This window comes from Spea bombifrons, chromosome 2, assembly GCF_027358695.1.
Source record: "Spea bombifrons isolate aSpeBom1 chromosome 2, aSpeBom1.2.pri, whole genome shotgun sequence".
NCBI classification, from domain to species: Eukaryota; Metazoa; Chordata; class Amphibia; order Anura; family Pelobatidae; genus Spea; species Spea bombifrons.
This window is the reverse complement of record NC_071088.1, coordinates 18,559,773-18,631,861: the sequence shown is the minus strand read 5'-3', so window position 1 is coordinate 18,631,861 and position 72,089 is coordinate 18,559,773. Positions and strand designations below refer to the sequence as shown.

The window sequence follows — 72,089 nt, the reverse complement described above, 5'->3', positions numbered from 1 at the left end:
TGAGTTAACAAAAATAAAGCCAAAATGGAAAACCTGTGTGTGTGTGAGATAAACTAAGTACACCCTTACTGCTTCCATAGGAATTAAGATGCTAAGTAGCAGACAGGTACTGTTAATCAAATGCCCTTGATGAATTCATCATCAGCAAGTGTGACCACCTCTGCAAAAGCTGAAGTTTTAGCAGTTTGCTGGTTTGGAGGGAAGACATCAGCAATGATCTCAGAGAATCAATTGTTGCTGTCCATCAATCTGCAAAGGGTTATAAGGCAATTTCCAAACAATTTAAAAGTCCATCATTCTACAGTGAAAAAAAATATTCAAAACTAGAAAACATTCCGACAGTTGCCGATATTTCCAGGAATGGACATCCCAGCAAAGGTCAGACCGTGCTTAGAGAAACTGCAAAAAAACCAAGAGTTACAGCTCAGACTCTACAAGCCTCAGTTAGCATGTTAAATGTTAAAGTTCTACAATTAGAAAGACTGAACAAGTATAGTTTGTTTGGAAGGGTTGCCAGGAGAAAGCCTCTTCTCTCTAAAAGAAAGAACATAGCAGCAAGGCTTAGGTTTGCAAAGTTCAATCTGAACAAAGCACAAGACTTCTGAAACAATGTCCGTTGGACAGACAAGACCAAAGCGGAGATATTTGGCCATAAGGCACAGTGTCCAGTTTGGCAAAAATCAAAACACAGCATATCCGGACAAACACTTCATACCAAATGTCAAGCATGGTGGCGCAAGGTTGATGAGTTTGGCTTGTTTTGTAGCCACTGGACCTGGAAACCTTGCAGTCATTGAATCGACCATGAACTACTCTGTATACCAAAGTATTCTAGCGTCAAATGTGAGGCCATCTGTCCAACAGTTAAAGCTTGGCCGAAATTGGGCCATGCAACAGGACAATGATACCAAGCACACCAGAATGGCGGAAAAAGAAAATAATCAAGGTGTTGCAATGGCCCCGTCAACATCCAGACCTTAACCAGATAGAAATGTTGTGGTGAAACATTAAAAGAGCTGTGTATAAACAAATGCCCCCAAACCACAACAGTGTGAGACACTGATCAAGTTATACAGAAAACGATTACGTCAGGTTACTGCTGGTAAAGGTGGTTCTACAAGCTATTGAATTATAAGGCTTGCTATGACACAATGTAACACGTCATGCCTTGTTCATCTGAGGTTGCATTTATCTAACTTTTAGACCTGCCAAGGAACAGATGATTGTTATGTCCTAATATTTAAAACCATTCAATTCAAAGATAACCAGTCGATTACCAGATTTTCCCTTTAACATAACTGATCCCAACATTTACATTAGGTGAGCGTTTCACTATTTCGCCCTAGAACCAAGCACTTTCTGAGCTGTGTTTCTAGCGTGTCCACCTCATCAAAAACACTCTAACACTTCATTACTGGTATCTAGGAAGGACTATTAGTTGTGTTGTTGTGTGCTGCTGTGTGTAAGTGGTTTTCACCGGTATATTTCTTCAATAGGGCTTCTGAAAGTATAACTTTCCTTCTTGAGAACTATTCTCTAAGCAGCTGTTTTGAGCAATCCTACTAACAAATGGAGAAGTGAAACGCATGAAATGCATGTGATAAGAATATTTCATTACACCGTGCTGATGAACAAAGCATCTATATAACCGTTCTTTTTCTGGGGGATACTCGCCAAGTTTTATGTGAATTATTGCTGAGTAAGTAAGAAGTAACTTGTCCCACTTCAACAGCATCCACTGTAAAGAAGGAATGGTCTGATTTTGCTGGAAGAACAATCTATGAAAAGAAAAAAAATATCGTTATATGAATTCAGATTCCAGCTGCTACAAACTTTTTAGGAGCTTACCCCTCAGTAGACTGTTTTCTTGCCACTTTTGTTACAGGAAAGCAGTCGATAGGAGTGCTTTTGACCCATGTGTGTGGGGAGTCTTGGTAGACTCCGTGGAACTTTTGTGGGAGCCAGTGCTAGCTGGTGGCGAGTATACCGCACATACATGATTATCACATGGCATGAAAAAAAGGACCAAAAGAGTAGAAAGGAAAATAATACTTTTCCTCCCATTATTTCCATGTATATGCTGGCACTTATGTATTTATTATGGAGCTTGTATTTATTTTTTGTTAATATGTAATTTAGGGAGATGCTGCCAGTTGGTCCCTGACCGATCAGCAACAGTTTTCTCTCCTGGTGAAAACACTATGGTTTGATATCAACAATCAAAACCAAAATAATTTGTATGCGTTTTCTTAAATGCAGACACAGAACACACCACTTACTTGGTCCGGAAAATGTACAATGGTGACGTTCTTCGAGGAATAGGTAATGTTAAGAGCAAACACAATAGTTTCATTCACGGGAACACTGAAAAGACAAATATATATATATATATATATATATATACTGTTCTATACATGAATGCTGTTTCCCCATACAGTTTACAAAGAAAATAATATTATTATTAATAATAATAATAAATAATACCGTGATGCTTGGAACTAATCATGTTCCTGGTTCCAAAGGAGTCTTTCAAAACATAGAACCAATACTGAAATCTAACAAGCTGATGATAAAAGATCAGGCTTTTGTAGAATAGACCAACCATTGGTGCAAAGAGTTTGGTTAGGGTTCCCGTGTTCCAGTTTCAAGTAAGAAATTATATATATATATATATATATATATATATATATATATATATATATATATATATATATATATAATGATGTTGCTAAAGGGAGGCTGCAGCCACCATATTGACTTTAATGCACATGATAGCCGAGATGTCCTTTCCTTATTGATATTATGTTGTTTTTGCAAATGCCTGGGGGATTCTGCAGCATCCCCATTTGGCCCTTTCTCCACCCCAGCTATTTCCCATGCAGAGATGCGTTCAGCAACGTGTTTACGTTGTATATGCAGAGGCTGCACCCTGATATGTTAAGGACAAGAAGAAGCTTGCGGCCCCCTCCTCGTTATTTTGTACATATTTTATTAAATGCAACATTTGTACGAGTCTATCGGTTGACTCATGTTGAGTAATTAACCTACTCAGAGAAGAAAAATGTGTGATATGTGATAATTATATGTGGTGTAATAATTATAATGAACAATGTCACACAGTGGCAGTCAGTAAGACTGCCATAAACCTATCAAGCTTCCAAACCTAGAAGATCCACAATTGGACTGGTCCAGATATATACTTGTAACCATGGTAACACATGACTTTGCTTTCCCATCATAAGATTTATTTTAACTATTTAAAGACTTGGCCAGTTGTGGCTTATGCTTTACTAAGGTATAATATTAGGGGAAGAGTCACTATTTACACATAGCTAGAAACAGCAAAATTAATTTCCTTTATTTAGAAACACAGAATTCGACTGCAGAGAAGAACCATTTGGTCCATCAAGTCTTCCAATTATTCCTGATGTAAAGACTCAGACTTTAATCAGTCCTCGGTCTTGTCTTGGATTCAGGACAGTTTTACCTCATGCATGCTTCAATTCCCTGAATGTTTGGCTCTACCACTCCTGCTGGGAGACCTTTCCACTTATCTAACACCATTTCAGTAAAGTAAACACTTTTTTTGTATTAGATATGAAAAGCTACACGCCAACTGTGGTTATATAATTGGGATTATTTTGCTATCTCTCTATGTGGCACTGATGGACTTTGCATTGAGCGCCAGCTTTTACACATATCTAAAACATGAAAAGCAATAAACTATTTGTGCCATTGAAAAATAACAATAAATATTGACCTGAACTTCAGAAGGGACAACCAAAAATGACTTTTTAACACTCAAAGGCAGTTATGGTTGAGATGGAAGAAAATGGAACTTACTTTGCATTTATACTTATGTTTTTGGAGCTTCCTTTTTCTAATGTAACTACATCTGGTAGAGAAATCCTAGTAGCAGCATCATCCCATGGAACAGCGGATGAAGAGTCGGCATCTAAAACACAAACAAGTCTGCTAAAGTGACACGACCTTCGTATAATTAGCTAAAGCATGCTTAGAGTCCACTTACCACAGAGCTTTGGTATCTTCAGCAGGCAGCAGAAAATAAACACCAGACCATGTATTGTTAGTGAGCGGCCCATGGTTCTATCTTTAGAAGCAGGGGGGGGGGTGAAATAATCAATATTGAATTATAGCAATATTATAGAATATTTGTAGACTACACATTAGTAATATATCCATAGTATACATATTCATTTTAGTCTATGATAGCTATAGCCTCCAACTACAGCCTCCATGAGCCATAGTTATCCATCAACAACCAACACTGGTCTAGAGGAGTCCACCAGCAGCTTTACACAGCTCATCTGTGCAAAGCGTTATTGGAGAATCTATCTATCTAAATTCACATGGTACAAAGAACTACAGGAAGAAGCAGCAGAAGCGCGGGACGTGCAAATGGGCTGTGCTGGGCTGCTGTTTCTTTTTCAATAACGTGAGGATGAAGTTTTAATAGAACTCCTGAAAATACAGAATATTATGGACGCAGAAGGAAACTTGAATCTGTGAAATAATTCACAGTGAGTCTCTCTCTCTCTCTTTCTCTGTGCCAGTGATTCTCTCTCTCTGTGCCAGTGATTCTCTCTCTCTGTGCCAGTGATTGTGTCTCTGTCTCTCTCTGTGCCAGTGAGTGTCTCTGTTTCTCTCTGTGCCAGTGAGTGTCTCTGTCTCTCTCGGTGCCAGTGAGTGTCTCTGTCTCTCTCGGTGCCAGTGAGTGTCTCTGTCTCTCTCGGTGCCAGTGAGTGTCTCTGTCTCTCTCGGTGCCAGTGAGTGTCTCTGTCTCTCTCTGTGCCAGTGAGTGTCTCTGTCTCTCTCTGTGCCAGTGAGTGTGTCTGTCTCTCTCTGAGCCAGTGAGTGTGTCTGTCTCTCTCTGTGCCAGTGAGTGTGTCTGTCTCTCTCTGTGCCAGTGAGTGTGTCTGTCTCTCTCTGTGCCAGTGAGTGTGTCTGTCTCTCTCTGTGCCAGTGAGTGTGTCTGTCTCTCTCTGTGCCAGTGAGTGTGTCTGTCTCTCTCTGTGACAGTGAGTGTGTCTCTCTCTCTCTCTCGGTGCCAGTGTCTCTTTCTCTCGGTGCCAGTGAGTGTGTCTTTCTCTCTGTGCCAGTGAGTGTGTGTCTCTCTATGCCAGTGAGTATGTGTGCCTCTCTCTCTCTCTGTGCCAGTGTGTGTGTCTCTCTCGATGCCAGTGAGTGTGTGTCTCTCTCTCGATGCCAGTGAGTGCGTCTCTCTCTCGCTCTGTGCCAGTGAGTGGTGTCTCTCTCTCTGTCAGTGAGTGTGTGTGTGTCTCTCTCTCTGTGTCAGTGAGTGCGTGTGTCTCTCTGTGTCAGTGAGTGTGTGTGTCTCTCTATCTGTGTCAGTGAGTGTGTGTCTCTCTCTCTCTGTGTCAGTGAGTGTGTCTCTCTCTCTCTGTGTCAGTGAGTGTGTGTGTCTCTCTCTCTGTGTCAGTGAGTGTGTGTCTCTCTCTCTGTGTCAGTGTGTCTCTCTCTCTCTGTGTCAGTGTCTCTCTCTCTCTCTCTCTCTGTGTCAGTGTCTCTCTCTCTCTCTCTCTCTGTGTCAGTGTGTCTCTCTCTGTGTCAGTGTGTGTCTCTCTCTCTCTGTGTCAGTCTGTGTGTCTCTCTCTCTGTGCCAGTGAGTGAGTGAGTGAGTGTGTGTGTGTGTGTGTGTGTGTGTGTGTGTGTGTCTAATATGTAATATGACCCTGTCCCATAGCCATAGGGCTCCGTCCTACCGTACATCCTCGCTCCTCTATCCACATATATCAGATCTTATACCATCCCTACTACTCGGGTACTATAAACTTCTATTTCCAACCTCCATTCACGTGACTAAACACCCTCACTCGTCACATGACTCCGCCTGGTATCGCCTAACGCCCCTGATAAAATGGTGCACCCTCAATTAATCAACCCATACCGGGCTCGCTCACCTACTCCCTGCTCCCATATCACCTTCCAGGACGCTTTTTTCGCACGCTAGTCGCTACTCTGCAAGCTGTCAATCTCCATTTCTGGCCCCGCCCATTCGATTGCTTTACTTCACGAGGCGGAAGTGATGTACCCGGAAGTTTACTAAAACTTCGACTTGAGCCGTGGCTGTCATACGATGGACTGTCATGGCTGTCATGGCTGTCATGGCTGTCAGCGATGGACGGGCAATCTCTGGTGTTGGGCACTTAGGTAAAAGCCGTGTTATTGGACACCGGCTCGGGGCATGTGGTGTGCAGCCAGAGCCAAGATACTCATGCCGGGCTGCAGTGTGATTGGGGGTTACAGGTGAGGGGTGCCGGCTCGGTTTGACGTGCGTTAGGGTAAACGTGTTTTATTTTCTTACCACGATCAACTGGGTTATCGGGTGTAAACGTACTATAGGTATAGCTGTGCCCAAATGTTGGTTAAAAGGACTTTATTCACTAAATGGAGAGTTGGCAATTGTGCTTTCAACTCCTCCACTTCAGGGTTAACACTGACAGTCCTTAAGGCCATGCATAATTAAATGGGTGAGAATGCTGTAAAGAAACTTCACTGACTTAGCTATACATTATACCAGGCTTTGACAAACCCTGGGTGCCATACACATTCATTGTAACACTATACATATACGCACACATTTTGAATGTAACATTACACACATGCACCCTTGCCTTGTGGAGAGCTGCCTGCTCCTGTCTCTCTATCACTGCGCGGTCACATAATGCGAGCTCATGGATGCTGTGCACCCGCCTCAGCACCCCCTTGTAGCCCAGTGGGGGGGGCACCTTCCTTGCTGCCTGGGGGTGCAGGACATCCGGCTGCCCATGTTATGTGACTCTGTGCCAATAGAGAGGCAGCAGCAGACAGGTCAACACGAGTTTGGAGGCAGAAAAGTATGTGTGATTGTGTATGCATGTAAATGTGCGTGTATAGTGTCAGTGTGTGCATGTTCGTATGGTGTGCGCATGTTTATATATGTGTGTGTATGTCAGCGTGTATGGTGTTGGTGTGCGTTTGTGAGCATATAATTTTAGCATATGTCTGTCACCGTATGATGCTAGAGTGTGTTAGCGTATGTTACAATTGTTAGCAATTTATTATTTGCCAATTAACCGTTAACGTGATTTGCTAATAATTTAATGTATTCATTTATCATCTTATTAAATGGGTTAATGTTTTCAGAAATTTATCAATTCTTTATTATCATTAAAATATATTTGGCAAATATCTTTTTGTATTATTCAATCATTTTTCTATGTATTACATATTTTGTAATTACAATTTATTTACTATTTTTGGATTGTGGAGAATCACCTTTGAGGGCAGATATCACTGAAACTTTAACTACATGAAAATAAAAACATGATCGTGGGAAAAAAAAAACTGGCTCCTACATTTTTAGACTGGCTTTTAAATACGAACCAAATTTGTCTGACCCTGCATATTGAAGGCAAGTAGTTGAAACCTTTAGTCTCCTGTCAATTATCCCTTTGTACACTAAAGGCAACCTTGGGGTTTAACACCCTAGTGTTGTCAGTAGATCGCATCAGATTCATGCGTTTATGGTAATGCTATTACATATGAGCTTGCGGCTTGAAGAAACACCAAGAAACGTGTTCTCACCGCTTAATAGAAGACACCAACAACAGTAATAATATATTGGTGTGAGCGCTTAGGTGAGATAAGAGAGAACAGGGCAATAAAAAGACTTAAAAATGTTATGCATGCTTTATATGTATATTTAAAAAAAAACGAATAAATGCATTGGTAATCTTAAATGATAATTGTCCGTTGATCAGTTTCTTCATCGTTGTACCTTGTTACAAAATCATTTAACCACTTCAGTGGCAGCATGCCTTCTGCTAATCGGTGACAAAATTACAAATTCCTTACAACCCTGGTTTAAAAGAAATTGTGATCTCTCTTACATCTCGTTTACAATCAATACGTCGGGGAATCTGCCTGCGGCGTCCCTTGTTGCCCGCAATTCACCTCCACCTGGTTTCCTGAATACAGACTACAAGTGGGACTAGTGTTAGTGACCTCTGAAGAAGCTATCACGGTGAAACGCGTTAGGTGCATAACAACATATGCCTTTATTGTCGCTGGACAATAATACTGACATAATTTTTTTTCACATATATTGAGTATGCATTAAATTTGTAAGTCTTTTATGTCTTTTTATTGCTCTGTTCTCTCTTTCATCACTGAAGCACTTACACCAATATATTAGTAGTGTTATTACATATCCTTATGAAAGAATGCATATAGATAATGTATACTGCGTATCATACCCTTCTGCCCTGCATGATACTTTTGTTCCTCATCCCCTGGTTAAAATGTCATTTTATGGGGATAGTCAATACCTCTCCATAATGTGGATTGTATAGTTTATTCTGGGTAATTAAACCCTTGCATTGCACTGCATACATTGTATTGGTAAACCCCAACTGTTGCATTGTTGGTGACCCCATGTCACACTCGCTGTGGGGACAGGATACTTGAAATCATTTATTATTTCATAGGTGCTTGCCCATTGTGATTGTTCTTGTAAATCATACCATAAACTGAAAGAAACCTTTACAGCTCCAAGATCCGTATTAAAATTCCCAGTTTATTGGTCAGGATAGCATCATATTGCAAAGGCCTTCTACATGCTGATAAAAGGTATTTTTTTCATAATTTACTTGTGGTCATATATGAAACTACCAATATAGCTTGCACACAAAATTTATAAAAACAAGCTCTAGAGTTCCCTTTATATAAGGGCAAAACAGCTACCGAATTTATAACGAGAAGAGCAACATTAGCCCAAGGAAGATGTAATCCTGAAATGGATAATATTTGTTTATATAAAACACTTTTTTTGCTACTCTTAGAAGGAATTTGACAGATTTTCTTGAAGTTGATGACAGCTTATTTTCACGCATCCAGCACAGCCTCCCATCCTTGCCGCTCACCACAAGTGTGTGTCACCTCTTTTTCTACGTATGGCTTCTACACCTCTAATGGAGACAGTCATGCATGACACAGCCTAGCTATGACTCATTCTTGTCCCCTTGCAGAGAAAGAATGGGAGACATGCAGGTGGGTTTAGCTACAATGTTGCCAGGTAGTAGTATTATGAAGTCTACTTCTATGTAAAGCTAAAGTAGAAAATAATTTATACAAGGAGTCATGGGCTCATTATTGGCCTAAGGTCATTTATGGATTAGGATCCCATTATTTATTGCAGGCATGTCCAAAGTCCGGCCCGCGGGACTTTGCATTTAATTTTAATGGTTCAAAGAATGTCAGGGCAAAATGGTCGGCCCTCGCACATGTTCACTTCATCAAATCTGGTTTGGACATGCCTGATTTATTGGGAACAGCTACATTTGGAAAAGAATCTTCCACACTATGGAATAGCCCCATGGTGCACAGTGCCAGAACCAGTCTGCCCCAAGGATGTAGTAGCAAAGAATATGGTATGAAAATTGTGTTGTGACAAATATGTCATTAAAACAGTCTCATCAATGATGGTTTGAACTTAGATTAAGTGAATTTTGGGGCTTGGCTTAGTTTGCAATTTGATGTGAATGGCGAGCTTGAGCTGAGCCTAACAAAGTGTGGTGGTTGAGATGAACATTTAATTGTGGCTCCATTGCTGTCACCAGCTTGGCTCAGCTTGTGTTATGGTTCTTATAACTAACCCAAACGTCCCATGAGCTTTGTGGCATCCCCAACTTTAATAAAGACTTCATGCCAATGTAGGACTATCCTCTAGTCTAAAAACATTTATTCAACCAATGCATTATTCTATGGTATTATCCTCCAGGGTAAACTTGGCCTCTTAAAAATTGTTAAACTATAATTTATTTTAGACACTCAGGGGAAAGGGATAATACTTTCTAATTTAAATGAAATATGGAGGACAGTTCCCATACTATCAAAACCACACTTCTCTGTTGTCATTGGTTAGAAAATCTTCACAGAATAGTACGTTACTAAATGTAGATTTCACATGTGTTCTGCTCCTCGTAAAAGCTCAGAAAACTCCTGGGAATTGTAGCTTCTACAGGATATTCTTCAATCATCATATTATCAGTTTGCTGAGCATATCTGCTCTCGCAAAACATCAAAATGTTTACGAGTCCTCAAGACAAGGCATTGCCCAGCCTCTTTAATCTGTCTCAGCAATAAAAGTCATTAGATAGCAGCCGGAACCAGATCACTGGTACAACGTTTCAAGCCATAGGAAATGTAGTAGACATTGAATCAGGTGAAGAGTCTCATCCAGGTTTCTGAACATGGGCAACATCTCTAAATGACATCAATTCAAAGAAAGACTTTGCACCAAAGCAAAATCCAGAATAAAACCGTTCCAAGGTAATTAAGTTAATATATTTTTGTATTTAATTGCATGTTCAAAGTAGTGATCCTTGCCAATTAAAATTTGAGTCTAATAGGGATATATATATAGTACAATAAACATAATAATTGATTGCATGTCATTCATTTCCTATCAATTGACATAGTATTTCCTCTCTATTAATGTCTGTGTATGGATGATACTGCCCAAGTTTTATTATTTACATGTTTAATACGTATATAAGGCATTGCTTTTTAGATTTCAACACATTGTATTCACCAAGTATTATCAATAGCATTTGAAATGAAATGTAGATGTAATTAGAACTAATTGGACGGTTTTATTGCTTGGTAGAAAAAAACAACTTAGCATTCCATTGAAGAACAATAAAAGTCTCTGTATTAGGACTTCAATTTAGCATTTTAAAAATATTTCAACACAGCAACTATTTTCCCTTTATTTTTTATCTTCATGGTATAATGGAATGGAATGTCTGAGTAACAGAATTAAACTTAAAAAAAATTATTACTCTAATCTTGTGAAGCACATTTATCATTGTAAAATGAATATACTGTAGGTATGGCTAAACAGTGACATCATATAGAGCCACCTTTTCAGTGGTCTAATTGTGACAGATATATTAAGAGTTTCAGTCAAAACAAGAGTTTATAATTCTTTGATATATATATTCGCAAAAAACACATGAACAATAGTACACTGTTGTCAGACACCATGAAAAGTTTATTATTGGCTTACCTGCCTCTGATGCCCTTTTTTTTTACTAATGGTACTAATTTTGGGGGGGGGACCTTTTACTATTAGAAAAAATTAAATGTTTTCATGTTTTAGTGTCTAATACCTTTCCCAGAGGTGATAACCAGTTCTTCTTGCTAATAAATAAGCCAACCCTGGTGATACAGTTTGATGGTAAATGCTTTTAATGTCCTGTACCCCCAGGAGCAGGATGTATTGGCTGAGATAAGAAGGATGCAACTGATCAAACTCAAGAGTTTTGTGAACTAGCATGTGCTTAACACGTGGACAAGTATGAATTTAATCAAGAGGATGGCAAATGCAATAAATAATTAACTAAAACAAACTATGCAATATACTATTGAACATTGATTGAACAGGCATATACAGGTTTCATAATCATCCACAGTTGGATGGAATACGATATCGTGAAACTTTATATTATCTATGCAGTAGATTGTGTGCTCCAGAAACCAGCATTGCCATATGTTGACATATTTGTTTTCTATATACCAAAGAGTAAGTTTTCAGGAGCTGTACATTTCAAATATTTAATATTACTATACTTTAAGAAGGACACCCCTCATTGGGGTGCTCTTGCAGAAAGGGATGGTCTGGCCCTGTATAATACATAGGTAACATGGGAGATGTCTTAAGACTATCCTTGCTGGATATAGCTATGCATTTTGAGAAGGTCCTTTCTGGGGCTGACTTTTCATAACGTAGTATGATATCAGGGGGATGAAATGTTTAACTCTCCTACAAACTCATCCTTAGTGAATATTGTGAGAGGGGCTTTGATTTAAAAACATAGTGCCACCACCTAAACCTTTTTTGGGTGTTTTATTTACAGTTTCACAGGGATGTTTTACAATAACAAGTACTTAAGTCAACATTCAACCTCTGACTGGCTTCAATCTGTTCTGCTTTAATGTATTTTCATTGTAGACAGTAGAATTCTTGTAGGAAGTGCGGTTCCATGTTTCGCTTTGTGGTGGGAAGTTTTGTCCATCCTTAATTGAAACTTCAACTTAATAACCCAATTAAGTTTTCTGGATTTTGAACAGGGTCATCTTTATATTATTCGGGCTAGGGCAAGCTTTCATGGGCCTTCCAATCATCCTGGGTGTGAGATAGAGTGGAGGTTGGTATGCTGACTTTAAGCTTTAATCTTTTAGCTATTGTAATAGTCAAGTAAGATAAATTATGTGGACGTGTACACGAACTTTTTACATTTTATTTTTGTTTCTCATGTTCCTAGAAGGCCAAGTTTTTTAAAATAAGGTCCATTTTCCAAAAAAAATTTGTGCATAATACTTTTGTAATTGTGCAAAATTTTTTGTTTTAAGAAAGGATGTCTAATATATATAATAACCTTGACTTCATAATTAACAAAAAGGTTGTTACTGTAAGGAAAATAAATGTATCCACAAAAGAGAATGTTGAATATTATTGTGGGATTTTATAAACAATTATCAATAATTGAACATACGATTATTCTGAAATATTGGGCATTTGTGCTCCAACTAAGGAGAAAGTAAGTCTAGCTTCGGGACCAAAAAAACAGCGCTGTCCTGTAACTTTCATATTCATTTTTTCACAGGCAATTAGACACTCACAGCAAAATCTCTCTAGTTGTATAACTCTGATCATCCTCAGCCACCCAATACGTGGTGGATTTTGCTGTTTGGTATTACATAGAGTCTTGTATTTGCATCATTATTTTTACAATAATTTCTGAATGATTAGGAAATTTGCTGTCCCCTCAAAATAACTAAACACACAGCCATTAATGTCTAAACCTTGGCAACAATTGTGAGTACACCCCTAAGTGGAAATGTCCAAATTAGGCCCAATTAGCCATTTCCCTCCCCGGTGTCATGTGACTAATTAGTGTTACAAGGTCTCAGGTGTGAATGGGGAGCAGGTGTGTTAAATTTGGTGTTATCGCTCTCACACTCTCTCATACTGGTCACTGGAAGTTCAACATGGCACCTCATGGCAAAGAACTCTCTGAGCATCTGAAAAAAAGAATTGTTGATCTACATAAAGATGTCCTAGGTTATAAGAAGATTGCAAAGACCCTGAAACCGAGCTGCAGAACAGTGGGCAAGAACATACAGCGGTTTCACAGGACAAGTCAGAACAGGCCTCTCCATGGTTGACCAAAGAAGTTGAGTGCACATGCTCAGCTTGTCTTTCGGAAATAGACGTATGAGTGCTGCCAGGTTGAAGGGGTGGGGGGTCAGTCTGTCAGTGGTCAGACCATACGCCGCACACTGCATCAAATTGGTCTGTATGGCTGTCCTGCCAGAAGGAAGCCTCTTCTAAAGATGCAGCGCAAGAAAGGCTGAAAAAAGTTTGCTGAAGACAAGCAGACTAAGGACATGGATTACTGGACCCATGTCCTGTGGTCGCATGAGACTCCACTGGCAACCTGTGAAGCTTTGGTGAATTCAATACCCAAGAGGGTTAAGGCAGTGCTGGAAAATAATGGTGGCCACACAAAATATTGACACTTTGGGCCCACTTTGGACATTTCCTCTTAGGGGCGTTTTGTTGCCAAGGTTTAGACATTAATGGCTGTGTGTTGAGTTATTTTGAGGGGACAGCAAATGTACACTGTTATACAGGCTGTACACTCACTACTTTACATTGTAGCAGAGTGTCATTTCTTCAGTGTGTTCAGCAGTGTAATAAAAAAAAAATAAGGATATGATGGATTATAGAAAAACGGTATATATGTATATAAATGAATACGACAACGCGACTTGTGCACGACAAGCAGAATGGGTTTGAATGACATTTTTGTTTCACTCATTTCTGGCAAAACATTTTTTTATTAAAAAATCCGGAAGTTCCGGTCTCTTTACCCTGTTGCTCATTCTTCAGCATCACGTACATTGCAGTGTTGTTCAGCATATATCTGACCCTTGGCATTCCCGACCTTCCTTTCGCTCAGCGATTTGGCTTTGCTTCTAACCTATAAATGACCTGGTACAGCTGACTACCTATTCGTCTGACTACCTGTATAGTGTATGACCTTTGGCCTATCTGACTACATGCTCTGGTATTGATTGTCAACGTTCTCAGTCTCCAGCATTCTTTTTTCTTGATTCCCCCAGACACGGTTTTCTAATTCTCTGTGGGATTTCCTCTGTTTCAGAAACATCACCGTTTGTACTCAAGGACTCTCTGTCCACAACACAAAAGAATCTTCGTGTTCGTCTTCATTAATATCTCCTACCTAATCTCCTTCCCCCATACAAGTCACTGCTTCTAGCCTACCTTGTCGGCGTAGCATCACAGAGGTTAACGGGAATCGCTCTAGGAGTTAACCCCTTCCGTACCGGGACGTACCTGGTACTTCCTGGTTAACAGTCACCGGTAGACCGGGACGTACCAGGTACGTCTCCTCCAAAAAACGCCCCCACATCACCACAATCGCGGTGATCGCGGGGTCGCTGCTGCTGCTGTCTGCCCAGGACTCCTGGGCAGACAGCACAGCCTGTCTAAGCCCGCCCCCAAGCCTACGATCACTCCCACGGAGTGATTTTGTAGGCAGAAACAGCGATTGCAGAAAGATCTGCAATCGCGGTTTCAACTGTCACAGGCAGCTTCAGGGAAGGGGGGGGGTGTTGAATGGGTCCCCACACAAGTGTGGGGACCTGATCCAACACCCCCCTGCTGCCTGATCGCTCCATGAGAGCGTCAGTGCAGCGTTAACCCCTTCAATACCGCGATCGCGGCATTGAATGCCGCGATCGCGGCATTGAAGGGGTTAATTCCCGTTTTGTAGGGGGCTCTGCTGCTGGTGGTCTGCCTGAAAGCCCAGGCAGACCAGCAACAGCAAAAACGACCCCCCAGAAGTCCTCTGATCAGTCCTGTAGGACTGATCAGAGAGATTCCTCCCCTACAATCTCCAGTCTATTGGAGATTGTGTCCCAGCTGCCAGAGGCAGCTTCAGGGACAGGGAGACAGGGTTCTTTGGTCTCCACATGAGTGTGGAGACCAGACCCCCCCCACCCTTCCTCAGTTAACCCCTACCCCCCCTCTTCCTCAATTAACCCCTTCAATGCTGCGATTGTGTATGACCCCCATCGCAGCATTGCAGGGGTTAATATTAGTCCCCACAAGCTTGTGGGGACTAAATATCAGTCAATGCTGTGCTTCAATGGAGCATCAGCATTGAAAGAGTTAAAAAAAAATGTAAAAAATAATAATAATAATAATAATAAAAAAAAATTTAAAAAAAAAATTAAAAAAAATAATAAAATAATAATAATAAAAAAAAAAATAACAGCACTGACCTGAAAGTCCAGGGTGCTTCCAGGTCAAATGCTGGGCTGGGCTGATCAGATCGCTCCTGGCCAATAGGAGTGATCGGATCATTATGGCAGCCCATGGATGACCCTGCTCTACAAAGAGAGAGGGGTCATCTAGGTTAATTATGAAAAAACACAAATTATTAATTAATAAAAAAATCATAATTATTATCTGATCACTTGTCGGTGACATTTTAAGTCGCTGATTATTGATCGGTCTCCCTGATTGATGTCAGCGGCCTAAACCTGTCACTTACAAGTAATCTGATAAAAAAAATATTTAAAAAAATGTAAATGCACATGTTCCAGTTTTGCCCTCATAGCTTCCTCAAAAAATGCATGAACCATGCATGTGAGGTCTTGTTGGAATCAGGGGATCTTGGTGAACAAAATGTGGTGTTTTCTTCCACTGTTGCACTTATGGTGTGCAAGAAATTCAGTGCAACATTGAAATGTATGCGTTAAAAAAGCAGTAAAATAATTTCCCTGTGAAGTTTGGCAGACATCAGTGAAGAAATGGCTAGCTGAAAACTGTCAAAACTACCCTAGTTGAACACCTTGACTTGTCTACTGTTCATAAATATATACTTTTATGGGGTAATTTACAGTGGGGGGCTTCCAAAATGTCCCAAATGGGATATGGGCCCAGGAAACCAATTTCTGAAAATTCCAAATATGAAAACGAAAATGCGCATGTTCCAGTTTTGCCCTCATAGCTTCCTCAAAAAATGCATGAACCATGCATGTGAGGCCTTGTTGGAACCGGGGGATGTTGGTGAACACAATTTGGTGTTTTTTTCTGCAGTTGCACATATTCTATACAAAATATAATATAAAATCTAAAGCAACATTGCAACATATGCAAAAAAACCCCCAAAAATATACAAATACCTCAAAATTTGGCAGCAACTGGCGATAAAATCCCTGTTTGAAAAGTGTCAAAATGACCCTAGTTGTACACCTTGACTTATCTACTTTTCATAAACATATAATTTTGGGGGGATAATCAGTATCTGTGACAACTATTGCAGTTATTAGACTACCATGCCAAATTTGAAAAAAAATTGCATTTCAAAAACACGATGCATGCCTAGCAATATTTGCCCTATACTGGTCAAAATAGATGAAAATCCTGGCCATGTTGGGTGGTTTCCAAATCAGGACAACTTAATGAATATATTTGGGATAATTTTTTCCCATTGGTTCAATGTGTGTACAATTTGTATGTATACAAAACTGTAAAAAAATGCGTTTTTTTCATTTTTTCACCACTTTTTCCAGTTTATTTCAAACAAAACAATGTACTACCCAGCTTAATATGGTTTCAAATGAAAGCCCTACTTGTCCTAAAAAAAACAATATATGATTTGTGTGGGTGCACCAATTGATAAGAGAGAAATTACAGTTGAAGAAAGACATGGCAAAAACACAAAAACGGCTCCGGTCCTTTAGCGACACGTTAGTATCAAAATCCCGGTCCTGAAGGGGTTAAAGGTCTGTAAGAGACCTTAAGCTTCCCTTCATTGGCTGATGCTGGAGGAGGCCCCTCCCCGACACCAATGGGGTTGGTTGTACGGACCATTAACTCTCGAGTTGTCCCAGGCCAAGTTTTGGCATCCGGAGTTAAAGGTCCATATAAGTGACTCTATTGGTCGCTGGTTGATGCCAGTGGAGGACCTTGTTTTTACGTGGCCCTGTGTTCCTGTATTTCCAGGCCAGAATTGTTTACAAACCATCTGACCTGGACCAATCCTCATGTATAGTTAGATGGGATAACTGGCACACTGAAAAAACTGCTGTCATGCATTACAATATAAAGTACGATTTTCAATTAATGTATCGCTGTTCTAATCAATTCAAAGCATTATTTTTCGCAATTTTTTAAATATATATTTACAATTACTTATAATGAAAAGTTTAACATCTTATTGTGTGGTATATAGCAACTTTACTTCTCCAATTGTTATCCCCTTTGTAGAGTCCCCTTCCTAATAAACTTGCTCCCCATTGTCTCAAGTTCTTAAATAATTGATCATTGTTCATGCAGGACAGCTTTAACCCCTGGGCATAATTATTAAGGTCAGCCATGATGCAGAGTTGTACAAGTTTTTTTTTTTGTATTTACCGGAGTACTGTGCTTCCACCATCAATGAAAAGAAACCAGGAAACCAGGTCTCCAATCTGTTTCTTCTTCTGTGGCTGCACTCCCCCCAAAAGGATGTAGCCCCTTCCTTCCCTCCACCCCTGACTAAAGTCAAGGGTGGGTCCTACTTTCTATGATCCCCCTCCTACTCACGGAGACTCACGGGAGGATTGTGGCCAAAGGCTCAACCATTTCACCCACAAAAAGCCGGTTTGGGGATTCGGGTCTGTTGCATTTTCAACATGACGCAAAAGACAAAATATGTGGCTCAAGCCAATTCCACATGTATACAAAAGTGAAGTATTATTCCCTTATATTATTAATTTACCCCCACAATTATCATAACCACTCCCACAAAAATTACAGTATTTCACATTTGCACCCACCAACCTTCCTTTTTTTAATGTTGCTTCGCGTAATAAAACCATTAGACAATGTGCATAAATATATTAATACTTTATTAAAGTACAAAACAGTTAATTTGCCAGGAAAATATTTATACACCAACTCTAAGGTTAATGATTTTATAAATTCACCAAAATAAAGGCTGCTTCTGGACTCAAAGAGTTATTCTTCAGCTCGCAGGAGAGGAAAAACCCCCTGTGGAGGAAACCTCTAAGGGACCATGGCTTGAAGAACTGCCCTCCCTCTGGGCTCCTGATCTCTTTCCTCCAGTCTCACCCCTTCATCCCATCATTTTTCTTCTTGTATTCCTCTCCTATTTCCCTCTTCTTCCACCCTAATTTTTCTGTTCTAACATTTTTACCCCTTTATCTCTTCTTCCATTTCTCTCCATTTCTCTCACATCTGCCCCATTCCCCTCTTCTTTTATTCTCGTATTTCTACAGTTGTCATCTGCTTCTATTCCTCCCCAATAATGTCTGCTTTCACTTCCCCCATTTCCCTCTTCTCATATCTCCCCACTTTTACCTCCTTCCATTCCTTCCATTTTTCTCTTCTCCACCCATCCACCTCCTTTGCCCCATTTGCCTCTCCTTGCATTCCCCTCCCCATTTCCCTCTTCTTCTAATTACAGACCTTATTTTTCAATTATCCCCTGTTTCCTATTCTTCCATTCCCCTAGCATTCCTTTGTCCCATTTCCCTCTTCTTGTACCCCTTTTCCCTCTTCTTCCATTTCCCTTCCATTCCATCTGCTTTGATTTCCTCCTTCATGCATTTCCTTCTTGTACCCCCCATTTCCCTGTTCTTGCAACCCCCTATTTTCATTTTCTTCAGGTTTTTCCCCTCCTTTCCCCTTCCTTTCATTTCCTTTCTATTCCATCTTCTTTAGAGTCTCCTTTTTGCATTCTCTCTCTCCATTTCCCTCTTCTTGCATTCACTCCCCCAATTCTCTCCCCTTGTAACCCTCCTCATTTCCATCTTCTTGTACCCCCATTTCACTCTTCTTTGCATCCCCCATTTTATTTAATTATGGATTTTCCAACCTTTTCCATCTTCTTTCAGTTCCCATTTCCCCCTACTTGCATTCTATAGCCTATTTCCCTTTCCTTGTATTCCCCTTCCCATTTCGCCCTTTTCCCATTTCCCTTCAATGTCATTTGTCTCTTTCTTCTTCTTCTTCCATTCCCGCTCCTATTCCCCCTTCTTCCATTATCCCTCTTTCCATTCCCTTCCCAATACTTCTTCTTGCATCTTCTTGCATCTACTTGCATCTTCTGTCCTTTTCCGCCCTTTGCTTTTCTTTAATTTCCCTTCCATTCCATCTTCTTCCACTTCCCCCTTTTGCATTCCTCCACAATTTTCCTCTTCTGTCATTCTCCATATTTTCTCTCTTCTTGCACTCCCTCCCCCCATTTTCTGCTTCTTGCATTCCCTCCCCCATTTCCCTCTTCTTCAATTCCCCACCCCATTTACCTCTGCTTCCAATTCCCACCCCTTGTTCTCCTTTTTTCCACTTCCCTTCCATTTCATTTGTCTCTTATTTCATCTTCTTCTATTTCATTTTCATTTCATTCCCTTATTATTTTCCTCTTCTTGCAACCCCATTTCCCTCTTCTTGCACCCCCATTTCACTCTTCTTGCATCTCCCCATTTTCATCTTTTTCAGGCATTTCCACCCTTTTCACTCTTCTTCCATTTGTCTTCCATTCCATCTTCTTTTACTTTCCCCTTTTGCATTCCCTTCCAATTTCCCTCTTCTTAAATACCGATTTCCCTCTTCTTGCACCCACCATTTCCTTCTTTTTGCATCCCCCATTGTCATCTTCTTAAAGTTGTTCCACCCTTTCCCTATTCTTCCATTTACGTGCCATTCCATCTTCTTTCATTTCCCTATTCTTGCGTTCCCTACCCCATTTTTCTCTTCTTACATTTCTTTCTCCCATTATCCTCTTCTTTCAATGTCCAACCCTATTGTCCCTTTATCTATTTCCCTTCCATTACATTTGTCTCCCATTCCCTCATCATCCATTCCCACTCCTATTCCCCTTCTTCCATTTCCCTTCATTTCCATTCCCGTCCCATTTCCATCTTCTTGCACCCCAATTTTCATCTTCTTCAGTTTGTTCTGCATTTTCCCTCTTCTTCCGTTTTCCTTCCATTCTATCTTCTTTCATTTCCCTTTCCTTGCACTCCCTCCCTCCATTTTTCACTTCTTGCATTCCCTCCCCATTTTCCTCTTCTTCCAATCCCCCCCGTATTTCCCTATTTTTCAGTTTCATCACTATTTCAGTTATCTCCTATTTCCTTTTCTTCCATTTCCGCTCCTATTCCCCCTTCTTCCATTTTCCCGCTTTCCATTGCCTTCCCATTTCCCTCTTCTTGCACCCCCATTTCCCTCTTCTTTGCATCCCACCATTTTCATTTTCTTAGGGGTTTTCCACCTTTTTCCCCTCTTCTTCCATTCTCCCCTTCTTGGATTCCATTCTCCCATTTCCCTCTTCTTCTGTTCCCCTCCTCATTTCCCTCTTTCTCCCATTCTTACCCATATTTCTCCCTTTTCCATTTCCCTTCCATCTCATTTGTCTCCCATTCCTTCTTTTAACATTCTCGCTCCTATCCCCCTTCTTCCATTTTCTCTGTTTCTATTCCCTTCCCATTTCCCTCTTCTAGCACCCCAATTTTCATCTTCTTCAGTTTTTTCTGCATTTCCCCTCTTATTCATTTTCCTTCCATTCCATCTTCTTTCATTTTCCTATTTTTGCACTCCCTCCCTCCATTTTCCCCTTTTTGCATACCCTCCCCATTTTTTTCTTCTTCCAATTCCCACCCCTATTTTACAATTTCACAATTTCAGTTATCTCCTATTTCCTTTATTTCCATTTCCGCTCCTATTCCCCCTTTTTCCAATTTCCCGCTTTGCATTCCCTTCCCAATTCCCTCCTCTTGCACCCCCATTTTCCTCTTCCTTGCATCCCCCATTTTTTTAAGGTTTTTCCACCCTTTTCCCCTCTTCTTCTATTCCCCTTCCCATTTCCATCTTCTTCCAATTCTTACCCCTATTTTTCCATTTCCCTTCCATTTCATTTGTCTCCTGTTCCTTCTTCTTCCATTCTCGCTCCTATCTCCCTTCTTCCATTTTCCCTCTTTCCGTTTCCTTCCCGTTTCCCTCTTTTTGCATCCACTTTCATCTTCTCCAGGCCTTACCGCCTTTTTCCCTCTTCTTCCATTTCCCTTCCATTCTATCTTCTTTCATTTCCCCCTTTTGCACTTCCTCTCCCCGTTTACCCTTCATGGATTCCCTCCCCCATTTCCATTTTCTTCCATCTTCCACCCCATTTACCTCTGGTTCCAATTCCCACCCCTATTTCTTCCTTTTTCCATTTCCCTTCCATTTCATTTCTCCCTTATTTCCCGTTCTTCAATTTCCTTTCCTTTCCATTCCTTTCTAATTTCCCTCTGCTTGCAGCCCCATTTCTCTCTTCTTTGCATCCCCCCATTTTCATTTTTCCACCCTTTCCCATTCCATCCACCATTTCCCTCTTCTTCCAATTGTCGCCCCTATTTACCACTTTTTCCATTTTCCTTCCATTTCATGTCTCCTATTCCTTCTTCCATTTCTTCTCCTATCCCTCCTTGTTCAATTTTCCCTATTTCCATTACCTTCCCATTTCCCTCTTCTTCCATCTTCTTGCATTCATTTTCATCTTCTTCAGGCAATTTCTGCCCTTTTCCCTTTTCTTTCATTTCCCTTCCATTCCATCTTCTTCCACTCCCCACTTTTTGCATTCTCTCCCCAATGATCCTATTCTTGCATTCTCTCTATTTTCTCTCTTCTTGCATTATCTCCCTCCATTTTCCTCTATTTGTATTTACTCTTCCATTCCCTCTTGTTGAATCCCCCATTCCCTTCTTCTTGCATTCCCTTCCCTCCATTTTCCATCTTCTTAAGGTACTTTCATCTAATTTCTCTCTTCTTCCCATTTACAATCAAATTTATTCAGGCATTCCTTTGCCCAATTTCCCTTTTCTGGCATCCCTTACTTATGTTTTCTCTTCTTACATTCACTGTCCCCATTTCCCCTTCTTGCATTCCATCCCCTATTTCCCTCTTCTTCAGTTCCCCACCCCATTTACCGCTTCTTCCAATTCCCAACCCTAGTTCCTGTAAGGACTTATCTGCCTCTCCGGTCCCGCACCGTGGCCGGTCCCACGACTCTTCCTCCTTGGCTGGCTTCCCGGGCAGCGAGTACCACCGCTACCCGGTCGGCGTCTTCACCGCGTGGCCGACCACGCGGCAAACAGGTAGCACAGCGGTCAAAACATAATATTACACGTTACATCTGTAACGTGTTCTTATAACCTCGGGTGACCTCCTTAATGCAGGACACACCTCCACCTGTCCCTATTTAAACCTGGACTTCCTCTTCTGGGTCACCCTTGGTTGGTGTATTTTGTGGTTTTCCTGTGCGACTTGCTGTGACTATTTCTTCGTTTGACCTGGCTGACTTTGCTCCTGTTTTCTGATTTGGCTCCTGTTCTCTGATTGTTGGTCTTGACTCGGCTTGTTTGACTACTCTTCTGGATTTGATTTGGCTTCCTGCTTTATCGGTTACCAGACCTCGGTTCCAGCTCTCCTGGCTACTCATTGTTCCTGTTTGCCTGGTTCACTCCGCCATCCGGGGTCCTCCTCATCCAATCGTTACAGTTCCCCTTTTTTTCTATTTCCCTTCCATTTCTTGTCTCTTATTTCCCCTTCTTCCATTTCTATTCCCTTGTCATTTCCATCTTCTTGCACCCCCATTTCTCTCTTCCTGCAACTCCCAATTTTCACCTTCAGGCCCTTCCACCCTTTTCCCTCTTCTTCCATTTCCCTTCCTTTCCATCTTCTTTCTTTTGCATAACCTTCCAATTTCTCTATTTTTACATACTGTTTTGCCTCTTCTTGCACTCCCCATTTCATTCTTCTTCAATCCCTCATTGCCATCTTCTTCAGGTTGTTCCACCCTCTTCCCTATTCTTCCATTTACCTTGCATTCCATCTTCTTTCATTTCCCTTTTCTTGTGTTCCCTACCCCATGTTTCCCTTCTTATATTTCCTCTTCTTTTATTCCCTCCCCATTGTCCTCTTTCCAATGTCCACCCCTATTTCCCCTTTTTATATATTTTTTCCATTATAGTTCCCTTCTTTTTGCACCCCCTATTTTCATCTTCTTCAGGTCTTTCCGCCCTTTTCGTTATTTTTCTATTTCCCTTGCATTCCATCTTCTTTCAATGTCCCCTTTTTTGCATTCACTCCTCTATTTCCTGCTTCTTGCATCCCCATTTCCCTCTCCTCTGCAACCCATTTAATTAAGGTTTTCCCCCCTTCCCCTCTTCTTCCATTTCCCTCCCCCCATTTTTGCTTCTTGCATTCCCGCTCCCATTTCCCCCTACTTCCATTCCATCCCCCGTTTCCCTCTTGTTCTATTCCACTCCCCATTTCCATCTTCTTCCAATTCTCACCCCTATTTCTCTCTTTTTCCATTTCCCTTCCATTTAATTTGTCTTTCTTCTTCTTTCATTCCTGCTTCTATACTCCTTTCTTCTATTTTTCTATCTTTACAATCCCTTCCCATTTCCCTCTTCTCGCACCCCCATCTCCCACTTCTTTGTATCCCCCCTTTTTTATTTAATTAAGGTCTTTCTGCCCCTTTTCCTCTCTTTCCATTTCCCTCCCCCCATTTTCCCTTCTAGCATTCCCAGTCCAATTCCCCCTACTTGCATTCCATCCCTCATTTCTCTCTTCTACTATTCCCCTCCCCTTGTAACCCTCTCCACCCCCCCCTCGTAACCCTCCCAATTTCCCTCTTCTTTGCATCCCCCATATTAATTTCCTTAAAGTTTTTCCACCTTCCCAGTTTCTTCTTCTCGCATCTTCTTGCATCCATTTTCATCTTCTTAAGGTCTTTTCTGCCCTTTTCGCTTTTCTTTCATTTCCCTTCCATTCCATCTTCCTCCACTTCCCCCTCTCCATTTGCATCTTCTTCAGGTCTTTCTGTCCTTTTCCCACTTCTTCCATTTCCCTTCCATTCCATCTTCTTTCATTTCCCTCTTCTTGTGTTCCCTACCCCATTTTCCCTTCTTATAGTTCCTCTTCTTCCATTCCTCTCCCCATTTTACTCTTTCCAATGTCCACCCCTATTTCCCCTTTTTATATTTTCCTTACATTACAGTTCCCTTCTTTTTGCACCCCCCATTTTCATCTTCTTCACGTCTTTCAGCCCTTTTCCTTATTCCACTATTTCCCTTGCATTCCATCTACTTTCAATGTCCCCTTTTTGCATTCCCTCCCGTCATTTCCCTGTTCTTGCATTCACTCCTCCATTTCCCTCCTCTTGTAACTCTCCTTATTTCCCTCTTCTTGCACCCAAATGTCTCTCTTCTTTGCATCCCCCCATATTCATTTAAAGTGTTTCTGCCCTTTTCCCTCCCCTTCCATTTCCCTCTCCCCATTTTTCCCTTCTAGCATTCCCGGTCCAATTCCCCCCACTTGCATTCCCTCCCCCATTTCCCTCTTCTTCAATTCCCCACCCCTTGTTCTCCTTTTTTCCATTTCCCTTCCATTTCATTTGTCTCTTATTTCCTCTTCTTCTATTTCATTTTCTTTCCATTCCCTTATTATTTTCCTCTTCTTGCACCCCCATTTCCCTCTTCTTGCACCCCCATTTCACTCTTCTTGCATCTCTCCATTTTCATTTTTTTCAGGCATTTCCACCCTTTTCCCTCTTCTTCCATTTCTCTTCCATTCAATCTTCTTTTACTTTCCCCTTTTGCATTCCCTTCCAATTTCCCTCTTCTTAAATACCGATTTCCCTCTTCTTGCACCCACCATTTCCTTCTTTTTGCATCCCCCATTGTCATCTTCTTAAAGTTGTTCCACCCTTCCCCTATTCTTCCATTTACGTGCCATTCCATCTTCTTTCATTTCCCTCTTCTTGTGTTCCCTACCCCATTTTTCCCTTCTTACATTTCTTTCTCCCCATTATCCTCTTCTTCCAATGTCCAACCCTATTTTCCCTTTATCTATTTCCCTTCCATTACATTTGTCTCCCATTCCCTCATCATCCATTCCCACTCCTATTCCCCTTCTTCCATTTCCCTTCGTTTCCATTCCCGTCCCATTTCCATCTTCTTGCACCCCAATTTTCATCTTCTTCAGTTTGTTCTGCATTTTCCCTCTTCTTCCATTTTCCTTCCATTCTATCTTCTTTCATTTCCCTTTACTTGCACTCCCTCCCTCCATTTTTCACTTCTTGCATTCCCTCCCCATTTCCTCTTCTTCCAATCCCCCCCGTATTTCCCTATTTTTCAGTTTCATAACTATTTCAGTTATCTCCCATTTTCTTTTCTTCCATTTCCGCTCCTATTCCCCCTTCTTCCATTTTCCTGCTTTCCATTGCCTTCCCGTTTCCCTCTTCTTGCACCCCCATTTCCCTCTTCTTTGCATCCCACCATTTTTATTTTCTTAGGGGTTTTCCACCTTTTTCCCCTCTTCTTCCATTCTCCCCTTCTTGGATTCCATTCTCCCATTTCCCTCTTCTTCTGTTCCCCTCCCCATTTCCCTCTTTCTTCAGTTCTTACCCCTATTTCTCCCTTTTCCATTTCCCTTCCATCTCATTTGTCTGCCATTCCTTCTTCTTACATTCTCGCTCCTGTCCCCCTTCTTCCATTTTCTCTGTTTCTATTCCCTTCCCATTTCCCTCTTCTAGCACCCCCATTTTCATCTTCTTCAGTTTTTTCTGCATTTCCCGTCTTCTTCATTTTCCTTCCATTCCATCGTCTTTCATTTTCCTATTTTTGCACTCCCTCCCTCCATTTTCCCCTTTTTGCATACCCTCCCCATTTTTTTCTTCCAATTCCCACCCCTATTTTACAATTTCACAATTTCAGTTATCTCCTACTTCCTTTTCTGCTCCTATTCCCCCTTTTTCCAATTTCCCCCTTTCCATTCCCTTCCCATTTCCCTCCTCTTGCACCCCCATTTCCCTCTTCTTTGCGTCCCCCATTTTCATTTTCTTAAGGTTTTTCCACCCTTTTCCCCTCTTCTTCTATTCCCCTCCCCATTTCCATCCTCTTCCAGTTCTTACCCGTTTCCATTCCGCCCCTATTTCCCCTTTTTATATTTTTCTTCCATTACAGTTCCCTTCTTACCCCTTCCAATGTCCACCCCTATTTCCCCTTTTTATATTTTTCTTCCATTACAGTTCCCTTCTTTTTGCACCCCCTATTTTCATCTTCTTCAGGTCTTTCCGCCCTTTTTGTTATTCTTCTATTTCCCTTGTATTCCATCTTCTTTCAATGTCCCCTTTTTGCATTCACTCCTCTATTTCCTGCATTTCCTCTCCTCTGCAACCCATTTAATTAAGGTTTTCCCCCTTCCCCTCTTCTTCCACCCCCCCATTTTTGCTTCTTGCATTCCCGCTCCCATTTCCCCCTACTTGCATTCCATCCCCCGTTTCCCTCTTGTTCTATTCCCCTCCCCATTTCCCTCTTCTTCCAATTCTCACCCCTATTTCTCTCTTTTTCCATTTCCCTTCCATTTAGTTTGTCTTCTTCTTTCATTCCTGCTTCTATACTCCTTTCTTCCATTTTTCTTTCTTTACAATCCCTTCCCATTTCCCCCTTCTCGCACCCCCATCTCCCTCTTCTTTGTATCCCCCTTTTTTATTTAATTAAGGTCTTTCTGCCCCTTTTTCTCTCTTTCCATTTCCCTCTCCCCATTTTCCCTTCTAGCATTCCCAGTCCAATTCCCCCTACTTGCATTCCATCCTCCATTTCCCTCTTCTACTATTCCCCTCCCCTTGTAACCCTCTCCATCTCCCCCTTTAACCCTCCCATTTTCCCTCTTCTTTGCATCCCCCATATTCATTTCCTTAAAGTTTTTCCACCTTCCCAGTTTCTTCTTCTCGCATCTTCTTGCATCCATTTTCATCTTCTTAAGGTCTTTTCTGCCCTTTTCGCTTTTCTTTCATTTCCCTTCCATTCCATCTTCCTCCACTTCCCCCTCCCCATTTGCATCTTCTTCAGGTCTTTCTGTCCTTTTCCCACTTCTTCCATTTCCCTTCCATTCCATCTTCTTTCATTTCCCTCTTCTTGTGTTCCCTACCCCATTTTTCCCTTCTTATAGTTCCTCTTCTTCCATTCCTCTCCCCATTTTACTCTTTCCAATGTCCACCCCTATTTCCCCTTTTTATATTTTACTTCCATTACAGTTCCCTTCTTTTTGCACCCCCCATTTTCATCTTCTTCACGTCTTTCAGCCCTTTTCCTTATTCCACTATTTCCCTTGCATTCCATCTTCTTTCAATGTCCCCTTTTTACGTTCCCTCCCGTCATTTCCCTGTTCTTGCATTCACTCCTCCATTACCTTCCTCTTGTAACTCTCCTTATTTCCCTCTTCTTGCACCCCAATTTCTCTCCCCCCATATTCAATTAAAGTTTTTCTGCCCTTTTCCCTCCCCTTCCATTTCCCTCTCCCCATTTTTCCCTTCTAGCATTCCCGGTCCAATTCCCCCCTACTTGCATTCCATCCCCCATTTCCCTCTTCTACTATTCCCGTCCCCATTTCCCTCCCCTTGTAACCCTTCCCATTTCGCTCTTCTTGCATCTTCTTGCATCCATTTTCATCTTCTTAAATTCTTTTCCGCCCTTTTCGCCTTACTTTCGTTTCCCTTCCATTCCATCTTTTTCCACTTCCCCCTCCCCCATTTGCATCTTCTTCAGGTCTTTCTGTCCTTTTCCCTCTTCTTCCATTTCCCTTCCATTCGATCTTCTTCCATTTTCCCCCTACTATTTCCCCCTTACTATTTCCCCCTACTTGCATTCCATCCCCCATTTCCCTCTTCTACTATTCCCCTCCCCATTTCCCTCCTCTTCCAATTCTTATCCCTATTTCCCTCTTTTTTCATTTCCCTTCCATTTCATTTGCCTCCTATTTTTTCTTCTTCCATTCCACTCCTATTCCTCTTCTTCCATTTTCCCCCTTTCAATTCCCATCCCTTTTTCCTCTTCTTGCATCTCCATTTCCCTCTTCTTCCATTTCCCTGACCCCATTTTCGCTTCTGGCATTCCCACTCCCATTGCCCCCTACTTGCAGTCCATCCCCCTTTCCCTCTTGTTCTATTCCCCTCCTCATTTCCCTCTTGTTCCATTTTCCTCCACCCATTTTTGGTTCTTGCATTCCCACTCCCATTTCCCCCTACTTCCATTCCATCCCCCATTTACCTCTTCTGCTATTCCCCCTCCCCATTTCCTTCCCCTTGTAACCCTCCTCATTTCCCTCTTCTTGCACCATTTCCCTCTTCTTTGCATCCCCCCATTTTTATTTAATTAAGGTTTTTCCTCCCTTTTCCCTCTCTTCCACCCCCCCCTTTTCCCTTGTAACATTCCCGGTCCAATTCCCCCCTGCTTGCATTCTATCCCCCCCTTTCCCTCTACTACTATTCCCCTCCCTATTTCCCTCTTCTTCCAATTCTCACCCCTATTTCCATCTTTTTTCATTTCCCTTCCATTTCATTTGCCTCCTATTTTTTCTTCTTGCATTCCACTCCTATTCCTCTTCTTCCATTTTCCCCTTTGAATTCCCATCCCTTTTCCCTCTTCTTGCATCCCCATTTCCCTTTTCTCTGCATCCTATTTTTTCATTTAGTTAAGGTTATTCCACCCCTTCCCCTCTTCTTCCATTCCTCTTGCATTCCCGCTCCCATTCCCCCTCCCATTCCCCCTACTTGCATTCCATACGAGTTAACGTGCCAGAAAAGTCATTAATAATGCTATAAAGGCTACCTCTGGACTCACGAAACTCCTGGGCCCATGCCTTGAAGGATTGTCCTGCCTCTTGGGAGATTGTAAGGCTGGTTCTCTATTCAAACTCCATGTCTGCAGACAAACCCTTCATGCAGGTGAAGCACCGTCACAGCCTCACATGTATCTGTAGAGGATTTGAAATGTTGCAGCAGTTATCGGTGCTTGTCGTTGTCATGTCACAGTATTTTCTCTTCATGATATCACTACTGATGCTAAGTGTCCCAGATGATTTCTAAAGAGATTTTGTGTAATGTCATAAATTGTTTATTTCTGTTTCTTTAAAAGAAACACTTATGATTTATGATCTAAGTTACCCTCATCCTTTGTGTAATCCCTTCCTTGTTCATCATTATGTCAGCAACATGTACATTATTCAGGGCTGAACCGTACTGTGCCCTGCAGTGTAATCTACTTGGTAAAATCCTAGACGTGTTAAAGTGCGAGGACCAGAGAGCAGGAGGGGTATAGCAGCTATGGAGATTATTTTTGTGCAGGGTGTGTGGAGATTAGGGAAGCCTTTTTATATTGAATTATTGTTCGTTATCATTTGATCTGTACATGCATCTAAACACAACCTTCAATTTTTGTTACAGGATGTTTATGTCACGAGAGTAAGAGAAAGTGGACCTGCAGAGGTTGTCGGATTTAAGACTGGAAACAAAATAGGCTGGTAATAGACTGACGCTCTATTATAAAAATGTCCCTCTTTAAAAAAAGTTACAAATAAAAAGCAATTTTGTAATATTTTTGTGTACCAGAGTTGCGTTGATTTTATTGTATTCTACAGCTAAAGGAAGTTTCCTGTCCCGTGCAGCCAAGTACTTTAAAGGTGCTGTTCCGCATAGATGTGGATGTTTGCATAACCCATTCATACCCCTACTTTCCATTTCCTTTTTCCTTAATCCCTTTATGAGTTAATCTGCCATTAAAATCATTATGTTAATAATGCTATAAATATACCCAAAATAAAGGCTACCTCTGGGCTCACGAAACCTCTGGGTCCATGCCTTGAAGGATTGTCCTGCCTCTTGGGAGATTGTAAGGCTGGATCTCTATTAAAGCTCCATGTCTGCAGACAAAGTCTTCATGCAGGTGAAGCACCGTCACAGCCTCAGATGTGTCTGTAGAGGATGAAATGTTGCTGCAGTTATCGGTGCTTGTTATTGTGATGTCACAGTATTTTCTCTTCATGATATCACTACTGATGCTAAGTGTCCTAGATGATTTTAAAGGGATAGTCCCATATTTTGTGTTATTTCATAACTTGTTTATTTCTGTTTCTTTAAAAGAAACACTTATGATTTATGATCTAAATTACCCCCATCCTTTGTGTAATCCCTTCTTTGTTTATCATTATGTCAGCAACATGTACATTATTCAGGGCTGAACCGTACTGTGCCCTGCAGTGTAATCTACTTGGTAAAATCCTAGACGTGTTAAAGTGCGAGGACCAGAGAGCAGGAGGGGTATAGCAGCTATGGAGATTATTTTTGTGCAGGGTGTATGGAGATTAGGGAAGCCTTTTTATATTGAATTATTGTTCATTATGATTTGATCTGTACATGCATCTAAACACAACCTTCAATTTTTGTTACAGGATGTTTATGTCACGAGAGTAAGAGAAAGTGGACCTGCAGAGGTTGTCGGACTTCAGACTGGAAACAAAATAAACAGGTAATAGACTGACGCTCTATTATAAAAATGTCACTCTTTAAAGAAAAGTTACAAATAAAAAGCAATTTTGTAATATTCTGTGTACCAGAATTGCATTGATTTTATTGTCATTCTACAGTAAGGGAATGTTTACTGTCCCGTGCAGCCAAGTACCGTACTTACCGGCATATTACACGCACCGGCGTATAACACGCACCCTCGCCAGAACCGGAAGTGCGGGAGACGCGGCTGCAGATCGTGCAGCACAGAAAGTTATCGGCGTATAACACGCAGGTAGGGTTTAAACTTATTTTTTTAGATATAAAAGTGCGTGTTATACGCCGATAAATACGGTACTTTAAAGGTTCTGTTCCACATAGATGTGGATGTTTGCACATCCCATTCATACCCCTACTTTCCATTTCCTTTTATCTTAATCCCTTCACAAATTAATCTGCCAGAAAAATCATTATGTTAATAATGCTATAAATATACCCAAAATTAAGGCTACCTCTGGGCTCACGAAACCTCTGGGTCCATGCCTTGAAGGATTGTCCTGCCTCTTGGGAGATTGTAAGGCTGGATCTGTATTAAAGCTCCATGTCTGCAGACAAAGTCTTCATGCAGGTGAAGCACCGTCACAGCCTCAGATGTGTCTGTAGAGGATGAAATGTTGCTGCAGTTATCGGTGCTTGTCATTGTGATGTCACAGTATTTTCTCTTCATGATATCACTACTGATGCTAAGTGTCCTAGATAATTTTAAAGGGATAGTCCCATATTTTGTCCTAAATTGTTTATTTCTGTATCTTTAAAAGAAACAGAATTATGATATATGTTACCCTTATATCTATATATATAAACCATTTGTTTTTGTTTCAACCGACTAAAAAACCTTGACTCTTTTAGACTACAGGACAAAAGGAATTTTTATGTTTTTAATATGTCTCTGTAATGTCATTCTTACTCATATGCCTAGATTTTTTAATCTATTTTGTCTGTTATTTGTCCAGTTTGCTTATTTTATACCTATTTTATTTGGGTGATATATGTGGACTGCTTAGCTGATACAGCTATACATCAACAATATGCAAAAAGACCACCCCATCTCCCCCCTTATCATTCTGATCCATTTGCTGATCTCTGTGTGCTGGCAGGGATCAGATTTTGTATAATTATACAGGGGTTGTTATCAGTCACTGATTAGCAGCGGTTTCCCTCCATTACCCGAGTCAGTTTCTGTGTGTAACTGAAGTTTCACTCGCACATTCAAACACGGTTGGACTGTAATGCAGCAGGAGGGATGAGCTGTAACTGACAGGCAGCCCCGGCTTCTCCGAAGGTTAGTACATAACCTTATGTTCGCACCTTATCTGTGTGAGCCTCATTCGATCCTGTGGGGTTTTAAAGTAATAGTCATTGTATTAACACATAACTGTCATTTTCCCTCCCACACCTGCTGCAAAATATTACCTTCTTCTTCATTCATAGTCTGTTCAGCAGGCTAGTGTGTAATGGGTTTGGGTTAAACACGTTACGTTACTGTTAATATTCACCGAAATGATCTGTTAATTCTTACCTGACACAGACATGTTAGTGATGTGTTCTGGCATTTCTATTTTTTACTGTTTCATCTTAATTGCTGTCATTATTTTTTGTTGTACCCTTTAAATGTATGTATATATATCATAACCGTCAATAAATTCTAAATATCTTAAGATCATTGTGACAGTACTGTCTGTAAAACATGCAGTGCAACGGACGCTACAACTAATTTTCTCCCTGTCATGGATGCCAAATGTTTTTAAAACTTTTGTAACCCACGCAAAGTTCTTTGTAATATTGATTTCCACTGTTTAACCCCTTAAGGGCTGTTTTTTTCTCTTTGTACCCTCCTGGACCAAGGCAGTTTTAACATTTTTGTGGTCCTTGTTTTTAGCTTTAAATTTATTTTCTCTCTCGTTTATTGTTGTTTGTTAATTTTTTTTGGGAGGGGGGTTAGGGCTTTCTTTAGATACCATTTTTATCATTTCATCTAACTTCCTATAAAAAATGTACAAAATATGTCTTCTATTTAAAAAAAATATTTTACTCATCTACAAAAGCAATTAAAAAAGCCTGCTAAAAAGATTATATTTGTCCTAAGTTTAGAAATACCCAATATTGTGTTCAGCATCATCTCCTCAGTAGTGATACCACCCATTGCAGAATATGACAGCACTATGTAAAACAATACATAATATACATACAGTTCTGTGTAAAAGTTGTAGACAGGTGTGAAAAGTGCTGTAAAGTAAGAAGGCGTTCAAATAAGACATGTTAGTAGTTGGAATATTGTTAAATGCTAACAAGTACGCAAATGTTAAGTATGCAAACAGAAGAAAAATTTGAATCAAAATTAATAATTTTGCGTGACCACCCTCTGCACAAAATCAGGGATTTTGTAGTCATGTAGTTAGGTGTATGATTAAATGAGCAATAAGACACAAGGAAGTTATACGGCACTCACAAGAACCCTCTGAGCCGCCAATTTCAAGGCAGAAATGGGTTTCCAGATGTCCCGTCCAAGCTCTTTTGAAGAAACCAAATACAAACAGGCAATGTTGAGGACTGTAGATGCAGTGGTCTGCCAAGGAACCTTAGTGCAGCAGATGAAAGACACATAATGCTTACTTTCTTTCAGAATCGGGAGATGTCCAGCAGTCTCATCAACTCAGCATTGGCTGAAACCAATGGTACCCAGATACATGCATCTACTGACTATAGAAGTCTGGTCTAAACTGTTCTTCACGGAAGACTTGCAGTCAAAAGCCGTACCTCGAACGTGCAAACAACGTGTGTACAAGTGTGGGGCTGCATTTTTGCAAATAGAGTTGGGGATTTGTTCAGACTCAATGGTTTCTTCAATGCTGAGCAGTACGGGCAGATACTTATTGATCATACAATACCATCAGGGAGGCACCCGATTGGCCTCAAAGTTATTCTGCAGCATTAGCTTCCACGTTACCTTTATTCTGGTTTTGATCTCTGTCCAAGATTACCAGATGTAGCTTGTGTTTACATATATATTTATTCATGTAGATGTATTTACTAGAAGCAATAATACCCCCAACCAAGGGTTGTCAGTTTTACCTGTTCTTTTGCTATGTAGGCGATTGCTTCAAGTGCCCCATAACCTTTTGTTATTATCAGACATGTTGAACAGATAAGATTGTTTTTGCTTGACCAGGAATGCATTTTTTTTTTTACACAGTAGATTCTGCATTTATTAATCTTTCATTGTACATTTTCAACAATCAATCCTATTCTATCCGAAACACGGTTACTGGTGAACTACAAAAACTGTGTTGAAAAGGCCCATTACTATTAAACAATGTCATTCATTTATTTTGAAGATACGTAAAAATCATTTAACTTTCCACTACTGACCAGAGTACACATTGCAGTTTACAAAATCTTAAATGTGTTGTTTTATTCATTTATAAAAGTACTTCAATACAATACAATTCACCAAAAACAAATGGAACAATCAAGTCCCCGTCCTGCTGTAACAGAAAAAAACCGCTGCCCATACAATACAGTGATATTTATCAAATAATTATAAATAACAATCCATCTGTGGTTTTGTTGATAAAAGAAAACTTTAAGATAACAGACTCGAGACTTAAACATTTTTTTGGTAATGTGCTTAAAGAACAGTCAAGAAAAATATTATAGATATTATAAAGTATATATTCTAGGAAGCATTATTGTTTTACTCCTACTGCCCACCACGCTGTGAAAAATCCCTAAAAGACACACATCTTAAAACCTGCATCCCCATCACACAGCCAATACAAAACTATGGTTTTATGATTAACCCCTTAAGGCCATTTTTTTTAATTTTGCGGTTCTTGTGTTTAGCTGTAATTTTCCTTCTCTCTTACTAAACCCACACAAGTATATATATATATTTATTTGGAACAAATTAGAACTAGAGAGGCTTTATCTAGATACTATTATTTTGATTGTATCATTTAATTTCCTATATCAAAAGGAATAACATATGATGAAATTTTTGAAAAAAAACCCCAAAACACACACTTTCACTTGACAAAATATTTTACTCACCAATAAAAACTGATGAAAAAAACTGCCAAATAGATTGTACTATTTGTAGAAATACTCAATGTTTTTATTAAAGTTATTGGGTAATAAATACAAGTAGCATTTTGCTATTTCAGAACCTTTTTTTCAAATCCATGTCAGGATATTTTGGAAGATACAGCAATAATTTTAGCACCTCCTCAAACAAAAAAATGTATATATATATATTTTTGGACTTTTCCTTGTTGCAGATTTTGGTGTTGTTGAATGTCTCGACACGGTCTATGCCAAGAAAGCGATCTTTAATCACTTTCTAAGCTTATTGAATACCATGATGCACTGCTTAGAGATTTGCCCTTTCTGGCCACAAATTGTATTCCATATAGAAGTTTTTTTTTCCCCCATACAAAAAGGTTTTTTTTATATTATGTATTGTAAATGTTAAGCATTCCAGATTTATTTTAATTCCTTTAATTGCTGTATTGTATAGTTATGCACATGTTTTCAGGTTTGGATTGTAACGAAGTAGCATTGAACCCTAGGTCGCTTAAACAGGGGATCAATTTCTGCTATTCACGGAACGCAGAATTTGATGTCACATAAGAGCCATTCAGCCAATATAGTCTGCCCACTCACATCTTAATCAGATCAGTCCTCAGTCTCATCTAAGATTCGGGGTAGCTTTATACCTATCCAATAACTTAAATTTATGTAACTAGTTGGTACCTTTTCCTTCGCCAGTTCTCAAACACTTGTGGATAAAAGGACACCGACCAGGCTAAGAAATAGATCCAGCCTATGATCTGCTCCAAGACCTCCACAGTGAAGCTGTGAATCACCAGGAAACGGACACGTTGCCTAAACAAAAAGATTATATTAATATTATGCTGACAGTTTATCATCATCAAGAATTTAAATGACAAACCTTTGTTACTGAAAGGCAATACGAGCTACAAGCACATTTAAAATCATGTTGCAGGCAGGGGCGTAACTAGACGCCTCAGGGCCCGGGTGCGAGAATCTGTTAAATCTAGGAATCTCCATTTTTTTTAAGAATTTTAAAAAAAAAACTTTATGCGTTTTGTCCCCCTCCACAGACACACATAGATTTATTTTTATGTTTATAATTTAAATAATAATTAAATAATAATTTAATGCCATATACACACATACAATTTTTTTTTTTAAATACATTATTGTACTGACCTACCTATTCCTTCCACTTTGGGGCCCTGATAGATGAAGACTGCCGTTTTATTTTCAAACAGGATATCAGTGAGTGACACGACATCCGGTGCTCCAGCTCCAGCTGTGTGATGGGGCGGAGTTTTCACCCCTCATGCAGCTCTCGTGGCACGATCCACTGCTCCTGCAGTCTGTGTGAGGGGGCGGAGCTTTCACCCCTCATGCTCATACTTGATGCGATCCGGTGCTCCTGCACTCTGAGCGTGAGGGGGCGGAGCTTTCGCCCCTCACGCTGCATCAATGACTAGGCGGCCGTCGCCAGCTCCGTGGCCCGGGTTGCCTTATTTAAAAAAACAAACAAACAAAAAAAACGGAAAAAATATTTCGGGCGGCCCCTAGGCTTGGGCCCCCCTGCCGCCGGGGCCCGGTTGCAGTTGCGACCCCTGCGACCCCGGTAGTTCCGCCACTGGTTGCAGGCATTCCACACCTGCTACTTAAATGTAACAGCTCTACCAAAGAAGAAAATGTACTTTGTGTGAAAACAAAAAGTACACCCTCTTTGGGTAAACTGGGTAAACACAACCTCAGATGAACAACACATGACATATTACACGTGTCATGATTTAACAAAAATAAAGCCAAAATGGAAAACCTGTGTGTGTGAAAAACTAAGTATGAACACCTCTGCAAAAGCTGAAGTTTTAGCAGTTTGCTGGTTTGGAGGAAAGACATCAGCAATGATCTTAGAGAATCAATTGTTGCTGTCCATCAATCTGCAAAGGGTTATAAGCCAAACAATTTAAAAGTCCATCATTCTACAGTGAAAAAAAATATTCAAAACTAGAAAACATTCCGACAGTTGCTGATATTTCCAGGAATGTACATCCCAGCAAAGGTCAGACCGTGCTTAGAGAAACTGCAAAAAACCCAAGAGTTACAGCTCAGACTCTACATGCCTCAGTTAGCATGTTAAATGTTAAAGTTCTACAATTAGAAAGACCGAACAAGTATAGTTTGTTTGGAAGGGTTGCCAGGAGAAAGCCTCTTCTCTCTAAAAGAAAGAACATAGCTGCAAGGCTTAGGTTTGCAAAGTTCAATCTGAACAAAGCACAAGACTTCTGAAACAATGTCCGTTGGACAGACAAGACCAAAGCGGAGATATTTGGCCATAAGGCACAGTGTCCAGTTTGGCAAAAATCAAAACACAGCATATCCGGACAAACACTTCATACCAAATGTCAAGCATGGTGGCGCAGGGTTGATGAGTTTGGCTTGTTTTGTAGCCACTGGACCTGGAAACCTTGCAGTCATTGAGTCGACCATGAACTACTCTGTATACCAAAGTATTCTAGCGTCAAATGTGAGGCCATCTGTCCAACAGTTAAAGCTTGGCCGAAATTGGGCCATGCAACAGGATAATGATACCAAGCACACCAGCAAATCGACAACAGAACGGCTGAAAAAGAAAAGAATCCAGGTGTTGCAATGGCCCCGTCAAAGTCCAGACCTTAACCAGATAAAAATGTTGTGCCGAGACATTAAAAAAGCTGTGTATAAACAAATGTCCGCAAACCTCAATAAACTGAAGCAACGTTGCAAAGAAGAGTGGGCCAAAATTCCTCCACAACAGTGTGAGACACTGATCAAGTTACGTATACCTTGTATGAAAAGAGTTCTACACAAGCCCTTATATTAAAATATATTATTTTATTGTACAAAAACATATTAATAAAAAACATATAGAATATTTCATAATATAGACAACAGAGGTCTCTAGGAAATCAATCAGAGCATATGGAGGGAATATGGCTATATATATATATATATAAATATATAAAGTGTCTCAAGTGCATTTAGGGCTTCTGACTCAGTATAACTTTCCTTCTTGAGAACTGTTTTGAGCAATCCTACTAACAAATGGAGAAGCATCTATATAACCGTTCTTTTTCTGGGGGATACTAGCCAAGTTTTATGTGAATTATTGCTGAGTAAGTAAGAAGTAACTTGTCCCACTTCAACAGCCTCCACCGTAAAGAAGGAATGGTCTGATTTTGCTGAAAGAACAATCTATGAAAAGAAAAAAAATATCGTTATATGAATTCAGATTCCAGCTGCTACAAACTTTTTAGGAGCTTACCCCTCAGTTGACTGTTTTCTTGCCACTGGACAGGAAAGCAGTCAATAGGAGTGCTTTTGACCCATGTGTGTGGGGAGTCTTGGTAGACTCCGTGGAACTTTTGTGGGAGCCAGTGCTGGCTGGTGGCGAGTATACCGCACATACATGATTATCACATGGCATGATAAAAAGGACCAAATGAGTAGAAAGGAAAAGAAAAAACACTTTTTTTCCCTCCCATTGTTTCCATGTATATGCTGGGACTTATGTATTTATTATGGAGCTTGTATTTGTTTTTTGTTAATATGTAATTTAGGGAGATGCTGCCAGTTGGTCCCTGACCGATCAGCAACAATTTCCTCTTCTGGTGAAAACACTATGGTTTCATATCAACAATCAAAACCAAAATAATTTGTATGCATTTTCTTAAATGCAGACACAGAACACACCACTTACTTGGTCCGGAAAATGTACAATGGTGACGTTCATCGAGGAATAGGTAATGTTAAGAGCAAACACAATAGTTTCATTCACGGGAACACTGAAAAGAAAAAAAATTAAATTAACCATGCTAATCATATACTGTTCTATACACGATACGACTGTTTCCCCATACAGTTTACAAAGAAAATAATATTATTATTAATAATAATAAATAATACCATGTTCCTGGTTCCAAAGGAGTCTTTCAAAACATAGAACCAATACTGAAATCTGACAAGCTGATGATAAAAGATCAGGCTTTTGTAGAATAGACCAACCATTCAAATTTTATTAAAAAGCAACATTTGGTGCTGGGTTGGGGAGAGGCGTCCAGGCGCGATCTCGCAGCTTTACGCCCACCTTACCGCGCATGCCTTCTCTGCCGCCCCTTCCCACTGTCGTTTGTGGGAGAGTGACCTTGGGATATCTTTGACTCAGTCGGACTGGACGGAAATATACACTAACACGTTCTCACTTACCGCTAATACTCTTATTAAAGAGGGCGCGTTCAAGGTGGTTGGCAGGTGGTATCTTCACCCTTCCCGGGTTGCCCGGATGTTCCCGGGCTCCAGTGATGGCTGCACGAGGGGTTGTGGAGAGAGGGGCTCGTACTTTCACATGTGGTGGACGTGCCCTCTGGCCGTAGACATGTGGACCTGGGTCTTTGATCTTCTCAGTGAACTTGTGGGCACCCGGGTAGATAAATGCCCTTTGACGGCTTTACTCAATAAGGATCACCCTGACCCCCGATTTCCCAGGTGCACTCAGCGGCTCATTCACAGGATATGCGCGGCTGCGCGACTCTCAATAGCTAAACATTGGAACACATGCATCCCTCCCCGATCCCTAATTTTATCTAAAATTTGGCATATTATGCACATAGAAAAACTCACTGCATACATACACAATACTACTGAACGCTTTCTGAAGGTGTGGACCCCCTGGATGTCTTCCGCCTACGGGTTGGCCCGTTCTCTGTTGGGGTTTCCCTTCCCCTGCTTGTTCACAATACGAGTTCTCGTGCTCTTGTTTCCCGGGCATGGTCCTGGGTGTCGCTGTCTCTGGGCCTTTTTTTTCTCCTATTTGTCTCCTCATTACCACCTTATATTGCTGAGACATGTGACTTTCAGCAACTTTAGTGATGTCAACATTACTTTTTGTATGCCTTTGTTCCGTGTTACCTATGTTGATGACTGCTGATGTTTCTGCTACTTGCACATCGTTATCATACGAACTAAAAGAAAAAAAAATGATGTCTGGGCGCCGCTTTACTCGGACCTATATGGTCTTTTTTTGCATATTCTGTTGTATGCTGTGCCTGGATGTCAATAAAAAAACTTTTCAATCGAAAAAAAAAAAAAGCAACATTTGTACGAATCCAAAAGCACGAGTCTATTGGTTGACTCATGTTGAGTAATTAACCTCCTCCGAGAAGAAAAATGTGTGATATGTGATAATTATATGTGGTGTAATAATTATAATGAACAATGTCACACAGTGGCAGTTAGTAAGACTTTAAAAAACAAACAAACAAAAAAAAACACCATAATCAAGCTTCCAAACCTAAAGGATCCATAATCGGACTGGTCCAGATATATACTTGTAACCATGGTAACCCATGACTTTGCTTTCCCATCATATGATTTATTTAAACTATTTAAAGACTTGGCCAGTTGTGGCTTATGCTTTACTAAGGTTTAATATTAGAGGAAGAGTCACTATTTACACATAGCTAGAAACAGCAAAATGAATTTCCTTTATTTAGAAACACAGAATTCGACTGCAGGGAAGAACCATTTGGTCCATCAAGTCTTCCAATTATTCCTGATGTAAAGACTCAGACTTTAATCAGTCCTCGGTCTTGTCTTAGATTCAGGACAGTTTTACCTCATGCATGCTTCAATTCCCTGAATGTTTTGGCTCTACCACTCCTGCTGGGAGACCTTTCCCCTTATCTACCACCATTTCAGTAAAGTAAACACTTTTTTTGCATTAGATATGAAAAACTACACACCAACTGCTGTTATATAGTTGGATAGGGATTATTTTGATAACTGTATGTGGCACTGATGGAGTTTGCATTGAGCGCCAGTTTTTACACATATCTAAAACATGAAAAGCAATAAACTATTTGTGCCATTGAAAAATAACAATAACTATTGACCTGAACTTCAGAAGGGACAACCAAAAATGATTTTTTAACACTCAAAGGCAGTTATGGTTGAGATGGACGAAAATGGAACTTACTTTGCATTTATACTTATGTTTTTGGAGCTTCCTTTTTCTAATGTAACTACATCTGGTAGAGAAATCCTAGTAGCAGCATCATCCCATGGAACGGCGGATGAAGAGTCGGCATCTAAAACACAAACGAGTCTGCTAAAGTGACACGACCTTCGTATATTTAGCTAAAGCATGCTTAGAGTCCACTTACCACAGAGCTTTGGTATCTTCAGCAGGCAGCAGAAAATAAACACCAGACCATGTATTGTTAGTGAGCGGCCCATGGTTCTATCTTCAGAAGCAGAGGGGGGGGAATAATCAATATTGAATTATATCTTATTTAGATCAGAATATTTGTAGACTACACATTAGTAATATAACCATAGTATACATATTCATTTTAGCCTATGATAGCTATAGCCTCCATGAGCCATAGTTATCCATCAACAACCAACACTGGTCTAGAGGAGTCCACCAGCAGCTTTACACAGCTCATCTAGAAGGTGACAGGCAGATCATTTATGCCCTACTTCCCCCACCTGCCAGAATCACAGCTGATCCCAAGGTGTTCAATCTGCCCCTCTTCTGGGGTAGACACCCATAGCTCCAGAACTATTTATCATGGAAGCTGAATTTGGTGGTTTGGTTACTCTTCACTTAAATCCTCACCAAAATTCTGGCGCTCTGCTTCCTTATCCATCATCCCTTATTAGTTTACTGTTGCACCAATGTGTCTCATCAACCCGAAATCAGCCTACTCCTTTATAGGACTGCAGATCCATGTGATAGAGCCATCACCTTTTCAGTATCATCCTAGACCTTAATTTAGAACAAAGCAACAACCATAGGGTCCTTCACCATCACCGATACATCACTGCGGTCCTCCAATTGGAGTGTCTGTGTTTATATCCTATGTCCCAATAACCATAATTCAATAACGAGGAACCCAAATCTACCCAATAATTCTATGTCTAGACATCGCAGCGGGTGTCCCATTATAATAAACTCATTTTGGCTGTGGGTTAATCTGACTGCTCTATAGCCAGAGTCTTACATGTAACTATGGATCCATTTGCCTGTGCCAATTTACCATACTATCCTATAGCACCACAGGTCATTATTATTATGAGCGACTGATTTATCACCATACTCTGTCATCTGATTGGGGTCTATAGAATTCTTTTCCATCAGCCCCACACTGCCATACACCCTGATCTATTAAGTAATATGACCCTGTGCCATAGCCATACGGCTCCGTCTTACCGTACATCCTCGCTCCTCTATCCACATATATATTATACTCGGGTACTATAAACTTCCATTTCCAACCTCCATTCACATGACTAAACACCCTCACTCGTCACATGACTCCACCTGGTATCGCCTAACGCCCCCGATAAGATGGTGCACCCTCAAAAAATCAACCAGGGGCAGGCTGGGCCGGGGGGCAATTGCCCCCCAGGCCGCCCGAAATCTAATCTAAACGGCCGCTGGGTGCTGATGCCGCCGGCCGGCGCTACTTTAATACTTTTTAAAAAAATGTAATATGGCAAGCCGGATCAGCTATTAAATGAAAAAATAAATAGTATTAAAGCAGCGCCGGCCGGCGGCATCAGCACCCAGTGGCCGTATGCGATGGCCGCCAAGTGATGGGAGCAGCGTGAGGGGTGAAACCTCCGCCCCTTCGCACTCACCTTTCACCCCTGACGCTGCTCCCATCACTTTGCGGCCATCAGATTGTTGGAAATGGAATCTAAACGGCCGCTGGGTGCTGATGCTGCCGGCTGGCGCTACTTTAATACTTTATTTATTTATTTTAATATGGCAAGCTGATCCGGCATATTAAATAAAAAAAGGATTAAAGTAGCTCCGGCCGGTGGCATCAGCACCCAGCGGCCGTTTAGATAAGTTTTCCAGCAGTCTGATGGCCGCATAGTGATGGTAGCAGCGTGAGGGGTGAAAGGTGAGAGCGAGGGGGCGGAGCCACTTCACTTGACTTGCCCCCCAGGCCTTAGGCTGCCAGCCCTCCCCTGAAATCAACCCAGTGAGCATGTGTCTCTCTCTCTGTGCCAGTGAGCGTGTCTCTCTCTCTGTGCCAGTGAGTGTGTCTCTCTCTCTGTGCCAGTGAGCGTGTCTCTCTCTCTGTGCCAGTGAGTGTGTGTCTCTCTGTGCCAGTGAGTGTGTCTCTCTATCACAGAGAGACACACACACACACTCACTGGCACAGAGAGAGAGGCACACACACTGGCACAGAGAGATACACACACACTGGCACAGAGAGACACACAGACTGGCACAGAGAGACACACAGACTGACACAGAGAGAGAGAGACACACAGACTGACACAGAGAGAGACACACAGACTGACACAGAGAGAGACACACACTGACACAGAGGGAGAGGCACACACACTGACACAGAGAGACACACACACACTCACTGACACAGAGAGACACACACACACACTCACTGACACAGAGAGAGAGGCACCACTCACTGGCACAGAGAGAGAGACACACACACATACTCACTGGCATAGAGAGACACACACTCACTGGCATCGAGAGAGAGACACACACTCACTGGCATCGAGAGAGACACACACAGACTGACACAGAGAGAGAGAAACACTGACACAGAGAGAGAGACACACACACTGGCACAGAGAGACACACACATAGTCACTGGCATAGAGAGACACACACTCACTGGCATCGAGAGAGACACACACTCACTGGCACCGAGAGAAAGAGACACTGGCACCGAGAGAGAGAGAGACACTGGCACCGAGAGACACTCACTGGCACAGAGAGAGAGACACACTCACTGGCACTGAGAGAGACACACTCACTGGCACAGAGAGAGACAGGCACACTCACTGGCACAGAGAGAGACAGAGACACTCACTGGCACAGAGAGAGACAGAGACACTCACTGGCACAGAGAGAGACAGAGATACTCACTGGCACAGAGACAGAGACACAATCAATGGCACACAAGAGAGACAGACTCACTGGCACACAAGAGAGACAGACTCACTGGCACGGAGAAAAAGAGAGAGAGAGACTCACTGTGAATTATTTCACAGATTCAAGTTTCCTTCTGCCTCCATAATATTCTGTATTTTCAGGAGTTCTATTAAAACTTCATCCTCACACCCCACGTTATTGAAAAAGAAACAGCAGCCCAGCACAGCCCATGTGCACGTCCTGCGCTGCTGCTGCTTCTTCTTCTTCGTGTAGTTCTTTGTACCATGTGACCAAACAGTCACATGGTCTGCTGACATCACCAGAGTCCTTCTACCGGGTAGGAACCAGCCGCTACCGTTAAACTTCGGCCTGAACCGTGGCTGTCATATAAACGATGGACGGGCAATCTCTGGTGTTGGGCATTGACGTGGGCACCTCTTCAGTAAAAGCCGTGTTATTGGACACCGGCTCGGGGCATGTGGTGTGCAGCCAGAGCCAAGATACTCATGCCGGGGTGCAGTGTGATTGGGGGTTACAGGTGAGGGGTGCCGGCTCAGTTTGACGTGCGTTATCGGGTGTAAACGTACTATAGGTATAGCTGTGCCCAAATGTTGGTAAAAAGGACTTTATTCACTAAATGGAGAGTTGGCAATTGTGGTTTCAACTCCTCCACTTCAAGGTTAACACTGAAAGAATGGGTGACCTGGCCCTGCATAATGCATAATTCAATAGGTGAGGATGCTGTAAAGAAACTTCACTGACTTAGCTATACATTATACCAGGCTTTGACAAACCCTGGGTGCCATACACATTCAATGTAACACTATACATATACGCACCCATTTTGAATGTAACATTACACACATGCACCCTTGCCTTGTGGAGAGCTGCCTGCTCCTGTCTCTCTATCACTGCGCGGTCACATAATGCGAGCTCATGGATGCTGTGCACCCGCCTCAGCACCCCCTTGTAGCCCACTGGGGCTACAAGGGGCCTTCCTTGCTGCCTGGGGGTGCTGAGGCGAGTGCAGGACATCCAGCTGCCCATGTTATGTGACTCTGTGCCAATAGAGAGGCAGCAGCAGACAGCCCGCACACAGGTCAACACGAGTTAGGAGCCAGAAAAGTATGTGTGTGTATATATGTATATATATATGTGTGTATATAGTGTCAGTGTGTGCGTGTTCGTATATTGTGCGCGTGTTATATGGTGGTGTTATATGTGTATGTATGTCATCGTGTATGATGTTGGTGTGTGTTTGTGAGCATATCATTTTAGCATATGTCTGTCACAGTATGATGCTAGAGTGTGTTAGCGTATGTTACAATTGTTAGAAATGTATTATTTACCAATTAACCGTTAACTTGATTTGCTAATAATTTAATGTATTCATTTATCATCTTATTAAATGGGTTAATGTTTTCACCAATTTATCAATTCTTTATTATAATTAAAATATATCTGGCAAATAATGTTTTTGTATTATTCAATAATTTTTTTATGTATTACATATTTTGTAATTACAATTTATTTACTATTTTTGGATTGTGGAGAATCACCTTTGAGGGCAGATATCACTGAAACTTTAACTACATGAAAATAAAAACATGATCGTGGGGAAAAAAAACTGGCTCCTAAATTTTTAGACTGGCTTTTAAATACGAACCAAATTTGCATATAGATAATGTATACTGCGTATCATACCCTTCTACTTTTGTTCCTCATGTCCTGGTTAAAATGTCATTATATAGGGATAGTCAATACCTCTCCATAACGTGTATTGTATAGTTTATTCTGGGTAATTAAACCCTTGCATTGCACTGCATACATTGGTAAACCCCAACTGTTGCATTGTTGGTGACCCCATGTCACACTCGCTGTGGGGACAGAATACTTGAAATCAGAGCTGTGTAATTTGTTGGCGCTTAATAAGTAAAAGATAATTATACCAAGGTTAGCCAACAGGTGGCGCTCTTTGTCATTACATTATTAGTATTAGATACAGTGCTGTATTTAGTAATCCCGTTTAGTTTTGAAGAAATGCTACGGTTTATTTTTCCCCCAGTGCATTCTTTATTTACAGACTTGTAGGTTGCTAATGTTTTTGTGATATGGAGTGACTGTCCCTGTTCAAATGCCACACAAAGCTGATTCTTCATCGCAGTGCTAATGAAATCCTGCCTTAATTAAATATCTTCATGTAGTTTTCCTGGCTCGGAGGGTTTTTGTGGGTGGTTATCACAAGGCGGTATGATAAGGAGCTGGGGTGTTTGTCTAGTAGATTGTGCTAATGTAACCGAGACAGAGCACACATGCATTGGCTCATACGCAGCTTTCATATTTCATATTGACTGGTACAAAGGTTTTATCTGATTATGTAAGAGTACTACATATAATCAAATGTTTTAAGATATAATGTTTTGGGATTTTGATGTTTCAATCATATTTAACACTTTTTCTGCAAATAAAGGAAACTAATGTTAAAAAATTAAAACGTCGGTTACTTGTTGCAGCTTAATGGGACACAAAGTCATTATGGTGTCTTAAACGTGTATGATATCACTGTGCAAATGCATGTTAGGATTCATCTGATTCCCCTACTATGAACCGGTATTTTGTGCCCACCCAACTTAACTAATTGTCATTCAGCCGTACACATCTCCTGCTCAGGGGTGCTATACTTTTGTGTGAGGTCCAGTGGGGTAATTGCACAATGGAGGGTGTTGTACACAACTCTGGAGCTGCAGCTTTTCCTAAAGATGCAATGGAGTGTCTCTCTAAATATTGTGACAGTGGACTATAGAGTATTTACTTGTCTTCCAGGGAAAAGAACAGAATGTCAGCCGGATAATACAAGCTCTGAATAACTGCCTAGCTGCTTTACCCAGAGAGAACCTGAAAAGAGTTTCACGCATTGGAATCTCCGGACAAATGCATGGAGTTGTGTTCTGGAAAGCAAATCAAGGTTTACCGTTTGAGTGATACGAGTACAAACTATTAGGCATTCAGTACAAGACATTCTAGTGCCATGATAAGTACTTGATACAGTGTCAGGCAGTGAATTTCCTCTTGTGTTAAGAGCTGTAGCACACCCAAAATATTTATTTATCAAGTATTTGGTGCAAAGTGAAGCCAACCTACAAATAACACATTGCTCAGTGATATGCAGTGCTAACAGGAAAACTTTAATATCCCTTTCAAATTATTTTCTTCCCCTTGTAAATGTATAGATCTGTTCCAGAATCTTTTCTCCCCGAGGGTGTTCAGCCAAATAAATCTGCTTCTAGTGTACATGATTGGCATACTCACTGCCGGCAAACACCAGCACTGGCTTGCATGAGTTCCAAAGGGTCTAATGACTTCCCCTTCTGCATATACAAAAAGCATTCCCATTTATTACAAGTGACTTCCCATTTTTGGTGATGAATGCATGTTTGAGGTACTTTAGTATGTTAGTATGGATCCTTTGTCAATGATACAGATAAGGAATTTAAACTGTCCCTTTAAAAGCTGTTAGTGAGACTTGGGTTAACAATGTGAGCCTAGAGTAGGTGTGTGCGTGCTAAAGGTTTTAGAATAGAAGTGTATCCTAAATTTATAGTAACTAGCCTGGAGAACAGTTGCTACCACAGTTGCCACAAGAGGTCCACCTGTAGAGACAGCAAAGTTGGTGTTGAAGTACCAGTACTATCTGTGCAATGTTTCCACGGTATACATTAAGCTAGTTGATGCGGAAGGAAATTATAATGGTTTTATATAGTGCCATCAAATTCCGTAGCACTGTACAAATCCCCTTTTTTTTAAATTGTATTAATAAAAAATGTAATTTACAAACATGGTATAAAAACAGTTTATTTTTTTTGGGGGGGGTAGGATTGTAAAATGAACAACTCATACTACAGAGTATTGATTTACCTACTTATTTATTACTAATTGTAAAGCTTCTCACCGCCCAACACTGAGAAATGGTTTAGACGTTTCAGTGCCAAAGGTGTTCTCGATGGTGGTGGAGGACCTTTGGAAGCTGGAGTCCAATGCCAACAGGCCTCAAATACCAGAGGACAGATAGTTTCCTTGGACAAACAAGTCACTGACCCATCATAAGGGGTTCACGTGAGAAATCTTCAACCATTATGTAGCGAATGCGTTTCGAAGAATGTGACACTCACGGTGAATGAGGTGTAAAGGAAGAATCTGCTTAAAGGGACATTAAACTCTCCCATGCTGTCCCACCAATAAAACATATATTACTTTAAAGTGCATTCTACAGCTGTGGGAAATAAAAGGCATTCTGTGTGCTCCATTGAAATCGGTGGGAATACTTTCTGTCTGTGTATACAGAATTGATCACCCTGGAAATCTCATGAGAGCCAGTGGTGGAGCTGACTGGCAAACAGACCTCTACTGCAGCTCCCTCGTGGCCGAGGTGGCCTTGCCCACTCCCTCGGCTATTATCCTCCTCCAACAAAGGTGTGTATATTATGACACATAAATTGTTGGGGGAGTATGTAGTCCATACAATCCAAGACATACATAGTCACGTATATCTCAATTAAAACTGGTAAAGGAGCTAGTATCCTTACCTTTTAGCTATGATCAACTCACTGATACAATGATGTCATACTTTTACCTGTTCTCATGAAAATAGTGCTACATGTGTGGATTTATGCACAAAGACATAGAAATTGCAATGTTCGTTCTTTCCTTATATTACAGCCAATAAAGTGAGCCTTTATCTTGATGTCCCATTGCTGCCTCCTTAATGTGCATCTGTTCTACTGGGAAGTTCTTTGCATCTGGCACAGTGAATTCTAGCTTCTAAACTTGTAGTTACTTATTCTTTTTTATTTAATAGTATTATTCCATTAAAAACAAAAAAAACAACATTTTAATGGACTAGTTATCCCATTTAATTTTTCTGCCTCAGAAGCCTAAATATTTTTTTAAAAGAAGTTGAAGTCGTTCTATATTGCCCTAAAAACTAAATGGGGGTATGCTACATTTCATTTCCTACACCTCCAGGACAGCCTAGTTTACCTTAATAGAATTTAGAATAATAGAAATAGAATTTATTTTACATAGAAGCAAAACTACATGGCTGCTACTAACCTTTTGTATTCTTTTTAAAGGCTGCCACTGGATAAACAGTGGAGATTTGAGAATTTTTGAGCCGAGAGAAGCCAGTCACCTTGTTACCTGGGAAGATGGCCGCTGTACCACTGAGTTCCTGTCTTCTTTGCCTCAACCACACTCACATCTCTGTGTGGCGACTGGTTTTGGGTGCGCAACTATCTTCTGGTATTTACAAAACAGGTACCTTTATTTCTTTTGCTTTTTGATTAAAGGGCATATATTTTTCTAAAGTTACTGATTTAAGTTTTCTGAGTTTCTAAATCTTAGAAATGTACCGTATTGGCTCGAATATAGGCCGCACTTTTTTCCCCCACTTTAAGTTTTTAAAGTGGGGGTGCGGCCTATATTCGGGCTTACCGGAGCAGACTCCCGGGTGTCTTGCGGGGCCGGCGGGAGACATTTACGCAATACGCGCATGCAACTTCCGGTACCGGAAGTTGCATACGCGTATTGCGTAGATGTCCCTCGCCGGCCCCGCAAGACACCCGGGAGTCTGCTCCGGTAAGTCGAGGAGGGGGGGGCAGAGGAGGACAGCGGCAGCGTATCGCGGGGAGGGAGGACAGCAGCAGCGGATCGCGGGGAGGGAGGACAGCGGCAGCGGATCGCGGGGAGGGAGGACAGCGGCAGCGGATCGCGGGGAGGGAGGACAGCGGCAGCGGATCGCGGGGAGGGAGGACAGCGGCAGCGGATCGCGGTGAGGGAGGACAGCGGATCGCGGGGAGGGAGGACAGCGGCAGCGGATCTCGGGGAGGGAGGACAGCGGCAGCGGATCTCGGGGAGGGAGGACAGCGGCAGCGTATCGCGGGGAGGGAGGACAGCGGCAGCGTATCTCGGGGAGGGAGGACAGTGGTAGCATATCTCGGGGAGGGAGGACAGCGGCAGCGTATCTCGGGGGGGGGGAGACAGAGTGGCAGCATGTTTTTTTTGGTGCTTTTTTAAAGAAAAAAAACTTTTTCTTTAAAAAAGCACCAAACTTTTAGGGTGCGGCCTATATACGGGGGCGGCCTATATCCGAGCCAATACGGTATTTATGTAAAAATCACTTCTGTCTTTCATAGATAAACCTGCATATAACGATCAAAGCCATTATTACTCCCTTGATAACACTTTTTAAAAGTGCTATATATTTTTTGTTTACAGCTGCTCAGCTCATTGAGGTTAAAGATGAATGATTCATGTCTGTAGCCATGCATATTTAATATGAGCTGAGACCCTAATCTATTAGCTGTACAGCATTAGATTTATCACTGACCGCAAAAACACTATATGATGGAAAAGCATTTTGGATAAATAGGCCACAAGTAAGAAAATCATTTGTTAATGTAAAAAGAAATTATGTCTAATAATGGAAATATCCTGAAAAGGGTAATATGTTGTAAAAAGGCTGAAATGCTTCTTTGGCATGTCATAGGCTAGTTTAAAGGGACAGTTTAGTGTCCCTGACACCCACCCTATAGTAAAATGCATATTAATGTACTCTGTGAATTCAGAAACAAAACAAAAGCTGTTACCTGACACAGAGGAGGTGGCCCTGCTAAAGCAGCTGTCCTCCTCCTCTATGGTCCCATTGCTTTTGCCACTGGGTTGACTACTTTAAGTCAGCGGGAGTTCTTTCCACTCCTGCGCACAGCGGTGAGAACAGACCCCCTGCCCACAGTGTTCTCCAAGCCAGCACTGGAGCTGACTTACAGTAAGTATTGGGGCACCTAACCATTACAGCAACAGGGACTTTTATAACATCACATTCTAAATACATAGTCATTCATATGTAGTTGGATCCACCTTTGCTGCCATAACAGCTTTCATTCTTCTGGGAAGGCAATCTCTGTTCCGGTTCATACCAGATGTGTTTGATAGGGTTGAGGTTAGGGTTCTGTGTGGCCAAGTTCTTGCACACCAAATTCATCCAACCGTGTCTGTATGGACCTTGCTTTTATGCGCCGGGGCACAGTCATGCTGGAATGGAAAAGGGCCTTCCCCAAACTGTTCCCACAAAGTTGGAAGCATAGCATTGTCCAAAATGTCTTGATATGCTGAAGCAATAAGATCTTCCGTCACTGGAGGTAAGCGTTCTCCTGGCATCAGCCAAACCCGGACTCGCCCATCAGACTGCCGTACAGAGAAGCTAGATTCATCACTCCACAGAACAGGTTTCCACTGCACCAGAGTCCTGTGGTGGTGTTCTTTACACCACTTGATCCGACGCTTGGCATTATACTTGGTGATGTGAGGCTTGCATGCAGCTGCTCGGCCATGAAAACCCATTCCACAAAGCTCCCTAGGCACGGTTTTTGTGCTGAACAATGAGCCTCAGTGGCTGAGTTGCTGCTGTTTCTAAACGCTTCCACCTTACAATAATACCACTTGCAGTTGACTGCGGAATATCTAGCAGGGATGACATTTCATGAACTAACATATTGCAAAGGTGGCATCCTATCACAGCACCACGCTAGAATTCACTGAGCCCTTCAGAACGACCTTTTTTTTTTTTCTCACAAATGTTTGTAAATGCAGACTGCATGGCTAGGTTCTTTTGTACACCTGTGCAATGGGTCTGATTGAAGCACAAGTATCTCATGCATTTGCAAGATAGACAATACCGCTGTCGTATGCATTAAAGTGCAGATAATGGCCGGAGTGTCCCTTTAAAGGTTGAACCAATTTTCTTTTAGCTTGTTTGTTTTCTTTGTCGTGTTTGCTTTATGTGCAGTTAAAATGACTATTGTTTCACTTGTCTATTTCACTTTTATGCAGTTCGGTAACATTTACATGAAATCATTTTATTTCTAGTAAGCTTATTTTTCACGATATGTGATGTATTATCATCTGCACAAATTTTCTTTAAAAGTACTGTCCCACATACACAAGACATTGATTGTACTCTTTAGTATTTTAGGCAAATAAATCTTATCTGTCATTTTATTCTTTCCAGGTTATATGGCAACAACCACTCATAGCCTTATTTAGTGCCATGAAAAATTGTCAATAAGGAGCATTTTTACATTAAAGAAATATTTCCAGGAAGAGTTTGGGCATTCAGCAATAATACAAATTGTTTGTAATGCTGCAGTATATTAGAAAGTTGAAACATGATTCAGCGTGTGTTTGTGTTTCTCCAATTTTATGTTATTTTCCTTTAATCATTTAATGTTTCACTTTTCAAAGTAAAACATTCAAATTAAACTATATGATGATATAATGATCTTTGAGTTATTATTGATATAGCTTTTTTGATACAGGCAAGATTTCCTTCAGTGTTACGATGCTGCAGGTACCATTCAGGACTATGTTGTTTCAATGCTATGTGGACTTGAAAGGCCTAAAATGTCTGTCCAGAATGCTGCTAGCTGGGGATATTTTAACACCAGGACCAAAACTTGGAACGTTGACTTGTAAGTTCTCATTCTGTTACTTTCCTGTATTTATTTTGTATATATTTCTGTATTCATATATGAGAGTTAACACATCTTGCGTCTGTGGTGCTCTAGAAGGTGCCTTACCCGTTTCCCTTGCTCTGTGTTTCCATATTGAGAAGAAGAAGCACTACTTGTGATTCTGGGGTCCAAGGGGAAAGCACAAACTTTAGTTCATTACAGAACTGTACCAAAGGTGAGGCACTTAGCTGTGAGGGGGCGCCTGATGCTCAATGAGCAGTTGCAGGACAACTGATCTCCTTCTAACCAGCCCAACATTAACAGAGAGCAAGGTCTGTCACTTGAAACCCTGACTTCTGTGCTCCTTATCACTGTATACCCAAACGTATCCTCTCCTTTTTTTATATTAAAAAATACGTTTTTATGCAGCTGAATAAATCTGTAATTTATAAAAAAAAATGAATTCTATTATAGCTCCATTTTGAAGTCCAAATTAGATGGTTATATCTTTGTCATGTTCCAGATTAGAAGCCTCAGGATTTCCCATAGTTTTGCTTCCTGATATTGAGGATTCTGGATGTATAGCTGGGAAGTTGTCTTGTGAATGGTGTGGTATCTCACAGGGGACAGAAGTCGGAGTCGCCTTGGGAGATTTTCAGTGTTCCGTTTATTCTTCTGCTTCTGAGAGCACAGATGCAGGTAGGAATATCATGCTTATATCACGTCCTACTGGTATGTTTACAAATGTAGTATGTAGTAGTGTATTGTAAAATGTAAGTACTGTTCATGTTTATGTGCTTCTTTTTATTCAGTTTAAAGGCATGTTAGTATATATGACCAGATACCCACAATGTATATACTTGTTATCGAGATGCAAAATATTTACCTTCCGGGTTTTTTGGAAGAGCTTTCAGAAGTATCAGCTTCCTTTTGTCCACAGCCATACTAAACAGAACGATAAAACCCCCTTTACAGCCCCAGTTTCTACCCAATCTGCACTAAACAAAGCATTGACCTTAAAGACAATCATCTAAAGACACTGTTGGCTACATTAAACAAAAATTATACAGGAACAAGATTACTACAACGAATATAACATAAGCACCGAGAACACCCCTCAAACTTGTCAATGGAATATCAATCCTAGAACAGACCAATTTCAAACTGGGACTAACCATATAACATATGTAAACACACAGGTAATAGCAGTAGCTTTCAACACAGAGTTCATAAAAACTGAAATCTATTACTCTTGAACACACTTCCAAAAATTACTAAATGTTATTCCAAAATATAAAGGTACCACCACATTCTTCAGTGGCTTTTTTCATTTATACCAGTGAACTGGCACTATCTGTCGTTTGTTTTGAATACTTGTATAAAATGTTAAGTTAAAATGGGCAGACTAGGGGGGCGTGGCTAGCCACGGACGAAGATGGCTGCTTAGGTCTTCTGCTCTGCTAACCCTCTCCGTGTCTTCGACTAAATAGCGTGCTTTTCTACCACTATGGGCAAGACGAACAAAGCCCCTAGCACCCCTAAGCCTCAGGGATGTAGGGATAAACCTCCACTTACCTCGGTCCGCTCCTATTTCCAAGGATCTCAGGATCAAGACTCCAGGGACTCGCTCCACAAAATGGCGCCTTCTCCCGCCAGTTCGACGGCTGAGGGCCCTGAAGACTCCTGTTCCGACCTCCGAGACTATCCCTCGCTTCAGGACACTCTCCGTCTCCTGCCGACAAAGGATGAGATGGTGCCTCTTATTGAGAAAGCCACTCAGGGCATCCGCGATGCGCTAACTGACCTTAAGGCTGACGTACAGCAGCTGGGAGATCGCGTGGAGGCGGTGGAGACGGACACCGCGAAGATCACCGACTCTATGGACGCACTTTCTACGCGTGTGTCTGAACACTCTCTAACCCTGCGGCTCTTGGCCCGGAAATTAGAGGATCTCGACAACCGCGGCAGGCGCAACAATCTTCGGGTTCGTGGTCTCCCTGAGGACATAGAACACGCCGCGCTCTCTCCGACACTTCAGGCTATCTTCAATACTCTCCTTCAGCGCCCTGCTGATACACCCATTGAATTCGATCGAGCGCATAGGGCCCTCCGACCTAGAGGTAATGCTGATAGCCCCCCGAGAGATGTCATCTGCCGACTTCACTATTATACCGTGAAGGAGAGCATCCTCAGAGCCTGCCGGACGAGGGGTGACCCCGTTTGGAACGGTCATATTATCACGATCTACCCGGATCTGTCCCCCTCCACTTTGCAGGCCAGACGTGTTCTTAAACCGTTAACGGCTGCCCTGCGAGAGGCCTCGATTCCTTACCAGTGGGGGTTTCCGTTTGCGCTCATCGCTCGCAAAGGATCTGACACAGTTGTCCTTCGACAAGCCTCGGATGCCCCCTCTTTCATGAAAAGCCTGAACCTGCCTCCTGTTACTGTCCCGGACTGGGAATCGACCCTGGTTGATCCCACCCGTCTATGAGACCCTGCTAAGGACTGGTCGCCCAGGCCTCAGAGACACAAACGTCCTAAGCTCCCGGCGCCCTGAACTGCGATTGTTTCTGCTGCATTTCCCCTTCTGATTTACCATCGGCCGTTTTGTTTTTTTTTTTTTTTTTTTTTTTTTTTTTTTTTTTTTTCGTCTTTTGACCGTTTCCGTGGATATGGACTGTGCGTCCACTCTGCTGATGCCCTCCCGATCGACTTCCCCGCGCTCTTCTGGCTGTACCTGTGTGACTTCGCCTCTCTTCCTGGAGTCCTCTTCTGCTGATGATGTTTCTCCTGACGGTTCGACGCTCTGCTGTATCCAGTGTCCCCCGGGTTCCGGAGTCACGTCGGCGGTTGAACTGCTTTCTCCTGCACTTGTCAGCTGATTTTTTCTATCCTTCGGTAGTGATCCTCTGTTTGGACGCTCTGCAGCACTGGGTTTTGTTTTGGACTCCCCGCCGACTTCGTACGATCTACGGTTTGCCTTTCTTTTGTTTGATTTTCTTTTACTTTCCCCCCACCGTGCTCCCTTTCTGTTATTGCCACTACTTGAGTTGCACGGCTCCGGTCGTCCTAGGTTCACTTCCCTTGGGGGGTATCCAGTCGGCTTGCTCCAGCCTTTGTCCTTGTTCCTTCGGCTCTTGCTGACGTTTTGCTCCCCCTGCATTTATGTGGTCATATGCATACACACCAACACTATACTCTCCTTCCCTCACACATGTTCACGGGCTTTCCCATTGGACTTCACTCATGTCTGTCGGGCTGCTGGGTTCCTCTCCCTGGGTCCCGATGTATTTGGGGTCGCTCTCCCCTCCGCATACCCACGGCTCCATTTATTTATTTATTTATTTTTATTTTTTTTTTTTTTTTTTTTTTTTTTTCACATGCTTTCTCACCTCCATGCCCATGGCTCTCTATGTCCTGATAAGGCTTCTTGCCTTAGGGACGCGGTCTTACATGCCAACGAACCTTGATTATGTGCCTTACACGGGTTGATTACCTACCTTCGCTCCTTTGATGCACTACACCACAGGTCATACATTACTCCCCCCCCCCCTTTTTTTTTTTTTTTTTTTTTTTTTTTTTTTTTTTTTTTCCTATACATATATCGTCTTACACTTCTACACGCTATCGTATTTTACACTACCACTCCACTTGACACGGAGAGGGTGCTCTTGCACCTTGTCTTGCCACCACCGTTCCCTACTTGACATGACACATCATTGTTCGCATTCTACCACCACCCCTACCAGAGCCTACCTGCCCTCTCCCTCGGGTTTGGGTACTAGGTCCTTGACCACTAGTGTGGTCACTCGGCTCACTACTCGATGTAGTTACATCAGGGCTACGCGTTGCCCAGTTTGTTTTCGGTTTTTGGTTTTGTTTCTATGCACGTACGATACTTTGTTTTCTTCGCCGTCGTATTGCATTTTTCTTGGATGCTGCGGGATGCCATTTTTATGTATTACGATGCCTTGGCCCTTAATGTTCTATGGCCTCCAGTAACCTTACCTGTACGTCTCTGAATGTCAGAGGCTTGAATAAACCCCAGCAAAGGTCCAAACTGTTTCTGCTCCTCCGCTCCTATAGAACACATATAGCCTTCCTCCAAGAAACCCATCTCCTGGCTGCGCATGAATTTAGGCTCACACATAGACACTTCCAATCGGCGTACTTCTCTAGCTCCGCCACTACCAAGACCAAGGGCGTTGCCATTTTACTGCACAAGAGCCTCCCATTTCAACTTACTGATGTCTGGAGGGATACGGAGGGCAGGAGTCTGATTGTTAAAGGTTTTCTGGGTACCCATAAGATCACACTGGCCACTGTCTACGCCCCCAATAGGGACCAAATCCCTTTCCTGGTGCGTTTTTTATCTAAGCTTGCGGACCTCCAGGAGGGTTTGACGATTTTTGGGGGGGATCTAAATATGGTTCTTGACCCTAGACTCGACTGCTCGACTGGTACGTCCCATCTCCCATACGGTAAAATTAAGAAAGTTAAAAGGTCGCTCCTCCTTAACCAACTAGTTGACGTCTGGAGGGCCAGTCACCCTACTACCCTTGACTACACCTTCTTTTCCCCTCCACATAATAAATATACACGTATCGATGCCTTGTTTGTGTCCCACCACCACCTCTCCTACCTCCACTCTGCTTCTATTGGGACTCAGGCGATCAGTGACCATGCCCCCGTCCATATGTCCCTCCGGCTCCCTTCTCACCCTCCTAGGGTCTGGTGTTGGCGTCTTAATCCCAACTTGATAAATGACCCCTCGTTCCTCCCGGAACTCGAGGATCACCTCAAACACTATTTTGAGGACAATTCTGCCCGAGGTACCCCGGTCCCGACGGTCTGGGAGGCGCATAAGGCGGTAATGAGAGGCCGTCTTATTCAGCTTGGAGCCAAACTGAAACGTTTGGACTACCTGTCCATTATCTCTCTCACGCGTCAAATAGCAGCTCTGGAGCTCAGGCATAAGCTTACTCTCTCCCACGACATCCATGTACAGCTCCAGGCTTTGCGCGCCGACCTCTCCTCCCTCCTCGACTCTAGGGTTAAACGCAATTTCCTCCTCGCGAGGAAACATTTTTATGAGTTGGGGGATAAGCCTGGGAAATTACTAGCTAGGGCCCTCCGGGCTAAGAGGTCTTCCACCTACATACCTAAGATTAGAGATGCGTCGGGCACGTTGCAACATCAAACGGAGGCCATTGCTCGCTGTTTTTCTGCCTATTATTCTGATCTATACAACCTGAACGGGGGGAGGGATCCCGACACACCGACTCTCGATCGTATGGCAGCGTATCTAGATAAACACCTCAAGCTCAGGCTCACTGCCGATGATAGGGCCGGTCTTGACTCTCCCATTGACTTGGAGGAGGTGGAGCGCGCAATCAAGTCCCTACCGAGGGGGAAATGTCCTGGCCCAGATGGCTTCACCCCTTTGTACTATAGCAAATTTTTCCGTACCTTGGGTCCCCAACTGGTGACCTTTTTTAACGCCTTAGCTGAAGGGTCGCCTCTTGATCCCCAAACAAATACAGCCCACATCACGGTCGTCCCTAAACCGGGCAAGGACCCCGAGATCTGTGGCAATTACCGGCCGATTTCTCTGATTAACACTGATCTTAAAATTCTGGCCAAAATTTTAGCTCTTAGACTTAACCCTCTCCTTCCCAAGTGTATTCATGGTGATCAGTCGGGATTTGTGCCTGGCCGCGAAGCCAGGGACAATACCCTTAAGGTCTTGAATCTCCTGGCGTTGGCCCACTCGCGCAAAACTCCCCTCCTCCTGGTGTCCATGGATGCAGAGAAGGCCTTCGATAGGGTCTCGTGGGCCTTCCTCTTCCGTGTCCTCAACAAGTTAGCTGTGGGTCCCAGGTTCCTCCAGCACATTTGCTCGCTGTACTCTTCGCCTTCGGCTTATGTGCGCGTTAACGGCTTCCTCTCTGATAGGATTGCCTTGGCCAATGGCACCAGACAGGGTTGCCCCCTTTCACCCTTGCTATTTCTTCTAGTGCTGGAGCCCCTGGCCAACGCCATCCGGGCCAATCCCCTTATTTCGGGCCTCTCGGCGGCGGGTCAGGAATTCAAGCTATCGATCTACGCTGACGATATGCTATGCTTCGTTACTAACCCTACGCTCTCCCTCCCACACCTTACCACTGAGCTGCAGCAGTTCCATGAACTAGCTCAATATAAGATTAACCTGCAGAAATCCGAGATCCTGGGCATACATGTTCCCCCCTCTATGAAATCGCAGATACAGACCGCCTACCCCTTTCGCTGGTCGGATGCTTATCTGACCTATCTTGGGGTGCGTATCCCGGCCGACCTGTCCACCCTGGTGGACTTGAACTTCGCCCCTCTTCTGGAGTCGGTCTCCACAGACCTGAGGAGATGGTCCTTCAGCCACATCTCCTGGTTTGGGAGGGTGAGCGTTCTGAAAATGAATGTCCTACCTCGCATTTTATATCTTCTGCAAACTCTCCCTGTGTACTTAACTCAGTCCTTCCTTAAAAGGTGGTCTAGGACCTTTACGAGATACGTTTGGTCTAACCGTTCCCCTAGGCTGGCTCTCTCTTATTTGACCAGCCCTAAAGAGTGTGCCGGTTTGGGCCTCCCGGACATTGAGGGTTACTGGGTTGCCTCCCACCTTCGGAGGGTTATAGAATGGTCTTCCCACTCGCATAAGCACTGGGTTCAACTTGAAAATTCCTTCTTTCCCACCGACATTGCTGCTGTGCCCTGGCTTTCGCGGAAGCATCGCCTCCCCACCTTACTGCGCCATCCGACTATTATTCCGACGCTGCGGGTATTTTCTAGGACCTTGACCAGGTACCCCATAACATCCTGCCCTGGCCCATTGACCCCCATCTCGTCCAACCCGGACTTCCTCCCTGGTCAGTCTCATGCTGACATACAGGTTTTTGTGCCTGCACGGGAACGGGTACTTCGCGTTTCCCACCTTTACGCAGGGAACTCTATCCGTCCCTTGTCGGACTTTGTGTCTGGATCGCCTGTGCCCTTTAGGGCGTCTTTCCTATATCACCAGATTAAGCACTTCCTGTCCTCCCTGTCCCCTGCTTCCGACCTGACTAGACCGCTGACTGTGTTCGAGTTACTCCTTACGGACCCCTCCAGGCACTCCCACCTTCTCTCCGCACTTTATAAATTGTTTCTCTCATACCGTACCCATAGGAAACCGTACTTTCTTAGTCTGTGGGAAAGGGACTTGTCCCGCACGTTCGAGCAGGACGAGTGGGACAAAATGATACTGCTTACCCTTAGGGGGGTCACCTCTAGCAAGTTGCAGGAGTCGGCTTACAAGCTCCTCACCAGGTGGTACAGGGTGCCCGCCGACTTGCACCGTTTTCTTCCCCACGTCTCCCCGTCCTGTTGGCGGTGTGGGACTGATGAGGGCACATATTTGCACCTTTGGTGGCACTGCCCCCTGGTGCAGCCCTTCTGGTCGGCTGTGTCCGCGGTGATTAGGGCAGTTGACAACCCCGACTTCCGTCCCACCCCTGAGTCCATGCTGTTGCACCATGTACCCTTTGGCATGGGCTCTTATAAGCGGTCACTCACCATTCATTTTATCGCTGCGGCAAGGGCTACCATTCCTTGCTTTTGGAGGCAGGCTAGATCCCCCCCTGTCTCTGTGTGGCTTAAAAAGGTGGGCTTTATTTGCCAGATGGAGGATTTGGTAATGACTTCCAGAGGTTTTGGCTATAAAAATGGGCTCAAATGGTTGCCTTGGAGGGAGTTCCTAGCTTCTCCATCATTTCGCACTGTACTGGGCGATCTTGTCGATGCCCCCCCTGACCCAGGCATCCCTTAAGTGGGCTTCCTCTCTGCGCAGTATTGCCCCCCCCCCGCGGGTCTCTCCGGGCTTCTCCATCGTTATCCGCTACATTTCTCTCTTTTTATGGACGATTACAGGCGGCGATCTGTCTACCCGTTTCGTTCTCATCCACCTTTTCAGCATCCCGGGCATCCACATATGCAATCACTGGTATATTTGCAATTACGTGCTTTGTTTTGTTTTGATTTGTTTTGTTTTATTTGTTTACTTTTGTTCTGTACTTGACATTCTCCGGGAAGATGCTGCCTGCAGGCTGTTCTCAGTGCGTTGTGTCTGTGGCATTACTTATGTTATTCCGATGTAGGCGTCTTTATTCCGCTCGTGCGGCACATCTTGCTGTGTCGAATACCCCCTAGCTCTGTCCCTTCTCTTGATTTTAACTTACCTGATGTACGATGTGTTTATTGTTATATGACGCCTGTTGTATCTTTTCCTCGACTGTATGCACTGTTACCATCTTTTCAATAAAACGGAGATTTGAAAAAAAATGGGCAGACTAGGTAGGCCGAATCGTTCTTCTCTGCCGTTCTTATCTGTTTGTATGAAATGCACTTCCACAAGAATATTAAACTTTAGAATAAACTGCATTTGCGGACATTTTCCTTAAAAACCACCGCTTTGCTTGTTTACTCTTAAAAGTAGTGTAAAATAAATATAAGAATTGCTTGTGTTTGGATCTTAAAAAAAAAAAATCAGTTTCCCATTATGATGTTTTTTTTGTTGTTTTTTCCCAATCTATCTTTGAATCAAGTCCTTAATGTAAGCACATCGGCACAGCTGACATTTTCCATGCCAGAAGGTTTCCAGCCAGAAGACGTCCCTCGCTCTGGAGAAGCTGTAGCATATTTTCCCTACTTTAATAATCGTTACCTAGCAGTGGCAGCATCTCTGAATGGAGGAAATGTAGTTGCATCATTTGTTGCAATGTTGTCCCAATGGATTTCTGACTTAGGTAAGAAGCATAGTGAATTTCAGTAGTCCTGTATTAGTTTGTACTACCCAGCTCTCCAAGCCTGAGTGGCCTACCCACATCCGGCCTTCCTTGTAAGAAGGATTATTATTTATTTATTTATTTATTTTATATAACGCCATGAAATTCCGTAGTGCTGTGCAATGGGCAGACAGGACATAAGAAGTGGTATGTAACATAACACATTGACTTAAAGAGACAACAGGTGAGGAGGACCCTGCTCAAACGAGCTTACAGTCTAGAGCAGACCTGGGCAAAGCACGGCCCGCGGGCCACATCCGGCCCGCTGAATAGCTCGGACCGGCCCGCAAAGAGTGTCCTGGTGACTCACCAATGAGTCCGGTTTCCCCCCCCGCCCCGGTCACTTACCTTAAACTCCTGTGTTGGAAGCGTTTGTCTCGGGTGCCGGCGCTTTACGCTGGGCGCCGGCATATGACGTCAGACGCCGGCGATCAGCAGTGAAGCGCCGGCACCCGAGACAAACGCTTCACGCTTCCAACACAGGAGTTTAAGGTAAGTGACCGGGGCGGGGGGGGGGAGATCCTGAGAAGGGGGGGTTAGGGAGTTAGAGGGGAGATACTGAGAAGGGGGGGTTAGGGAGTTAGAGGGGAGATACTGAGAAGGGGGGTTAGGGAGGGAGGTCTTACTGTGTGTGTGTGTCTTACTGTGTGTGTGTGTATCTTACTGTGTCTGTGTGTGTCTCACTGTGTCTGTGTGTGTCTTACTGTGTCTGTGTGTGTCTTACTGTGTCTGTGTGTCTCACTGTGTCTGTGTGTGTCTTACTGTGTCTGTGTGTGTCTCACTGTGTCTGTGTGTGTCTTACTGTGTCTGTGTGTGTCTTACTGTGTCTGTGTGTGTCTCACTGTGTCTGTGTGTATCTTACTGTGTCTGTGTGTGTCTCACTGTGTCTGTGTGTGTCTTACTGTGTCTGTGTGTGTCTCACTGTGTCTGTGTGTGTCTTACTGTGTCTGTGTGTGTCTTACTGTGTCTGTGTGTGTCTTACTGCGTGTGTCTTACTGTGTTCATAGCTTATTCAGTTATTGTAATAAATATTTTAGCCCATTTTTTAGCTCAAAATATTTTTTCCTTTTTTTTCTCCTCTAAAATCTAGGTGCGTCTTATCAGCAGGTGCGTCTTATAGAGCGAAAAATACGGTATGCACTCCGAAGCCTTGTTCATTTTGTTCACTTCTGTGCTGTGCTAATAGTTATTCAGGCCTTACTTATTCAAGCACCTCTACCAAAGACGTAGGCTTGAATAACTTTATTAAACAGTACATAAGTTAACAAAATGGACAAGGCTTCGGAGTTTGTAGTTTGTAGAGGTCTGGCCCTCTAAAACCATTCCAATTTCTCATGTGGCCCCATGGGAAAATTAATTGCCCACCCCTGGTCTAGAGGGATTTAGGGTGTATTACACAATAGGTAAAAGTGCCATTGTAAGGGATGGACCAGCCACACTAGTGTAAGTATTGCATTAGAGGGGCTAGGAGAGGTGAGCTAAGGGAATATGTTATAGTGCAATATTATAAGCGTCCTTAAAGAAGTGGGTCTTGAGGGATTTTTTGAAGGACCGAAGGCAGGGGGAGAGACAGATAGACCGGGGGAGGGCATTCCAGAGGATAGGGGCAGCCCTTGAGAAATCTTGTGCATGAGAGCTAGAAATCAGAGGAGAGGATAGAAGGAGATCATTGGAAGAGCGGAGAGACCGGTTAGGAGACCAGCTAAGACAGAGTTACAGTAATCAAGACGGGAGATAATCAGGGATTGGACAAGAGCCTATGTGGCATGCTGTGTTAGGAAGTGATGGATGCAGGCAATGTTTTTAAGATGGAGACGACAGTTTTTAGAGAATTTACAGAATTTAACTATATCATTCTGTAAGGCTTTTTAGTAACACAATTAGGGGAATAACCATGTATATTGTATATTATCATGTGACTCTGATTTTTACTCTTTTGTTACATTTTCTAGTAATTCCAATCAGAATACTCGGCGACAACAACCTTGACATTTTTTGTTTTGTTTGTCATAATGCCCAAAGGATTAGGCAAATCTGCAGATTCAAAAGCAAAATTGTTTTCTGTTACAAGAAAAACCCACAGGAATGCTTTTTACCATAAAACAGAAGAGAACAGAATTCAGCTAATGACTTCAGGAAATGACAAATGCCCTGAGATCAGTCTGCACTTATCTAATTGTGTTATTGTGTTTTAATTTACCAGTAGGGCTTGTTGTATTTTTGTATACAGAGGAAAAAACTCTTTAGACATAGATGGCAAAGCTTTCTGGGTAGATAAAGATACAAATTTATCTTTGTATATATACTTTGTATACAAATATATACAAATGTATCTTTGAATGTATACAAATTTATCTTTGTATATATACATATGAGACATTAGGTGCTATCTTTATTTTTTATGATATATTATTTTTCCACCCACAATGTCTCCACCACTGATGTTCAGAAAAGACAATTTAATAACGGCCCGGACAAGGGTCGGGCTGGCCCAGAGGGTAGGGTCACAAATGCCTCGCTGGAATACAAAATTGTTTACGAAGCACCGGTAATAATTTTGGACCAGCTCGGCCATCTGGGGAAACAGGAAGGTAGCAGGGTCAAGTAATAAGAGGTTACTTGGTAATAGCGATTCTGCTCGCACAGTGTGCAAGCACCAGAAAGAAAGATGTGAGTGAGGTCAGGGATGATGGTGGGAGGGAGCATAATGTATGTATGTTAGGATGAGAGCATATGTATAAGTGTGTGTAAGCATGAATGTGTGATTGTGTGAGCATGTGTGTTAGCATGCGTGTGTAAGTGTGTTTTTACTAAAGTGTGTAAGTGTTTAAATATATATATATATATATATATATATATATATATATATATATATTTATGTGTGTCAGTGCGCATATGGAAGGGGGTGAATGAGCCTTACTTGTCCACCTGATCAGGAGAAATGTTAAAAAAAAAACAAACATTAAAAATAAATGCATAAATCAAAAAAATGATTCGCTGAGAGGTTTTTGTTTTTTTTTTGTTTTCTTGAGCCCCTCTGTAGCCTTCTCATTAGTCTACTATGGTATTACAGGCAGGCAACACGAGCCACTTACTTCTGTATTAGAGCTTTATAATTGTGTAAAAGACGCTCTGTGGATTCTTCACAATTAACTTGCACAATGATACATATATGCACACACTATCTCACAGAAGCCAAGGGCAAAATTTGGGAAGGAAGGCCAACCCAGTATTAACCCCTGCTGTGGGGGACTCTCAGCAAGTCCATCAGCCTTCACCTCATGCTGCAGGGATGGCCAGGTTGTTGAAGGAGCACTTGCTCCCATCTGGTCACTGAGTTAGAAGATACCACCCCTACTTGACAGTCATAACTGCTTGGATAGCAAGCTTGTGATATTCTCATAACAGGGAACTCACCAAGTCCAGTGCCACTTTCCCTGCACTACAAATCTGCACAAAACATTTGTTTTTACTCCCCAAGGCAGAAATGGCTTTTAAAGAATTGGGACTAATTGGTTTTACTCAAATCTGCATCAAACCGTCTTTTTATTTTTAACAAATTTTGTGATGATTGGTTTCATTTTGTTAGCACAAGGATTTTTAACTATTACCTAAAATGCTGTAACATTCATAAAAGTATCCAACAGCTTTGTTTCTTTTTTCTCTTCTCTGTTTTGTAGGTCTAAATATTCCCGACTCTGAAATATATGCCCAGGCGATTAAAGCTGCATTGTCTCAAAGTGAGACGTGTCTTACGGTTTGTCCAACACTCTTTGGTGAGAGACACACACCCAACAGCCACGCATCTGTGTCAAACATTGCTGCCACTGACCTTTCACTGGGTCATGTGACTAGAGCTCTCTGTCGCGGAATCATAGAAAACTTGCATGCTATGCTGCCTTCCCATCGACTTCAGGAATATGGGGTAAAAAGGATAATTGGAAGCGGCAGCGCACTGGCCCGAAATGAGGTGTTAAGGCAGGAAGTAGAGAAGGTATTCCCATTCCCGTTGGTCTATGGAAATGATGTAGACTCAGCATTAGGTGCAGCCTTGGTGATGATAAAACAAAGGTAGAATTATTTCCTATAATCACAAAAATATTTTATAAATTTAAAATATTGATTTAGAAATAAAGTAATACAATGTAAATTACTAGTGTTTTATTACACCTCGTTTCCAAATCGTTCTCTTGGCTGCAAGAAAAGGACACTTTGATGAACAATATAATTCAGCATTTTAAGACATACTGATTCATTCAATAAATGTATTTTACCAAATCCTATCGATAATTGTTCGTATATGTGAGATATATACTGTATGTATGTATGTATATATATATATATATATGTATATATATATATATATATATAAAATTCTCAGGCTGTTGGCATTCCCTGTGTCATTTCAACATTCAAATCAAATGATCAGCGGAGTAATTCCTGATGAAGAGCACATGAACATGACTTTGTTTTCCCAAATACAAATAACATGCCTGATGAAGGGACCTGAGAGGTCTTGAAAGCTTGCAATTCGCTCATTTAGCCAATAAAGGTATCATTCAAACTCCACTTGTCTCCTGTAATTCTACGGCTAACACGGTACCAACTATCATCTTTTATCAAATACAAGTGGCTGATTCAGCCATATTTTTCAAGCTTGAACTGTCTTCTTAAGGTCACGCCACAGCGTCTCATTCGGATTCAAGTCAGGACTTTAGGCCATTCCAAAACCTTAATTTTGTTTATTTTTGAGCCATTCAGAGGTGGACTTGCCTGTGTGCTTCAGATCATTATCCTGATGCATAACCCAACTGTGTTTGAGTGCAGTTGGTAGAGAACAGAATTCATGGTTCCATCAATTATGGCAAGTCTCCCAGGTCCTCCTAGGTGTTTGTTGGTATTTGTTTTTATTCTGTTATTCATTGTGTTTGCTGGAGCCCCAGAGCCTTAGAGATGGCTTTGTAACCCTTTTCAAACTGAAAGATGTTAATGACTTTGTTTGTCATCTGTTCTTGAATTTCTTTATATTCGACTTGTATGTCTAATTGAACCACAATATTTTAAGAACAAAAATATTATGGCACCTTATGGTTGACTCACGGAGTCTTCCAAAGAAAGTTGTTATATGATGATTTTGTAAATTAAGTCTTTTTTTCTTTCCTGAAGTATTAAATGTCTGAATCTTACTTTGATTGCAATGGTGCATTTCCTGGCCTGAATACCAACTGAAAATATCTAATTTGTAAGACAGACACATGCTTTAGCCACTAATATTATTGTAATTTAAAGGGAGGAAAACATTTTCATCATTTTAAAATCCCTCTTATTGATTGCAAGACCTTAAAAGGCACTTAGCCACCATAATTACTCTCAGTGGCCATGTGATATTAAACTAAAGATGTTTTAGCTTTTCTCTGCAACCTAGTATGTGGGCAGCTACAATTTTCCCATATTTCCCCCTTTTTTTTTTTTTTTTTTTACAAAAAACATTTTTCATGGCTTTTGTTTTTCATGGGAATTAATATACAGTTTTTAGGACCCACAATATATCGATTCTGCTGAAAAGTTAGAAGACAGACAGCTACATTCAACAGCTATTATTTGAAAACGGCTAGTGAGTTTAGCCACAATTATTTCATAGGTGCTTGCCCATTGTGTTTTGAAGTCTTGATAGATTATTATTGTAAATCATACCATAAACTGAAAGAAACCTTTACAGCTCCAGGAGCCGAATTAAAATTCCCAGTTTATTGGTCAAGATAGCATCATATTGCGAAGGCCTTCTACATGCTGATAAAAGGTATTTTTTCATAATTTACTTGTTGTCATATATGAAACTACCATATAACTACTATATAGATTGTACACCAAATTTTTAGAAATTTTATATAAAACACTCTTTTGCTACTCTTAGAGGGAATTTGACAGATTTTCTTGAAGGTGATGACAGCTTATTTTCATCCAGCACAGCTTCCTGATCTCCAAGGTGGAGAATGGCGTTTACCGCTATCCCGTCCTTGCCGCTCACTACTCTTTTTCTACGTATGGCTTCTACACCTCTAATGGAGACAGTCATGCATGACACAGCCTAGCTATGACTCATTCTTGTCCCCTTGCAGAGAAAGAATGGGAGACATCCAGGTGGGTTTAGCTACAATGTTGCCAGGTAGTAGTATTATGAAGTCTACTTCTATGTAAAGCTAAAGTAGAAAGTAATTTATACAAGGAGTCATGGGCTCATTATTGGCCTAAGGTAATTTATGAGCCAGGATTCCATTATTTATTGGGAACAGCTACATTTGGAAAAAAAATCTATGGAATAGCCCCATGGTGCACAGTGCCAGAACCAGTCTGCCCTAAGGATGTAGTAGCAAAGAATATGGTATGAAAATTGTGTTGTGACAAATATGTAATAAAAACAGTCTCATCAACGATGGTTTGAACTTAGATTAAGTGAATTTTGAGGCTTGTCTTAAATTGCAATTTGATGTGAATGGCGAGCTTGAGCTGAGCTGTGGTGGTTGAGATGAACATTTCATTGTGGCTCCATTGCTGTCACCAGCTTGGCTCAACTTGTGTTATGGTTCTTATAACTAACCCAAACGTCCCATGAGCTTTTTGGCATGACCAATTCTAAAACAAATGTGGGACTATCCTCTATTCTAAAAAAACATATATTCAACAAATGCATTATTCTTATGGTATTATCTTCCAGGGTAAACTTGGCCTCTTAAAAATGGTGAAACTATAATTTATTTTAGACACTCAGGGGGAAGGGATAATACTTCCTAATTTAAATGAAATATGGAGGACAGTTCCCATACTATCAAAACCACACTTCTTTGTTGTCATCACCTAAAAAGACATTGGTCAGAAAATCTTCACAGAATCGTACGTTACTAAATGTAGATTTCACATGTGTTCTGCTCCTCGTAAAAGCTCAGAAAACTCCTGGGAATTGTAGCTTCTACAGGATATTCTTCAGTCATCATATTATCAGTTTGCTGAGCATATCTGCTCTCGCAAAACATCAAAACGTTTACGAGTCCTCAAGAGAAGGCATTGCCCAGCCTCTTTAATCGGTCTCAGCAATAAAAGTCATTAGATAGCAGCCGGAACCAGATCACTGGTACAACGTTTCAAGCCATAGAAAATGTAGTAGACATTGAATCAGGTGAAGAGTCTCATCCAGGTTTCTGAACATGGGCAACATCTCTAAATGACATCAATTCAAAGAAAGGCTTTGCACCAAAACAAAATCCAGACTAAAACCACTCCAAGGTAATTAAGTTAATATATTTTTATATGTGTAGATATAACGTTGATATCAATTGCATGTTCAAAGTATTGATCATTGCCAATTAAAATTTGAGTCTAAAAGGGAGAACGGTCATGTTGTATATACAGTACAAAAAACATAGTATTTCCTCTGTATTAATGTCTGTTTATGGGTCATACTGCCCAAGTTTTATTATGAAAATATATGGTTAATTGTTTAAATGAAGCTATATATTATTTACATGTTTAATACGTACATAAGGCATTGCTTTTTAGATTTCAACACATTGTATTCACCACGTATTATAAATAGCATTTGAAATGAAATGTAGATGTAATTAGAACTAATTGGACGGTTTTATTGCTTGGTAGAAAAAACAACTTAGCATTCCATTGAAGAACAATAAAAGTCTCTGTATTAGGACTTCAATTTAGCATTTTAAAAATATTTCAACACAGCAACTATTTTCCCTTTATTTTTTATCTTCATGGTATAATGGAATGGAATGTCTGAGTAACAGAATTAAACTTAATAAAATGTATTACTCTAATCTTGTGAAGCACATTTATCATTGTAAAATGAATATACTGTAGGTATGGCTAATCAGTTACATCATATAGAGCCACCTTTTCAGTGGTCTAATTGTGACAGATATATTAAGAGTTTCAGTCAAAACAAGAGTTTATAATTCTTTGATATATATATTCGCAAAAAACACATGAACAATAGTACACTGTTGTCAGACACCATGAAAGGTTTATTACTGGCTTACCTGCCCCTTATGCCCTTTTTTTTACTAATGGTACTAATTTTGGGGGGGGGCCTTTTACTATTAGAAAAAATTAAATGTTTTCATGTTTTAGTGTCTAATACCTTTCTCAGAGGTGATAACCAGTTCTTCTTCCTAATAAATAAGCCAACCCTGGTGATACAGTTTGATGGTAAATGCTTTTAATGTCCTGTACCCCCAGGAGCAGGATGTATTGGCTGAGATAAGAAGGATGCAACTGATCAAACTCATGAGTTTTGTGAACTAGCGTGTGCTTAACACGTGGACAAGTATGAATTAAATCAAGAGGATGGCAAATGCAATAAATAATTAACTAAAACAAACTATGCAATATACTATTGAACATTGATTGAACAGGCATATACAGGTTTCATAATCATCCACAATTGGATGGAATACGATATCGTGAAACTTTATATTATCTATGCAGTAGATTGTGTGCTCCAGAAACCAGCATTGCCATATGTTGACATATTTGTTTTCTATATACCAAAGAATATGTTTGGAGGAGCTGTACATTTCAAATATTTAATATTACTATGCTTTAAGAAGTATTGGGGTGCTCTTGCAGAAAGGGATGGTCTGGCCCTGTAGGGAGTGAGCAATTCTATCATTGCTCACCAAAAAGGAACTGTGGATACTCCAGACTGCTTCAAAGGCTGAGGCTAAAGAAATTCCAAGGCAAGGATTATACCACCTAAATGCACATCTTGGGGCTAACTGAAGAAGCCCATATTACATAGTGCTGCCAAAGAAATCTTTAAGGCGAGGATTATATCGCCCAAGCGTATACTTTGGGCCTAGTGTATGACCTTTGGCCTATCTGACTACATGCTCTGGTATTGATTGTCAACGTTCTCAGTCGCCAGCATTCTTTTTTCTTGATTGCCCCAGACACGGTTTTCTCATTCTCTGTGGGATTTCCTCTGTTTCAGAAACATCACCGTTTGTACTCAAGGACTCTCTGTCCACAACACAAAAGAATCTTTGTGTTCGTCTTCATTAATATCTCCTACCTAATCTCCTTCCCCCATACAAGTCACTGCCTCTAGCCTACCTTGTCGGCGTAGCATCGCAGAGGTTAACGGGAATCGCTCTAGGAGTTAAAGGTCTGTAAGAGACCTTAAGCTTCCCTTCATTGGCTGATGCTGGAGGAGGCCCCTCCCCGACACCAATGGGGTTGGTTGTACGGACCATTAACTCTCGAGTTGTCCCAGGCCAAGTTTTGGCATCCGGAGTTAAAGGTCCATATAAGTGACTCTATTGGTCGCTGGTTGATGCCAGTGGAGGACCTTGTTTTTACGTGGCCCTGTGTTCCTGTATTCCCAGGCCAGAATTGTTTACAAACCATCTGACCTGGACCAATCCTCATGTATAGTTAGATGGGATAACTGGCACACTGAAAAAACTGTGTGATATCTGCTGTCATGCATTACAATATAAAGTACGATTTTCAATTAATGTATCGCTGACCATTTTTTGAATCAGATATTGGTTAAGGGGTTAATTTCACAAGTGTTCTAATCAATTCAAAGCATTATTTTTCGCATTTTTTTAAATATATATTTACAATTACTTATAATGAAAGGTTTAACATCTTATTGTGTGGTATATAGCAACATTACTTCTCCAATTGTTATGCCCTTTGTAGAGTCCCCTTCCTAATAAACTTGCTCCCCATTGTCTCAGGTTCTTAAATAATTGATCATTGTTCATGCAGGACAGCTTTAACCCCTGGGCATAATTATAAAGGTCAGCCATGATGCAGAGTTTTACAAGTATTTTTTTTTGTATTTACCGGAGTACTGTGCTTCCACCATCAATGAAAAGAAACCAGGAAACCAGGTCTCCAATCTGTTTCTTCTTCTGTGGCTGCACTCCCCCCAAAAGGATGTAGCCCCTTCCTTCCCTCCACCCCTGACTAAAGTCAAGGGTGGGTCTTACTTTCTATGATCCCCCTCCTACTTAGAAGAGACTCACGGGAGGATTGTGGCCAAAGGCTCAACCATTTCACCCACAAAAAGCCGGTTTGGGGATTCGGGTCTGTTGCATTTTCAACATGACGCAAAAGACAAAATATGTGGCTCAAACCAATTCCACATGTATACAAAAGTGAAGTATTATTCCCTTATATTATTAATTTACCCCCACAATTACCATAACCACTCCCACAAAAATTACAGTATTTCACATTTGCACCCACCAACCTTCCTTTTTTTAATGTTGCTTCGCGTAATAAAACCATTAGACAATGTGCATAAATATATTAATACTTTATTAAAGTACAAAACAGTTAATTTGCCAGGAAAATATTTATACACCAACTCTAAGGTTAATGATTTTATAAATTCACCAAAATAAAGGCTGCTTCTGGACTCAGAGTTATTCTTCAGCTCTAAGGGACCATGGCTTGAAGAACTGCCCTCACTCTGGGCTCCACCCTGATCTCTTTCCTCCAGTCTCACCCCTTCATCCCATCATTTTTCTTCTTGTATTCCTCTCCTATTTCCCTCTTCTTCCACCCTAATTTTTCTGTTCTAACATTTTTACCCCTTTATCTCTCCTTCCATTTCTCTCCATTTCTCTCACCTCTTCCCCATTCCCTTCTTCCTTTATTCTCGTATTTCTACAGTTGTCATCTGCTTCTATTCCTCCCCAATAATGTCTGCTTTCACTTCCCCCATTTCCCTCTTCTCATATCTCCCCACTTTTACCTCCTTCCATTCCTTCCATTTTTCTCTTCTCCACCCATCCACCTCCTTTGCCCCATTTGCCTCTCCTTGCATTCCCCTCCCCATTTCCCTCTTCTTCTAATTACAGACCCTATTTTTCAATTATCCCCTGTTTCCTATTCTTCCATTCCCCTAGCATTCCTTTGTCCCATTTCCCTCTTCTTGTACCCCCTTTTCCCTCTTCTTCCATTTCCCTTCCATTCCATCTGCTTTGATTTCCTCCTTCCTGCATTCCTCCCACAATTCCCTTTTCTTGCATATCCACTCTAATTTTCCTCTTCTTGCGTTTTCTCCCCATTTCCCTTTTGTATTCTCCCTATTTCCCCTTTTTTGAATTCCTTCCCCTACCATTTTTCTCTTTTTTATATTTCCATTCCATCTTCTTTTATTTCCCTCTTCTGTCAT

The 72,089-nt window shown here is 41.7% G+C and overlaps 3 protein-coding genes across 6 annotated transcripts in view; 1 reads left to right on the top strand and 2 right to left on the bottom strand.

Annotated features, from left to right (window-relative positions):
• The window catches only part of LOC128474613 (cystinosin-like), a 9,981-nt gene extending 3,965 nt beyond the window's left edge, over nucleotides 1–6,016 (bottom strand). The window contains exons 1-5 of one of the 4 annotated variants that reach the window (XM_053456980.1): nucleotides 5,943–6,016; nucleotides 4,031–4,111; nucleotides 3,844–3,955; nucleotides 2,280–2,364; nucleotides 1,675–1,778 (exon numbers count right to left, since the gene is read on the bottom strand). In XM_053456980.1, the coding sequence (XP_053312955.1) occupies nucleotides 1,675–1,778; nucleotides 2,280–2,364; nucleotides 3,844–3,955; nucleotides 4,031–4,103 (374 nt within the window). In that variant the 5' untranslated portion in view covers nucleotides 4,104–4,111; nucleotides 5,943–6,016. Of the gene's footprint in view, nucleotides 1–1,674; nucleotides 1,779–2,279; nucleotides 2,365–3,843; nucleotides 3,956–4,030; nucleotides 4,112–5,744; nucleotides 5,838–5,929 lie in introns of those variants that run through there. The other 3 variants (XM_053456978.1, XM_053456981.1, XM_053456979.1) reach the window with 3 other exon arrangements.
• A 29,235-nt stretch (nucleotides 6,017–35,251) lies between these two features.
• Nucleotides 35,252–41,839, bottom strand: LOC128473588 (cystinosin-like). The gene is made up of 6 exons (XM_053455843.1): nucleotides 41,815–41,839; nucleotides 40,763–40,843; nucleotides 40,576–40,687; nucleotides 38,302–38,386; nucleotides 37,693–37,796; nucleotides 35,252–35,402 (listed from the first exon to the last, which is right to left on the bottom strand). Exons 1-6 carry the CDS (start codon nucleotides 41,819–41,821, stop codon nucleotides 35,252–35,254), a joined length of 540 nt encoding a protein of 179 aa, XP_053311818.1. The 5' UTR covers nucleotides 41,822–41,839.
• A 2,075-nt stretch (nucleotides 41,840–43,914) lies between these two features.
• On the top strand, nucleotides 43,915–65,125 carry LOC128474612 (sedoheptulokinase-like). The gene is made up of 7 exons (XM_053456977.1): nucleotides 43,915–44,059; nucleotides 46,345–46,486; nucleotides 48,651–48,834; nucleotides 51,894–52,046; nucleotides 52,552–52,727; nucleotides 60,644–60,844; nucleotides 64,564–65,125. Exons 1-7 carry the CDS (start codon nucleotides 43,916–43,918, stop codon nucleotides 64,956–64,958), a joined length of 1,395 nt encoding a protein of 464 aa, XP_053312952.1. The 5' UTR covers nucleotide 43,915; the 3' UTR covers nucleotides 64,959–65,125.
• The last annotated feature ends 6,964 nt before the right edge of the window (nucleotides 65,126–72,089 follow it).

Coding starts and splice junctions, on each gene's coding strand:
- LOC128473588 (XM_053455843.1), bottom strand. Junction 38,387..40,575: donor AACATAAGTATAAATGCAAA/GTAAGTTCCATT, acceptor TTTTCTTTTCAG/TGTTCCCGTGAATGAAACTA. Junction 37,797..38,301: donor TTGTACATTTTCCGGACCAA/GTAAGTGGTGTG, acceptor TTCTTTTCATAG/ATTGTTCTTTCAGCAAAATC.
- LOC128474612 (XM_053456977.1), top strand. CDS start 43,916: ATGGACGGGCAATCTCTGGTGTTGGGCATTGACGTGGGCACCTCTTCA. Junction 48,835..51,893: donor TTCTGGTATTTACAAAACAG/GTACCTTTATTT, acceptor TTTTTGATACAG/GCAAGATTTCCTTCAGTGTT. Junction 52,047..52,551: donor AAAACTTGGAACGTTGACTT/GTAAGTTCTCAT, acceptor GTCATGTTCCAG/ATTAGAAGCCTCAGGATTTC.